We start from the raw sequence: 72,089 nt of genomic DNA, 5'->3' as shown, positions 1-72,089 counted from the left end.
ATATGTAGTATGTAGTACACTTAGTTACTAGTAGTAATATGTTATATATCGTCAATATGTAGTAATAACATATGTAGTATGTAGTATACTAGTAGTAACTAGTACTAGTACTAGTAGTAATATGTTATATATTGATACTACATATTAATATGTTGTATGTTATATATTAATACTACATATTAATATTGATACTGCATATTGATATGTAGTATGTTATATATTGATACTACATATTAATATGTAGTATCAATATGTTATGTTCAACTCTGTTATGTTATGTATTGATACTACATATTGATATGTAGTATGTTATATATTGGTATGTAGTATGTTTGATATGTAGTATGTTATATATTGATACTACATATTGATATGTAGTGTGTTATATATTGATATGTAGTATATTATGTATTGATACTACATATCAAAAATTGTTATGTATTGATACTACATATGTTACTACTAGTACTAGTTACTACTAGTACTAGTAGTAGTAACTAGTATGCTAGTTACTACTAGTACTAGTATAGTGTACTAGTAGTAGTAACTAGTATGCTAGTTACTACTAGTATAATAAAGTAGTTACCTAATTTACTAGTAACAAATTAGTAAGATATTTTTGTTACTGTTAGTATAGTACATATTAATATGTAGTATCACCGTATTGATATTACTAGTATGTAGGAACATACTCCTAGTAACATTCACATGTGTTGATACTAATTAGACCTGGAAGGGTATTTTAGGCATTTAGAAAATATACTTTATAATCTTCACGAAGTTTTTGGACTAGAGAGTAAATAATCTAGTCAAAAAACATGTTTTTCGATTAGGGAGTACATGTTTTTCACGAGTGTACTAGCCATTAACTGGGTCATGAAAAACTGGACTAAACAGTAATTCCTACAAATATAAGACACCATGGTTAAAAAACTATCTCAAATAGTGATAGTGAAGGGTTTAATCTTTAGAATATTTTATATGATCAAATCTTAATCATTTATCTTTACTTTAACTAATTTCTAAAGAAATAAAATAACTGAAAATATGACGTGGAGGTGCAAGTGAAGGTGTGAATAAGACTTTCTTTAACACCTTCATATTTATTTTCCCATCCTCCTAGTTTGTAGGATCCAATCATTGGAGATGGATTTATGGTAATTGCGGGTCTAAAATCCTATGTGTCATGAAAACAAAAAGCTTCACCCTCTGTTGGAGATGCTCTAAGCGTAGATTTTATGTCACGAGGGCCGAGGGGTGACAAAAACTTTTTCAGCTCTTATACGAAAGTCAAGAGAAAAGTCATGCGAAAGTCAACCATTTCAAATCTTTTAGTTTAGTTTAATCTTAATCCCTATTTTGTTTATCTTTCTTTAATTACTATTTTTCTCTTCAATTTTTCTCTTTTTTTTTAAAAAATTTTCTTCTACCCTATTTTTCATCCTTATCTTTTAGATCTGTTGTATTATACAAATTTGAGGACTTGTTGTCAACATCAGTCGTTGCAGCAATGTCCCCCATCTTCAGTTGGCTCATCTTCCATTAATAAAATCTATCTTGGCTTCCCTTGTACACAGTGGTTCATCACTATTACGATATTATCTGGGTATTTCTCTTAATTTATACAAGTAGTGAGCACGTGCAACACGTTGCATGTCAGCCATACTATTTTTTCTATTTTGCAAGTAATTTGGTGGTGCTTTGACAAAATATGTTATATTTTTTATCTGAAATTGATCGTTGTTTGTGTACTTCTGAATCAATTTTTCTTTACAGAGTTTTTCAATATTTTTTGAAGGTATACATTTTTTAAATTCTTTTTTAAGTCATGTCTATCTTCTAATGGAAAAAATACAAAATTTTGGAGAAGCATAGAAAAAATTGAAAAACAAAAAATTGGTATTGTTATTTATGCTCATTGCGTAGATAATTCAAAGGGATTTTGAAATACATAAAGTTCACAAAAATCCGACGTACGATTAGGAAGGTGTGGAGTTTTTAAATATTTATCTTTATTTTTATAAAAATGTCATTTTCGTAAATACGAAATTTTGTGACGGGAATCTTTTTTGGAATATTCTTAGATCTGATTGCTAAAAGTTAATCTAAGAGGAATCTAACGGTTATGAGGGCTAATGCTTTGCTATTATCTTATTGGTATTAAAAGGGGATATGGACTTCTCTGATTGGCTTCACGATCTTTAGCTTTCATCATCACACATTACCCCCTGTTACTTTCACAACTGGTGATAATCTATACATTTTAGTTCCCTGCAATTAATTCCACCTACTTATATTCTTCTTTAAATACCTGTATCTATTTACTATTTCTCTACATCTCAAAACATCATCTTCTTTGCATCACCTAGAATCATGATATGGCAGGAAGCTGAGAAATCTACAAAATTTATTTGGTCTCAAGCTCAACAACCAGTGGAAGCATATGGTATGATCTTTAAAACCAAATATTTCTGCTATTAGATTTACTACTACAGAGGATAAAGAAGCTATATTGTTTGGTGGGTCTTGGAAATTTGATGGTCATCTTATTGTCCTACGTGATTGACATCCGACTTTCTTATACCAAAAACTAAACTTGAATACCTTTCCTATTTGGCTTGAATATAATATCTACTTTCTGAATTTACTTACCCAGATATTGTTAGAGCACTGCTCGGTCGAACTCGCAAGCGTTGCTATCTCAAGCTTGTTTGTCAATGTTAGTGATCAAAACTATAAGTCTTGATTTCTAGTCTACTTATAGTGATGTCTCGGACTAGGATAGGTTGTGTAGTTGAGCATTAGACTTCACGGAGTTCATCAATTGAAGACGAAGAACTACTAAGGAGAGATTGTGGAACTTCATCAACAAAAGGTATGTGGATACTAAAACTCATCTATCACTTGGAAAGTCTATTTCTACTCTATCTCATATATTGAGACAAAAGTCGTATTACTATATAGTGTTCGATTATGCACATTTGAGATTTCGAGCTGAGTTTAACTCGCTTACATATTTCTAGAAATATGTGTTGGTAAGCTTTTGCTTCAACCAAGTTCATCTTACATTATTGACGGAAGTCAAAAGATGATCATGTGAAAATCGCCGAGTAACATCTTACATGGTTTGTGTGATACAATCATTTGGTGTAGACTTGGAATGTTTCGTTATGATTATTTCAATAACTTGAAAACTGCTTTGATGCTAATAGTGTGTGAAAATGGCTATTGTCATCCTCTAAGAAAGTTTCAATGATTGAAATAGAGTTTAGAACACTTAACCATCATTGGATTATGAAGATATTATGCATTCTTGCATGTATGTGATCCATGACCGGAACCATAGTATGCATACCCGTATGCGTACCTGTTAGTTGTAGAATTCCGAGTACCTAAGTACACATACTCATACGCGTACTGGCGACGGGTTTGGGTCCGGGTTTTTTTTGCTGTGCTTGGAAGTATGCGTACCCGTTTGCATACTGTCGAACCCAACTCAGACCGGCTACTTAAGTATGTGTACTCGTTTGCATACTTGAGTGGTTAAAGTTCTAAAATCAGTTTGTTCATGAACTAATACATTTTATATATTAAGGAATGCATTCTTTGCAAACCGTGGCTATAATGTTCATGAATTGATTCGAGTGAGTCAAACCGATTTTGCTTCAATTGTGTTCTTGTATACTTCTATGAGAATGTAGCAATTGAACAACTCTATAACTAGTTTCATCTGAGTCATTTGAACTAGTTGTGGTTAAGATGAATAAGGTTGATATGAGAGTATTCAAATAGCTAACTTCGGTTAACTACTGTTGAGCCAATCTAATGTACACGTTTAGGTACGGTTACTCAAGCCTAAATGAAGGTACATTTCATTTGTGTATAACAAGCTAAGTTCGATCTAACGGTTGAAAGATATTTGAAAAAGCGGGGGTCTAACAACACCACCCAATATTTCGCTTAGCAATCTGTATGGACTAACTCCGAAATACTTTGCTAGAGAATCAACTAGATAGTCAGACTCAATCTAGTTAAAAGTATCTCAAGGAGTTAATATCTCTCTCTTGATTTGATTTTTACTCAAGCTAAAATCAATAGCGAGTCTTTATCAAATACAAGGAATAACTTGGACGGTACCAAAGACCAATGTCCAAGGATCAATCAATATCAATCAACAACCAAAGGTTGGATTTCCAATTGATGATCACGAACGCACAACCTGTATTATTTCAATTATATAATAATAACACACTGTATTTCAATGCGAAAAAGAAATAACACATACACTAGAAGTTTTGTTAACGAGGAAACCGCAAATGCAGAAAAACCCCGGGCCTAGTCCAGATTGAATACACACTGTATTAAGCCACTACAGACACTAGCCTACTCTAAACTAACTTCGGACTGGATTATAGTTGATCCCCAATCAGTCTCCCACCGATCCAAGGTACAGTTGTACTCCTACGCCTATGATCCCAGCAGGATACTGCGCACTTGATTCCCTTAGCTGATCTCACCCACAACCAAGAGTTGCTGCAACCCAAAATCGCAGACTTGATAATAAAAAAATTTATCTCACACAGAAAAGTCTATCAAAGGATAAATCTGTCTCCCACAGATAAACCCTAGGTTTTGTTCCGTCTTAAGATATGAAATCAAGGTGAACAGGAACCAATTGACAATCCGGTCTTATATTCCCGAAGAACAACCTAGATTAATCAATCACCTCTCTACAATCCTTCCTGACTACACAAGCGGTTTGTTGAGGAATCACAAATAGTGAGACGAAGATGTTTGTGACTTTTTTTTTATCTTTCCTACCGGAGAACTCTCATGATATCAAGCCAATCAAATATTGTACTCGTACGTTAGAAAATGCAAGATCAGATCACACAACTACGATAAAAGTAGTATCGGTCTGACTTCACAATCCCAATGAAGTCTTTGAGTCGTTAACCTGGTTTTAGAGAAGAAAACCGAAGGTTAAAGGAGAATCGACTCTAGCGAGTGCACTAGTATAACAAGGACGTATGGGGATTAGTTTTGCACAATACTAGATGTCTCCTTTATATAGTCTTCAAATCAGGGTTTTTCCTTAGTTACAAAACAATCCATATTCACCGTTAGATGAAAACCTGATTTAGATTCAAGCTAATATTTCTCAACCGTTAGATCGAAAACTTAGCTTGTCACACACACTTGGATAGACGTTTACTGGGTTTGTGAAAGCCATGCCCAAACGTGTACGTGTATGTTGGTTCAACATAGTAACCCAAAAGGTTAACCATATGAGCATTTCATATTAACCTTGTTCTTCTTCACCATAAATAGTTCAATTGATTCAAATGAACTAGTTAAAGAGTTGTTCAATTGCTATGAGATCTTATGTGACTACACAAGACACAATTGAAACAAAGATGATTTGATTCGATTGAATCGGCTCATGAACTTTATAGCCACGGTTTGCATAAAGCATTCCTTAGTAATTTAAGTTTCATGTTCAGAGCACATCTTTAGATCATAACCTCTTAAGCTCACAAACAAGTTCGCGGACTTAAGACAACCGGTGGAGTTTTCCAAACTCAGCAGAAAATCTCGGCAAAGAGACTTTCGCCAGTTCGCGGACTAGGTTCGCGGACTTACACGCAAACGTGTTTTTTGGAAAATCCCAGCAGAAATTCTCGGTACAAGAACTTCCGTCAGTTCGCGGACTGGGTTCGTGGACTTGGCAAAGCTAATTCCTCCGGTTTCTCTCAATCAACAAAGTTCGAAAACTTCGGATTAAGGAATACATGGTTATGTATTATAAACTCTCATTCCAATCATTCAGACATTCTCAGAGGACGTTATATAGCCGTTATGCACATACACGTCAGAGCAATTCTCAAAGTAATTGAAACTTTTCATGACTTTCGTCACTAGGTGAAGATAAACTTGATCAAAGCGAAACGCTTTACCAACACATGATTTCGAAATATAGATAGGCGAGATATACTCGGCTCGAAATATCAAATGTGTATGATCCAGTCTATATAGCATACGACTTTTGTCTCATAAGAAGTAGGAGATAGAAGAGATAGACTTTTGAGTGATAGATAAGTTCAAGTCTCCACATACCTTTTTGTTGATGAAGTTCCACGGTTCCTTGAGTAGATCTTCCTCGTTGTATGATGAATCACCTTGAAGTCCTTGAGCTCAACTACACTTTTCTATCCTAGTCTGAGACTTAGCTATGTAGGCTAGAAATCAAGACTTATAGTTTTGATCACTAACATTGACAAACATGCTTGAGATAGCAACGCATGCGAGGTCGACCGAGCTATGCTCTAACAATCTCCCCCTTTGTCAATTTTAGTGACAAAACTATTAATACATATGGAATACAAAAAAGATAAACTTTAGTGGCTCCTATTCCATAGTCTAATCTTCAACGTTCCCTGAAATCTTCGTCCTTCCAAGTACTCCAATGATCCCAAAGTTTGTAAGTTTAGCATCACCGTTGTTGAAGATCCGTAGCTATAACAATGAGAGAAATCGAGATTCTCGATCATTATTATACAATGTCATAGTATTATTATGTAACATCAAAGTCCAATTGTATCACGACTTTGACAATAATACTATGGTGATATGTATCACTCCCCCTTAGTCAATACTCCATCTCGATCATGGAAACCACTCCCACTTACACAATGATCTAAAAACCATATGTATTTGTAGTGTGAACTACAATATTTCTCCCCTTTTTTCTCAATAAAATTGGCAAAGGTACAAGAACGGGATCATAATGAAATTTCCACAAGAGACATTTCATAGACTAAAAGAAAATACACACCAACTTAATTTAGATGCAATCATAAAACCGAAGCTAAATGCATTCATCAAGGAGTTTTAAGATACAAGATAACCCCTATAAAATTCCACAGCCGCACACCCTGCAAGATATTACCATTAAGCACAAGTTCAAAAGAACTCTCCCCCATTTGATGTCATTCCCGGAAGAACAACAAGATCGACCTTAATTTCGAAAGAAAAGAAGAATATTTAAATTGGACACCAAAAACCATAAAAATGATTTTCTATATCCAAAACTCAACCAAATTAATCACAAGAAAACCCATGATTAATTTAATTGGAATATGCAACTAAATCAAACCACAAAAGTGATCAATTTATTTGAAGGTTCTCAACATAAGAAACCTCATGGAGCTACGACTAAGATAATCATACGGAGACGACTAACTTAATCGTTCACATACTCAACATAGGGAAAAAAACCTTACCGAATGTACAACTACATCAACCAATAGAACATGATTAGTATAGCCGTTCATATAGTCAACACAAGAACTTGTGGAATATATGAGAAACTCAACTAGATTAATTACAAGAGAACCTATAATTAATCTAATTGGAATACAAACAACCAAACTAATCACAAAAGTAATCAATTTAACTGTCAAAGGATTTGCTCGACAAAAGAAGACTTTCGGAGCAAATAACTAAATAACCAACCAAGATGATTAATTGAGTTCATAATGCTCAACATATAGCATATTATGGAACAACCAACAAAGCCAATAAGAATAATCGACTTAGTTGTATCGTGCTCAACATAAGACACACAATGGAGCCTTCACGGTAAAATATAACAAAATGGATCAATGAAAGATCAATACAGTGGATAAAATACAAGGATCTATTCTTTTTTCCATCATAACGACATAAAAGACTTTATCCTTGTCAAACAAAAGATTTCATCCTATTTTCCATCAAATAAATGACTGCATAGGCATAACTTTTGTAATTTTCAAAAGTCCATTTGTCCTTTCATTAATACGAATACCAATTCATGAACGACTTTACTTTTGACATCATATGGGACCTTCAAGTTCACGGACACAAACAATACATATCCCATAATCAAATTGCAATATCACAAAATCATAACGATCAATACTGCAATAACATCATCCTCCAAATATTTTTAGAATTTAAAAACCAATAAACCTAAAAAAATAACATAAGAAGATGAAAACAAAAATAGCTATGTGTAGTCACAATCATCGCTATTCAAGGCACTAGTTATTCTTCCAACTAATCCAAAAAGAAGACATACTAGGCATAAAAAACTTAGTTTTCCTTGATGATTTCATACCTCTGAAATGGTCCATCAAAGTAGGAGTCACTGATATCCTTGACCTTGTTGGCCATAGAGACACCATGTTCAAAAGTTAGAACGTTGACTTTACGATCAATGGTGCGAGCTTAATGACGAGCCTTTGCACAATCAAGAATAACTTTCTTTTGATTTCTGATCAAGATATTCTGAGTACCAAGGATTTTCGCTTGTCCATCAATAAGATGGTTTATCTGCAATTGAAGGTTAGCCAGTTCGTTCTTAACTTCATTCTGGACACGAAACAGATACTTGACAGATTCTTCAATCCAAGAGTTATACTCTTTTCTTTCAAGCATCTTCTTCAGTATAAACTCTTGAACAGAATCACATCCTTTGAGATCATCCTCAACCATAGGGTTAACTTCTTCTTTGGGAACAGTTTCCATAGAGCTCTTTTCTGAAGAAAAATGAAACACGTATAAGAGTTATATATGTTTGTGAATGCCCTGGCTAGAAACCCTAGAGTTCCTCGAGGAGATGCGGACGTTCGTGGGCTGACCAAAAGACAAATGGCCATAAGAGGAAATATTGCACACTGTGCAGCTTTCAAAGATTCTCCATCCCAAAAGGTCATATTGACAAAAAAAAATGAAACTAGAGAAGAGCATTACATCAAAAGATATACAAGCTAGAGAAAAATATCACAATACTTGAGCATCTCTCATATCCTTATCCTTGTATCTCTCAAGTTAGACACAAGAATAGAACAATCTGCTGTTAGGTAGCAGAGGGAGACATAGTCTCACCATAGGTTCTGAGAGAGTAGCTGTAATTTCCTCCAGGATATCTTATCTCAGCATTTCTTGTCCTTCCACTGCAGCTTCCAGGAAAAAGGGTGCGTCTCGCAGTCCTTCTGGGAATCACTGGTGAGAAACCTTTCTGATAACAAAGTCTAGGACCTCTAGAAATAGGTTCTAGGGGATTTTCCAAAATTGGTCTCCACACACTAGACTTAGATTTACCAGATTTGTTCTTATAAGCACAACACATGCTTTCATTGGTAGCCTGAGAGTTTACAACTGTCCTGTAATGATTTCTAGGAGAGAGATCATATTTATAAGATGCCTGGTTTCTTGTCAAAGGAACCTTCACTGTAGCAGTCGTCCGACTATTTACTCCATTGATAGTAGAATGAAGCAATTTGTGAAGTTCAGAAACACGTTTCTTTCTGGTAAAACAATGGATATCATAATGATTTCCTTTTCCACAGAAGGTACAGATTCATGGAGGAGAAGCAACAACTGGTACTTGTTTACACTTCATAACCACCGGAGAACATTGTAAGTTATGAAAACTTTTCTTGACACAATCTTCATCTGGAGAAAATTTCATTCTGTACAGTAACTCATGAGAATTAGTTTGTGAAGAAGAATTTTTCTTTAAAACAGAGTTTTCCTTTTCCAAGAAATTGCACTGTCCATGGGCTATGACAAGTGATGCTTCAAGTTTCTTTTTCTCAACACGAAGTATGTCAAGATCAGATGAATGCGTCTTGATCAAACATTTTTCTCTAATTGAGCCTTCTTTAACCAGCTTTTCAAGATCACAAATCTTTTCATGTTGTATATTGTTTTCTTGAAGAAGTTTCTCAATTTCCTTAGAGAATGACCCTATAATGTTATTGAGTACCTGTTCACGATCAATAGACTTTTCAAATTCATCAATGAGCTGTACATGATCCTTGAGATCAACAAACTCTATGGAATTTTTTGAAATTCTGGTGAGCTCCTTTTCAGCCTTTTCCATTATGTCCAATGTCTCATTGGAGGAAGAATGACCAACACAGGATGGGACAATCTTCTTACCTCGGGTTTTAGAAGAATCATCTAAGGAGTGACCCTTTGAGGTATTTCCGAGACACTTGACTAAGTTGACATCTTTAGGAGGAATTTTTGGCATGCGTATGAGATTCTATCCACATACTCAGATTTCCACAAACACAGAGTTATAAGGTCGTTAACGTGTTTGCCTGCTCTGATACCAATTGAAAAAGCGGGGGTCTAACAACACCACCCAATATTTCGCTTAGCAATCTGTATGGACTAACTCCGAAATACTTTGCTAGAGAATCAACTAGACAGTCAGACTCAATCTAGATAAAAGTATCTCAAGGAGTTAATATTTCTCTCTTGATTTGATTTTTACTCAAGCTAAAATCAATAGCGAGTCTTTATAAAATACAAGGAATAACTTGGACGGTACCAAAGACCAATGTCCAAGGATCAATCAATCTCAATCAACAACCAAAGGTTGGATTTCCAATTGATGATCACGAACGCACAACCTGTATTATTTCAGTTATATAAAATATAATACGGAAAAGAAATAACACAGATACCAGAAGTTTTGTTAACGAGGAAACCGCAAATGCAGAAAAACCCCGGGACCTAGTCCAGATTGAATACACACTGTATTAAGCCGTTGATCGCTGTCGTATGCGTCAAAAATAAATTACTTTCTCACTACTCAAAATATAAAATATAGCAAGGGTAAGAAAGCATCATTCCCACAGAGAGGACTAGGTTGTCAATATGTTTTGGTAACTTAAGCAAATAATGGGGGGATGTTTTGTTTTTATGAAACTAAAAATAAATAAAAGCAAACAATAAAGGTAGACGAATCAAATCGAGGATGAGAAAATATTGGTTACGGATTTCATCTTCATTCACAAACATGTTTTATACATAATAACTAGAATTGATATTTTAATCTCAACTTTTATCAAAGGCCCTAGGATACCTTGATCGCAAGAATATCCCGCTAATTTCCTCTTATCATCAACAAACACATTAAAAGATGCGAATATGAATTCTACCTAAGAGAACAACCTAACGTGTAAAAGCACTAATCAAGTTTAATTCCCTAGATGCATTAAGTTTTATGAAATCAGGCCAATCAAAGCAATCGAACGTGTAAAAGCACTAATCTGATTTAACAAAGGTTATGACTTACATGTGACTACTAGGATGTATCACTACAAGCAATAATCACAATTATGCTACGTGTATTCAAGGTGTATCACGTATACGTATAATAAACCCTAAACTAGCAATAAATATGATTACGAGTTCTACCAATTTGCAACATGACAAAACTAACAATCAATCATACATGGCGATATCTCTAGCGAATCATAATCGACAAAACATGGAGACAAAACTAATTTATTGAATGAAAACCCATATTTGGAAATCACAATCACCTGCAACAGCCTCACTGCAGCATCACCTGCAGTTCCAGTTTATTTAACTTGGGTCTAATTCTTTGCCATGAGCTCATGTATTGTCACTGAAACACCTCAATAACCAACTCAATTTTACTATTCTAGCTTCCATGGAATTTCCATCCACTTCAGCTTGTACCCATTCCTAACATTCACCAACAAACCATTACCAGTTCCTGTAACATAACCACTGCCTGGTAATTGCATCTCAGACTCAAGCCATTTGCACAGCAACATCACTTCAACCTGTGTAACTGCAACCTTTTGATCCCACCAGTGCCTTCTGTCACCAGCACAACCATTGTGCATTATAGACCCAAGCCAACACCACCTGAACCAACATCATCTCAACTACTGTCTTGCAACTGCAATAACCTCCAGCTCTACACAGCCATTCATAATCCCTGCAACATTCTTCCAACCATCGCTTCAGTCAAAACCCGTGTTCCATATGCAGTTCAATACCAGCACCATCAAATCCACCATTGCGATTCACACCTTCAACTTATGTCTTAGTCCATTGCAGATCCAAGACTAAGCTCATAACCTCAAATCCAGCTTCTTTGCAGTAGCAACAACATCATCATCCTTTTCAGCTCACATTCTTTGCTTCACAACAGAACCGCACCTGCATCAACATATTCTCCATACTTTCATCACTCCAATTGCAGCATCGGCACCATCATTCCACAAGCACCAACTGCAACTCAGCCAACGACCCTGAATCACAAGCCTTTTCTCATGAAGACTCTCTAACAACCCCAACATCATTGCTTCATAATTCCAACTCCAGGTGCCACCTGCAATCGTCATAAACCCATTTTTTTGTCTTGTTTTCTCAATCAATGGACAAGAGCAATTTCAACTTGAGCATAAGCAACCATCTCCAATTCTTGTCTTCACTGAAAACTGAACCCAAAACTCCACATCATTACAACCCGTAACTGCATCTATCTTCCTCCCTGCAAATTCGAGATCATACTGCAAAACTCATCTTCTAATTTCCGACAAACCCATCTGCTCAAATGGATCTCAGATAGCTGAGAATATCACCACCAGACTCTATCAACCTGTACCCTTCATTAACTGAGAACATCAATAATCCCTTCTATGGATTCTTCTCATTTCAGTTCCATAACTGAATCTGTACCTTCATCTCCATCATCTTCTCAAAATTCCTTGAATCTACAACAAAACAGCATCTCGATCTCTCTCATCTGAATCGTGTAGCCATCAAACACCACAGACCCATCTACATCGATCCATAGCAGCAGCATCTTCTCAATCTTCTTTTCTCTGATCTCAAAATCTCTCTTCCCCCTCTGAATTTCCCTTGCCGCCATACCTTCTTAGTTTTTTCTCTATTTCAGGTGTAATGAAGAAGACTATTCCTTATTGTAGGGTTGTAATGATTGAAATTTATATTGCCACCCTGCTCTACTGGATAAGGGCCACCTCAAATAACTTGGCCTGTCTGTTCCAGATAACTGACACTCCATTCGCTTTCTTGCTCCACTGTCAGTTGCGGGGAACTGACAGTTCATTCTTCACTTCTTCCTTGCAACTTTAGCAGGCTCCATATATCAGTCCCCTGCGAGGTGACGACTTTGCTCCTTTCAGCTCCAATTGAATGATTTTTCCTTCTTTTGCTCATAATGACTCCAAGTACCTAAACACTCAAAAGTATAAATAAGATACATAATTCACACGAAAAGTAGCAAAGAAAGCATAAATAATATATAGTAAATGAAGGTGTTTTAGACACCTATCAAATTCCCCCACACTTATACTTTGCTAATCCTCGAGCAAATCAAACAAAACACTTTTAAAACATACATACAACTCTGTATCGTCGAGGCTACGATCACACTTAGCATGTATAACAAGCCTTTAAACCCCTAGGCGTCCCTAGTGTACGAGTTCTAGTCTCGTGAGGGTCTACTAGAGATATACCCACAAAACCTACTTTTCCAACTTACTAGTTCTCCGTAATGATAGCATCCAACGCGCTAAGAAGACATAGAGATTCTGCACACTAGTCATAAGAAGTTAGACACATATATGAACATAATCTCATCCTTAAAAGTTGAGAGAGAAATAACCATCCCTTATCGAAAGAAATTCGGGTTCGAAGTGATCAAAAGTCTCGACTCTGCCTCACAAGAAAGGGTTTTATGAAGTTGCTCTCAATAAAAAACAGCTTTTTATGGGTCACACATGTGTCCAGGTAGGAATGAAGAGAGAATCCTGCGACACGTTGAATGGTAGGAAGGCAAAACCCTCCGAATTGCTTTGAAAACCCACATCTTTTATTCATTTTGAAAACCCATTTTTCTGACGATCTCTACGAAAGGAAATCAACCACTTAACGAAGGTGGGAATATGCTTACTTACCTCGTTATCCGTTCGACGTGCAGCTAGCACCACTCTCACAGCATCCATAGAAACGTCTTCGGTCTTCAATCGGTGTCTTCATATTCGTCTTCGGTCTTCAACTCTTGATGATAACTCTTGAACTTCGTAAAATCTTGACAATGTGATTCTTTCCTCTAATTCCTTGTTGCTTGAAACTTCATTATGGATATTTCTTCTTCCATTGGCTTTATTGAAAGAACAAAACTAAAAACAAACCAAAATGATACATACCCAAAAAATAAAATACAAAAGATTTTTCTTGTTTTTTTTTTCTTTCTTTTTTTTTTTTAATTGAGACAAGAATAATAAAAATACAAAATAAAAACAAACAAAATAAAATAAAAACTAATAACCTAACAAAATTTCTCTTGTCTTTTTTTTTTTGTTCTTTTACTTTTTTTTTAATCTTTTTTTTTTGAATATATATATATTTTTTTTATTTGAGACAAGAGAAATAAACACAAACTGAAAATGAAAATAAGATAAGTACAAATGGCCATGGTGTAAGTATTTTACCGCATGATTCTTCACAATTTGTATGTCTCGATATCATAAACTCCTTGAACTCTCATCTTAATAATCTTCGCTCTTGTACAATAGTATTCAACTTGTAAAAATCTGCTCATTGTCTTGTTGCTTTACTTGAATCTGAAATCTGCTCATTTCTGTAATGTTGCTTGTAAACCTTGAACGTCTTCAACTTTCCTTCGAATTTGTGATGCTCCTCTTGTTGATGATGATGGTGTTTCTATGGACCTGTTGGTGTAGAGAGATAAAGTGGATGGTGCTAACTGCGAACAAGATTACAAGTGATATGTAAGTTAGCAATTTGATGTCACCATCATGATTGATAAAATAGCACTCAAGAGACCAATGTAGTGCTTCTATTGGTGGGAGGTTGGATAGCTCACCATTCTGCCCGGAGTTTACGTACGGTGACACACACTCTAAAAGCACAAATTTAGACAGGTACAAAGAATTGAAGGACGGTGCCTCACATGATGTAACATGGGTAGTCTCCACTAAAGGGGACCACTACTCTAATACCGAATTCAGTCTGCACCTCATTTGCCACTGACATGGTTAAATCCAACTTTAACTCTCATACAAGTAAGAAACCCGATCATGTTCTCTGTCATCTCTAAGTTCAGTCACTCTTATGATAATTTCGATGTAATCTTAGCGACATGTATACTATGTGACTCTAAACTAACTACAAGTTAGAGTTATTCATGCACTAATTTACAAAAAAGTTGAAAAATCATGAAAAATTTACAATGCAAGCTTAACCACTACCCCACACTTAAACTTTACATTGTCCTCAATGTAAATTGAATCGTCCAAAGAAAGTCACGGTGAGAAATATTATAATGATATGCGACAAGAAATCAGAAAAAGTAAATACGAGACAAGAAAAAGCTAAAAACAAGACAAGAAATACTCATCCTATGGGTTGCCTCCCATTTAGCGCTTGGTTTAAAGTCGTCAGTCCGACTTGCAAGACGAATTCCCCATACACTAATAATCTGAAAAGTTGGGGATCCTTCCATGTAACCTGTTTTGCAAATAGTAACTTCACACAAACATTAGTATAATAAAGCAAAAGTGAAGCTATAGCCCAATAGAAGTTTCCCCCACACTTATTCTTGTCCACACTTGGAAGTGTATAAAGAACATAAAATTCAGGAACTTCTATGGTTTCTTCTATGCAAACATTCATAATATGAGAATCAAATATTTCTAATAGCGGAAATCGAGAAACAAAGTCATTCAGCAATATTCTCGAAGAACATACATTCAAACCAACAAGAGGTAAAGGAGAAGAAACAATATGCAAAGGGTTAGAAAAACCTTGCACAATCTCTTGTATCACATAATCCTCTTCATCCTTGAAAAACTCAAGTGAATTATTCACCTATTTTATATCATGGTCCTCTATCAAACCTTGCAACCATTCTTCATCCGTTTCTACCTTAACTAAAGTCTCGGCATTAACATCATCATTATAATCCTTTGCAAGATCAATTGGGTCTTCCACAATATTGGTCATAACGGTCACATTCTCAACATACTAGTCATCATTAGGCTCAAAATCTTTTGCGGCTGCAAATTTCGCTATAAGGAACTTTTTTAGAAGACTCAAAAATGCATCATCCTCAAGCTCCACCCTTTGAATAGGCTCTTGATCATTATAAAGATCAATGCTTGAGTAATCTACACAAGTGTCAACATATTCCTCTTCGTCTTCATTTTGATCCCAAAAAGATTCCGATGTACACCTTTGGGTAATGTCACCATGAGTTGGTTCAAGCGATGTATCTTCATAATCATCGTCAATTTCATAGCTAACATAAGATTGTTTGTCGCTGAATTTAGTGTTGCTAATCTCAATCTCATCCTTTTGAATAGGTGAATGATCATTATTAAGATCAAGATTTGAGGTAGTTACACAATTATCAACGAAAGTCCCTAAAGGTTGGCCTTTTTCAACATTAACATCAATCAAATATTCATCACACACCACAGGCACATTAGAATAATTATTGCTTTGAAAACAAAATTCTTCTTCATACCTTTCTTCCTTGTATTCATCAATGCTTCTTCGTAAGATAGCCATACCTTCACGAAGATTTTGGAGTTGCTCGTTTGTAGCCACTTTATCTTTTTGAAACTCTTGTCGTAAAAAGTTGGAAAAGTTGTCTAACAAGTTAGAGACTTGTTGTTCACGAGCATAAAAATCCTCCAATCCTTGTGGTTGTTCACACACATACCCGCCATAAGGTTGTTGAGGAAAACCATAAGGATCCATGGAATATTGGTCATAGCCAATGAATTGGTTTTGATTATACCCCTGGAAATGTTGGAAGTTGTCATGTTGTTGAGATTGTTGGAAACCGTATCCATTGTTCCAATATGCTCCATCCATGAGAAATAAGTACCTGAAACACGATTCTCAAAACAAGGTTAAAAACCAGAAAATAAAACAAAACTAAAAAAACAAGAAAATAAGAAACCAAAAACAAGTGACAACCGCTGCCTCCCCGGCAACGGCACCAAAATTTGATCGCTGTCGTATGCGTCAAAAATAAATTACTTTCTCACTACTCAAAATATAAAATATAGCAAGGGTAAGAAAGGATCATTCCCACAGAGATGACTAGCTTTTCAATATGTTTTGGTAACTTAAGCAAATAATGGGGGGACGTTTTGTTTTTATGAAACTAAAAATAAATAAAAGCAAACAATAAAGGTAGACGAATCAAATTGAGGATGAGAAAATATTGGTTACGGATTTCATCTTCATTCACAAACATGTTTTCTACACAATAACTAGAATTGATATTTTAATCTCAACTTTTATCAAAGGCCCTAGGATACCTTGATCGCAAGAATATCCCACTAATTTCCTCTTATCATCAACAAACACATTAAAAGATGCGAATATGAATTCTACCTAAGAGAACAACCTAACGTGTAAAAACACTAATCAAGTTTAATTCCCTAGATGCATTAAGTTTTATGAAATCATGCCAATCAAAGCAATCGAACGTGTAAAAGCACTAATCCGATTTAACAAAGGTTGTGACTCACATGTGACTACTAGGATGTATCACTACAAGCAATAATCACAATTATGCTAAGTGTATTCAAGGTGTATCACGTTTACGTATAATAAACACTAAACTAGCAATATATATGATTACGAGTTCTACCAATTTGCAACATGACAAAACTAACAATCAATCATACATGGCGATATTTCTAGCGAATCATAATCGACAAAACATGGAGACAAAACTAATTTATTGAATGAGAACCCATATTTGGAAATCCAACTTATTCCTTAACTAATAATAAAATCTAGGTACTCATGACATAGGAGTTCATCACAAGAAGAAAAATAATAGTTTCCATCTTTCTAAACCCTAGGCTAAAGGTAGAAGAGAAGATAAAAGATATCCCCTCTTGTGTAGAGAAGGGTTTTCTTTTATACCCCCAGACTAAGTTTTCAGAATACCGACCATATGGCCCATATCACATCCCCATACGCACAACTACTACTCAGGCCTTACAAAGCCCATAAGCCCATTCAATTGTTAAGCTTGTCAGTCTTGTAGAACTGACAAGAAACTCCAGCCCATTCAATTCTCTCCATGATTTCTTGCAGCACCTGTAGAAACAACACCAGAACATTACCAGGAACTCCACAATCACCTGCAACAGCCTCATTGCAGCATCACCTGCAGTTCCAGTTTCTTTAACTTGGGTCTAATTCTTTGCCATGAGCTCTTGTATTGTCACAGAAACACCTCAATAACCAACTAAATTTTACTGTTCTAGCTTTCATGCAATGTCCATCCACTTCAGCTTGTACCCATTCCTAACATTCACCAACAAACCATTACCAGTTCCTGGTAATTGCATCTCAGACTCAAGCCATTTGCACAAAAACATCACTTCAACCTCTGTAACTGCAACCTTTTGATCCCACCAGTGCCTTCTGTCACCAGCACCACCATTGTGCATTACAGACCCAAACCAACACCACCTGAACCAACATCATCTCAACTTCTGCCTTGCAACTGCAATAACCTCCAGCTCTACACAGCCATTCATAATCCCTGCAACATTCTTCCAGCCATCACTTCAGTCAAAACCCGTGTTCCATATGCAGTTCAATACCAGCACCATCAAAGCCACCATTGCAATTGACACCTTCAACTTCTGTCTTAGTCCATTGCAGATCCAAGACTAAGCTCATAACCTCAAATCCAGCTTCTTTGCAGTAGCAACAACATCATCATCCTTTTCAACTCACATTCTTTTCTTCACAACAGAACTGCACCTGCATCAACATATTCTCCATACTTTCATTACTCCAATTGTAGCATCGGCACCATCATTCCACAAGCACCAACTGCAACTCAGCCAACGACCCTGAATCAAAATCCTTGTCTCGTGAAGACTCTCTAACAACCCCAGCATCCTTGCTTCACATTTCCAACTCCAGGTGCAACCTGCAATCGTCATAAACCCATTTTCTTGTCTTGTTTTCTCAATCAATAGACAGCAGCAATTTCGAATTGAGCATAAGCAATCATCTCCAATTCCTGTCTTCACTGCAAACTGAACCCAAAACTCCACATCATTACAACCCGTAACTGCATCTATCTTCCTCCCTGCAAATTCGAGCTCATACTGCAAAACTCATCTTCTAATTTCCGACAAACCCATCTGCTCAAATGGATCTCAGATAGCTAAGAATATCACCACCAGACTCTATCAACCTGTACCCTTCATTAACTGAGAACATCAGTAATCCCTTCTATGGGTTCTTCTCATTTCAGTTCCATAACTGAATCTGTACCTTCATCTCCATCATCTTCTGAAAAATTCCTTGAATCAACATCAAAACAGCATCTCGATCTCTCTCATCTGAATCGTATAGCCATCAAACACCACAGACCCATCTACATCGATCCATAGCAGCATCATCTTCTCAATCTTCTTTTCTCTAATCTCAAAATCTCTCTTCCCCCTCTGAATTTCCCTTGCCGCCATGCCTTCTTAGTTTCTTTCTCTATTTCAGGTGTAATGAAGAAGACTATTCCCGATTGTAGGGTTGTAATGATTGAAATTTATATGACCACCCTGCTCTACTGGATAAGGGCCACTTCAAATAACTTGTCTTGTCTGTTCCAGATAACTGACACTCCATTCGCTTTCTTGCTCCACTGTCAGTTGCGGGGAACTGACAGTTCATTCTTCACTTCCTCCTTGCAACTTTATCAGGCTCCATATATCAGTCGCCTGCAAAGTGACGACTTTGCTCCTTTCAGCTCCAATTGAATGATTTTTCCTTCTTTTGCTCATAATGACTCCAAGTACCTAAACACTCAAAAGTATACATAAGATACATAATTCACACGAAAAGTAGCAAAGAAAGCATAAACAATAGATAATAAATGAAGGTGTTTTAGACACCTATCATCCGCTACAGACACTAGCCTACTCCAAGCTAACTTCGGACTAGACTATAGTTGAACCCCAATCAGTCTCCCACCTATCCAAGGTACAATTGTACTCCTACGCCTCTGATCCCAGCAGGATACTGCGCACTTGATTCCCTTAGCTGATCTCACCCACAACCAAGAGTTGCTGCAACCCAAAATCGCAGACTTGATAATAAACAAATCTGTCTCACACGGAAAAGTCTATCAAAGGATAAATTTGTCTCCCACAGATAAACCCTAGGTTTTGTTCCGTCTTAAGATATGAAATCAAGGTGAACAAGAACCAATTGATAATTCGGTCTTATATTCTCTAAAAACAACCTAATTTAATCAATCACCTCTCTACAATCCTTCCTGACTACACGGGCGGTTTATCGGGGAATCACAAACAGTGAGACCAAGACGTTTGTGACTTCTTTATCTGGCCTATCAGAGAACTCTCACGATCTCAATCCAATCAAAGATTGTACTCGTACGATAGAAGATGCAAGATCAGATCACACAACTACGATAAAAGTAGTATCGGTCTAGCTTCACAATCCCAATGAAGTCTTTGAGTCGTTAACCTGGTTTTAGAGAAGAAAACCAAAGTTTAAAGGAGAATCGACTCTAGCAAGTGCACTAGTATAACACGGACGTGTGGGGATTAGTTTTGCACAATACTAGATGTCTCCTTTATATAGTCTTCAAATCAGGGTTTTGCCTTAGTTACAAAGCATTTCATATTCACTGTTAGATGAAAACCTGATTTAGATTCAAGCTAATATTTCCCAACAGTTAGATCGAAAACTTAGCTTGTCACACACACTTGGATAGACGTTTACTGGGTTTGTGAAAACCATGCCCAAACGTGTACGTATATGTTGGTTCAACATAGTAACCCAAAAGGTTAAGCATATGAGCATTTCATATTAACCTTGTTCTTCTTCACCATAACTAGTTCAATTGACTCAAATGAACTAGTTAAAGAGTTGTTCAATTGCTATGAGATCTTATGTGACTACACAAGACACAATTGAAACAAAGATGATTCGATTCGATTGAATCGGCTCATGAACTTTATAGCCACGGTTTGGATAAAGCATTCCTTAGTAATTTAAGTTTCATGTTCAGAGCACATCTTTAGATCATAACCTCTTAATCCCACAAACAAGTTCGCGTACTTAAGACAACCGGTGGAGTTTTCCAAACTCAGCAGAAAATCTCGGCAAAGAGACTTTCGCCAGTTCTCGGACTAGGTTCGCGGACTGCGTTCGCGGACTTACACGCAAACGAGTTTTTTGTAAAATCCCAGCAGAAATTATCGGTACAAGAACTTCCTTCAGTTCGCGGACTGGGTTCACGGACTTGGCAAAGCCAATTCCTCCGGTTTCTCTCAATCAACAAAGTTCGAAAACTTCAGATTAAGAGCAAGTATTATGGTGGAAGAATTTCATCTTCCATAGTCCATGACAGCTCAGCATTTGGAATTGATCATGGAAGGTCAAGTGTAGTGGTGGAAGATTTCCAAACGCCAAAAAGAATAGCGTTTTTTAGACTAGTATTTTGTTTTTTTAATATTACAAAATGAAAACCACCATATACCACTCAATCTTTTACTGTTTAAATGTAGACTATGCAAACTTTTTCTTTTTGTCAAAACCTTAGCAAATGAACATGTGACATGTATTCTCATTTTGTTGTTTCGTACAGATCCCAAATAATAATTACTGCCTATTTTGTGGGCTATCTTTCCTTGGCAGTTGACACACGAGATTTTCAATACCGATTTTAGGAATTTGAGTGCTATTATGAAGAGTAGTAGTAGCGCTTAACGCCAATTTCATTAGCGCTTTTTGTCTTGTAGTGCGCTATTATGAATAGCGTTTTTCTTGGATTCCACGAACCCTTCCCCCAAACCATGGAATGTTGCTTGGATTTTCTGTGGAAAACCCCAACTTGGAAGCCACTAGACTTGACATTCCATGAATTTTCCACACTTTTAATAGGTTGGATTCCACCATAAGACTTGCTCTAAGGAATACATGGTTATGTATTCTAAACTCTCATTCCAATCATTGATACATTCTTAGAGGACGTTATATAGCCGTTATTCACAGACCGTTTCACGTCAGAGCAATTCTCAAAGTAATTGAAACTTTTCATGACTTTCGTCACTAGGTGAAGATAAACTTGATCAAAGCGAAACGCTTTACCAACACATGATTTCGAGATGTAGATAGGCGAGATATACTCGGCTCGAAATATCAAATGTGTATGATCTAGTCTATATAGCGTACGACTTTTGTCTCATAAGAAGTAGGAGATAGAAGAGACATACTTTTGAGTGATAGATAAGTTCAAGTCTCCATATACCTTTTTGTTGATGAAGTTCCACGGTTCCTTGAGAGATCTTCGTCATTTTATGATGAATCGCCATGAAGTCCTTGAGCTCAACTACACTTTTCTATCCTAGTCCGATACTTATCTATATAGGCTAGAAATCAATACATATAGTTTTCATCACTAACATTGACAAACATGCTTGAGATAGCAACGCATGCGAGGTCGACCGAGCTATGCTCTAACAATATTAGCTTGAGTCTAGTCAGATTTTCATCTAACGGTGAATATTGAATGCTTTGTTACCAAAGTAACTTAGTTTGCAACTGATTTGAAAACTATATAATGGAGAACTCTAGAAACTGGGAAAACTAATCCCCACTTCTTCTGTGTGATACTAGTTGCGACTAGAGTCGATTCTCCTTTAACCTTAGGTTTTCACGAAAACTTGTAGGTTAACGACTTAAAGACTTCATTGGGATTGTGATGCCCGACCCAACTATTTTCTCTGTAGTTGCGTGTTCTGATCTTACTTCTACTGTCGTCATTGAGTATTATCTTTGCTAAGATTTGCTTGAGATTTATCTTCGATAAGTAAGATTAAAAGTAGTCACAAACATCTTCGTCTCATCGTTTGTGATTCCACAATATCTTATTTCGCTACCATACGATTAAGATTATTGTGAGGTGATTGATAATACTAGGATGTTCTTCGGGACTATAAGTCTGGTTTATCAATTGGTTCATGTGATCCTTGATTTATCAAAAGACGAAAAAAAACTCATAGGTATTTCTGTGGGAGACAGATTTATCTATTCCAATAGAATTTTCTGTGTGAGACAGATTTGTTTATCAAGTCTTCGACTTTGGACCATAGCAAATCTTGGTTGTGGGTGAGACCAGCTAAGGGAATCAAGTGCGCAGAATCCTGCTGGGGTTCAGAGACGTAAGGAGCGCAACTGTACCTTGATCAGCGTGAGATTGATTAAGGCTCAACTACATTTCAGTCTGAAGTTCATTTGTGGTAGGCTAGTGTCTTTAGCGGCTTAATACAGTGTGGTGTTCAAAGCTGGACTAGGTACCGGGGTTTTTCTGCATTTGCGGTTTTCCTCGTTAACAAAATTCTAGTGTCTGTGTTATTTCTTTTTCGCATTATATTCTGTTATACGATAGAAATATCACAGGTTTGTGCGTTAAGATCAATCAATTAGATAATCCAACCTTTGGTTGTTGATATATATTGATTGATACTTGAATATTGGTCTTTGGTACCGTTCAAGTTATTTCTCTTATTCAATCGGGCTCGCAAATTCGTATTTTCTGATTACAGATTGAATTGAGAAATCAAGATATAAAATCTTTGATACACTTTTCTCTAGATTGAGTCTGATTGTCTAGTTGATTCTCTTGAAAGTATATTGGAGTTTGTCTATTCAAATTGTCGAACGAAATATTGGGTGTGGTTGTTAGACCCTCGCTTTTTCAATTGGTATCAGAGCAGGCAAACACGTTTAAGACCTCATAAGTCTGTGTTTGTAGCAATCTTATTTATGTGGAATTAAGAAGTATCTCACAAACTACATACATAGAAACGTCTTCCAAAGTTTCTGATTATGCCAAAAATCTTGCGTTTCACTCAAAGGATAACTCCTTAGCAGATTCTTCCGAATCACGAGGGAAAAACGAAAAAATTGACATCGTATCAGAATCTGAAATGGAACTCATTAGACCGTTAAAAAAATCTGCTGATATCATTAATTTTTAAGGTTCTAAAATAAAGACTCTTGAAGAAAAGAATGATCAGCTCATTGATGAATTCGAGAAATCTCTTGAAAGAGAACGTGAACTCTATTGCTTTATTGAATCTCTCTATAACAATATCGCAAAATTGATTCAAGAAAGTACTCTACAGCGTGAAAAGATTAGTAGGCTTGAAGACACTGTTAAAGAAGACTCAATTAGAGAAGAACGTTTAATCAAGACTCATTCGTCAGAAATAAACCGTCATCGTGTTGAAAAAGAGAAACTTGTTGCATCTCTTCGATGTTCCCAAGAACAGTGTAACACCTTGAAAAAGGAAAACTCTGTTTTGATGAGTAAGTCATCCTCTATACCTTTTTCTGATACTTACAAGGCTTTACCCAGCTGAAGAAAATTCCCTCCAAGGAATTACCCAATGTGAATCACTTGCGAAATTCGCAGGTGCCGGAAAAGGTTATGAGTCAAGGCAATTATGTTTCTAATCCACGATGATGTTCCTTCTGTGGGAAAAAGAACCATTATGCTCTTCATTGTTTTGCTATAAAGAAACAAATCTCAGATCTTCATAATTTGCTTATTTCTACTGTCAATGGAGTAAATCGTCTGACGACATATACAATGAATTTCTTTCCTACAAAAAACCAGAATTCTTATAAGAATGACCTGTCTTTAAGAAATCATCACAGGTTGCAAGTTCCTCTTAACGGTATAAACTTTTGTACCACGAATGAACACATTCCCTGTGCTTATAATAACAATTCTGGCAAGTCTAAATCGAGAAGATGGAAGTCCTTCAACTCTTCTCCTATGGAACTGATCTCTAGAGGTCCTAGAATTAGTCCTCAGAAAAATCCTTCTGATGGACTTTTAAAAGGTGAAAAAGCGGGGGTCTAACAACCTCACCCAATATCTCGATTAACAATCTGTATAGACAAACTCCAATATACTTTCAAGAGAATCAACTAGAGTCAATCTTAATAAATCATATCAAAGAGTTATATCTCTCTTTCTTGATTCAATTCTTTCTCAAGCAAATAGAAATCTGCGAGTCTAGTTGAATACAACAGAAATCACTTGAACGGTACCAAAGACCAATGTTCAAGGATCAATCAATTTCAATGAACAACCAAAGGTCGTATTTCCAATTGATTACTCAAACGCACAACCTGTGATATTTCAATTACATAACAAAATATAATGCGGAATAGAAATAACACAGACACCAGAATTTTGTTAACGAGGAAACCGCAAATGCAGAAAAACCCCGGGACCTAATCCAGAGTGAACACCACACTGTATTAAGCCGCTAAAGACACTAGCCTACTACAAACTAACTTCGGTCTGGACTATAGTTGAACCCCAATCAATCTCACACTGATTCAAGGTACAGTTACGCTCCTTACGTCTCTGATCCCAGCAGGATACCACGCACTTGATTCCCTTAGCTGATCTCACCCACAACTAAGAGTTGCTACGACCCAAAGTCGATGACTTGAATAAATAAATATGTATCACACAAAAAAGTCGACAGAATAGATAAATCTGTCTCCCACAGATAAACCTACAAGTTTTGTTCCGTCTTTTGATAAATCAAGGTGAACATGAACCAATTGATAACCCGGACTTATATTCTCGAAGAACATCCTAGTATTATGAATCACCTCACAATTATCTTAATCGACGCGGCGAAAGAAGATATTGTGGAATCACAAACGATGAGACGAAGATGTTTGTGACTACTTTTGTATCGTGCCTATCAGAGATATAAATCTCAAGCCAATCGTTACGATTGAACTCAAAACGATAGAATCATCAAGATCAGATCACACAACTATGAGAAAGTAGTATCGGTCTGGCTTCACAATCCCAATGAAGTCTTTGAGTCGTTACCTGGTTTTTAAGAAGAAACCAAAGGTTAAAGGAGAATCGACTCTAGCTAATACAACTAGTATCACATGGTAGGTGTGTGGATTAGGTTTCCTAGTTGCTAGAGTTCTCCCTTATATAGTCTTTCAAATCAGGGTTTGCAATCAATGTTAGCTTAGTAACAAAGCATTCAATATTCATCGTTAGATGAAAACCTGATTAGATTCAAGCTAATATCTTTCAACCATTGGATCAAAAACTTAGCTTGTTACACACAAATGAAATGTACTATTTTGGGTTTATGTAACTGTACCCAAACATGAACATTTGTTGGTTCAACAATAGTTAACCAAATGGTTAGCCATATGAGCACTTTCATATCAACCATATTCTTCTTCACCATAACTAGTTCAAATGACTCAAATGAACTAGTTAGAGAGTTATTCAATTGCAAGGAAATCTTATGTAATTATACAAGACACAATCGAAGCAAAAACGATTTGATTCACTCGAATCGGTTCATGAACTATATAGCCACGGTTTGCAATTGCATTCATAAGTTAATATAAATAAGTTCACAAACAATAGTCTTTAGATATAACCAGCTTAAGTTCGCAGACTTAGTTCGCGGACTTAAGTTCCCGGAAGGAGTTCGCAAACTCCAGCAGATTTTCTTGGGTCGAGAACTTCCGCCAGTTCGCGGACTGAGTTCACGGCTCTTGTTCCGCTTCTCTTGAACAACTAAGTTCGCAAACTTCGGTTCAAGGAAAAAGGACTTATACATATATGTGTTTCCACACAATGCTTATATCCATCATTGGTTATATAATCTAAACTCTAATTTCAATCATTGAAACATTCTCAGAGGACGTTATATAGTTGTTATTCACAAACCATTTTTCGTCAGAGTAATTTTCAAAGTGATTGAAACATAACATCACTTTCGTCACTAGGTAATGATGAACTTGGCCAAAGCGAAAGCATACCAACACATATTTCGAGAAATAGATAGGCGAGATAAACTCGGCTCGAAATAGCAAATGTGTATAATCAAAGTCTATATAGCAAAACGACTTTTTTCTCAAGATAGGAGATAGAGTAGATAAACTTTTGAGTGATAGATAAGTTCAAGGCTCCACATACCTTTTTGTCGTTGAATATCCACCAGTTCCTTGAGTAGTCCTTCGTCTTCTATGATGATCGCCATGGAGTTCTTGAGCTCAACTACACTTTCTATCCTAGTCCGAGACTTAGCTATAGTAGACTAGAAATCAAGACTTATAGTTTTGATCACTAACATTGACAAACATGATTGAGATAGCAATGCATGCGAGTTCAACCGAGCAATGCTCTAACAATCTCCCCCTTTGTCAATTTTAATGACAAAACTATCAATACATATGGAATACAAAAAATAAATAAATTAACTTTTGTAGCTCCTATTCCACATGTCTAATCTTCAACATTACTCAAAATCTTCGTCACTTCCAAGTACTCCAATGATCCCAAAGGTTGTAAGTTCAGCATCATCGTTGTTGAAAATCTGTAGCTATGACAACGAGAAAACAAGAGTTCTCAATCATTGTTATACAGTGTCATAGTATCATTATACAGTATCAAAGTTCAATTGTATCACAACTTCGACAACAATACTATGGTGATATGTATCACTCCCCCTTAGTCAATACTCCATCTCACATGGAAACCACTCCCCCTTACATAATGATCCGAAAACCATATGTATTTGTAGTGTGAACTACATATTAATTCTCCCCCTTTTTATCAATAAAATTGGCAAAGGTACGAAAACGGGATCCTAATGAAATTTCCGAAAGAGACATTTCATGACCAAAAGAAAGCACATATCATCTTATTTAGATGAAATCATATATCCGAAGCTAAATGCATTCATCAAGGAGTTTATAAAGATACAAGATAACCCCTATAATATTCCACAGACGCACTCCTCACAAAGATTTGGCAATTAAGCACAAGTTCAATTAAGAACTCTCCCCCATTTTGTGTCATTCTCGAAAGAACAACAAGAGCGACCTTAATTTCAAAAGAAAAGAAGGATTTCTTTGGACATAACAAATCACATACAAGTATGAATTTGAATCCAAAATAATCAATTAAATTAACCACAAGAGAACCTATGATTAATTTAATCAGAAGTGCTCAACATAAGTGAACTTATGGCGACTCAAAAATACTCAATTAGATTAATCACAAGAGAACCCATAATTAATCTAATCGGAATACACAACCAAATTAACCACAAAAAGTAATCAATTTAATTGGTCATGCTCGACATAAGAGAACTTATGGAGCAACAACTAAGCTATAAATAACTCAGTCGATTGAGCTCAACATAAGACACCTTATGGAACAACACAGTATATACACAAAAATTGTGGATCGGAGGTCGACCAAATACTGTGGAATAAGTAAGGATTCATTCTATTTTCCGTCACCATTTGCACAATGACATACAATAGACATAATCCTTGTGAACAAAAGATTTTAACCCATCTTCCATCAATAATTGACATAATAGGCTTAACTTTTGTATTTACCAAAAGTTTATTCCTTCTTTTATCAACACATGCATATCGACATATAAAGGACTTAACTTTTGACAGGGTATGGCACATTCAAGTTCACGGACGCAAACACACTTATTCCATAAAAATTGCAATACATAAAACCATAAAGATTAATACTGCAAAGATCATCTTCCAAACAATTTTAGAATTTAAACCAATAAATCTAAAAACATGAAGATGAAAACGTTGGACATATCTATGTGTAATCACAATAATGGCTATTCCAAACTCTAGTTATTCTTCTTAAACAAAACAAGAAAATAGAAGATTTACTAGACAAATAAACTCCTATAGAGAACATGATCTGAAAAACACTAAACTCGATCAGCAACCAGAGATTGAACATGGACGATCTCATCAGTTTCTTTCTTCAATTCGTTTTTCAAAAACTCAATATTCCTTGTTTCAATTCCGAGTTGTTCACGAACGACCTCAAAATCTCGAAGAAGATTTCCTACCAGTTGTGATGACATCTGAACTGGTAGTTTGTTTTCATGATCAATGGCATGATAGCATGTTATGAAAACAGGATTCTTGTGAAACTCGATAGTCTTCCCTTTCTTGATTTCATCATCTTTGTTACCTCCATTCATTGTGCACACCAAAAATTGGTAAAACCTTTTGAACTTACGGAACTATGTATCAAGAGATGACACATAAGTGTATATAAATAAGTTCCATGGAAAACTCTAGGAAAGCTTGTATACGTCCGTGTAGGTCAGGTGTTCGTGCACTGGTGGTCACGGCCTTAAAGTGTGACCAAGAGGAAAGAGAATGAAATTCGTGTGTCAAGACTAATAGTTGAGAACCTGTAGGATCATAATCTCGCAACAATTATGTCTCAGCGAAATTATCAATGATACAACACAATAGCGTCGCAGAACAGTTTCAGAAATGATAGAATAAATGACGTCATTTAAAGTCACGAGAAAGATGTGACAGTCTTGCGAAAATTAGAGAGCTTGCGAAATTAACATTTGTAAGGTTGCGAGAATGTCGCAAACCATATCCAAAATAAAGGACATATTAGCTGTCATCCACTATGTATTTCCTTATAAATAGTCATTCGAGTTGTAAAGGAGAGAGAGATCTTTTTTGAGTAAGAAACAAGTAAATAGGAGAGAGAAAGTTCAGAGCAGAGATCATTCTTGACTTCTTTATCTTTCTTGTAAGAACATTCAAAAGTGAATCAATAAAATTAAGAAGATAAACCTAAAAAATGAGTTGATCAACAATGAAATCATATGAGGGGTGTAGTGTAGGATTTCCTGCAACTACATAATGGCGCTAGAAACAGGGAAGAGTTGAAGATTATTCTAGAAAAAGCTAAAGATTGATATTTAGATTTGTTAAAATTTAAAGTGATTGATTAAGAATTTTTCATAATACTGTTAGCATTGAAGAAATGGCTAGAAGAAGAAATACATCCGAACAACCGACTAGTATTAGAAGAAGCAAAAGAATTGCTGGAAGAGAAAGACGTGAAATGGGACAATCTACTAGAATGAGAAATAATAGAGAAAATATAATTCAATCGCCAATTCAACAAACAATAGCTCAAGAGAGGAATACAGATTATGACAGAGTGAGCGTACACACTTGACGATCAAATTCAGCAGAAGAAATAGAAGAAGAGCAACAAAACAGAAATTATAGACAGGAAGAGAGAAATCAAGAAGCAGATGAAGGAATAATTCATGGAGATGAGGAAATTGGAGCGTTAGAAACGTTGAGACGAAAAATACATGAAGAAAGAAGAGCTGAGGCAAAAGAACGTGCGAATTTAACAAGGAAAAATCACGAATTAAGGATGGAGAATATCAGATTGCAGAATAGAATATCGTGAAGTATTACAAAATCATATTCCAGATCGACTAGAAGAGAAATGAGGCAAAATTCACCCACAATCAATGCTGGAAACAATATTAAAGAATAAATATCAAATCTTAATGAAGAATATCGCGAAAATAGAGAAAGAACTGATGATCGTTACATTCCACAAAATGAAACTTTTGATGATGGGCAAATCGGAGGAAATCAAGAGAACGGGCAAAATCAGAGAAAAAATAACCAAGAAGGCGAAGGAAATCAAGAGGAAGGAAGAAGAATTTTACATGTGAGAGAAACTCAAATAAATCAACAGACAATTGAAGAAGAAATTGAAAGACATAATGCTAAACAAGCACGTTTAATCTGCGAACGTGAAAGATTGAGAGTGGAAATGGAAGAACAAGAGCTTCAGGAGACAATTCGCCAGAACAATCATGACAATCGAGAAAGAAGGCGTATACAAAATCGGAATAACGATAATCTCAATGAAGAGTATGATAGAGTAAAGAGAATGGCTGAAAGACAGCGAATTGAATTGATAAGAAATGAACAAAATTATGGAGGGGAAAATGAACGACATCATCATTTGCGAATTCAAGATATGGATGAGGAAGAGAATCACAGAAGAAGACGATATGAGGATAATGAAGAAGAGATACAAAATTTTGCAAGAGAAGATAGACGTGAACGCAGAAGAAGAGAAGCAAAATTAAAGAGACTAGTGGGTCAAGATTCAGGTGTAAATAAACAAATCTTTAAAGAATTAGAATAAATGAGAGGAATGCTAAATAACAGAGGAGAAGTAGGTAGAAGACAATTGGATGAAGCAATAGAAGAAGCTGCGAAAACTCCATTTACAAGGGAAGTACAATTAGGAGGAGTACCACCGAAATGCAATTTGCCTGCATTAACCAGCATTTTCGATGGAACAACTTGTGCAATTCAATACATTAAAGCTTATGTGAGGTGCATGTTACAATGGGAAAATAATGATGCAATATTGTGCAAATATTTCGCATCCAGCTTAACAGGAGAAGCGTTAAAATGGTTTGAAGGTTTACCAAAGAATACAATAACCTCCTTCAATCATTTGCAGACCACATTCTTGGGAGCATATATAAGTAATAATTCTTCACGACCTGGTATAGAAGATGTGTTTGGATTAAAACAAAGGATTGGCAAAAGTCTGAAACACTTGACTAAAATATAGAGAACTATGTGTAGCCAAATGGCTGGCCGTGTAGATGAGAGATATCTCATATTATAATGCTATGTTTGCAACAAACTTGTTGTATGTCCAAATTTTCAGAGTCAAGAATACGATTACAATGACTGAATTGCGAGAACTTCAAGAAGAATACATTGCTTTAGAGGAAAGACGAAATGAAATGGAATCATATCCAGTTGCAAACACCAGCTCATAAACAACGAATTCAAGCTTATTACCCAAGCTAATAAACACAGTGGAGAATACTTCGCAAGTACCACAAGAAAAGGTGACAGGTAACAATCAACAGAAGTTGGTAGCTATGGGAAGTCGAGATCAAGAAGAGTATGAAAGAGAAAAAAATTTCTATAATCGTGGAGGAAATAACAAGATTCAAAGACTCGATCAACCACAAGAAACTTATGGAGGTCAAAGACCAAACTTTAATAGAGGACAAGGAGGTCACAAGGTAATATGGGAGGAAATCAAGATGACACCTCTAAATGCAAGTGTGGAGAAGATATGGGAAGCTATAATTTTGATGGAGAATATACCAACACCATGGAACATGGGAACGGAACCACCCCCAAACCACAGAAGTCATGAATTTTTTTCTTATCATCATTTTCATGGACATACCACAAAAGATTGCAGAAATGTAAAGTGAATTATTTTGAGAATGATGGATCAAGGAAAACTAAACGACTTTCTGATAGGGCATCCGCAATCTCAACCATTACCACCACAGCTAGAACATCACAAAGTGAATACGATGAAAAAGAAAGAAACATTCTTCATAGAAGTTGGTGCAAAAGCAAAAAATCTATTCTGTCACTCTACCGTACATTCATATAAGACAATTGAAGATTTTCATGATAATGTTTTGAGTAGAGTGTTCGCAAGAGATAATAATGGAAGAGAAATTATGAATATTGCGAAAATCTCGCGACTAGAGGAATGGAAGAAATATATCATTTCTTTTACCGCAGAAGAAATTCCCAAAGGAGAAGAGGTGCATGACAATCCATTGGTAATAAAATTAGAAATTAACCCAGAACCGAAAGAAGATGAGGATGATGAAGCTGAAGATTCATGGGCAATCAATAGAATTCTAGTCAATACTGGAATCTCTGTGAACATCTTATTTCATCATACTTATAAAACCATGGGTTGAAGAGATGATGATCTTATACCATCAACATATAAGATTTATGCTTTTAATGGTACTGCTAACAAGCCTAAAGGCGAGGTTACTATGCAAATTCCATTGAAGGGAATATCTTCTGAAATCTCATTCTGTGTCGTTGATGTAGAATCACCCTACAATGCATTAATTGGTCGACCTTGGCTACATGGGATTCTAGGTGTAGCTTCAACTTTCCCAATGCATCAAATTCCCTCACCCCAATGGTGTAGGAATCATAAAGGGAGATTGGGTTGAAGGAAAGAGATGTTACGAAACTGAGATAGAATCTTGCGAAGGAAGAGCAAACAAGAAGGAAAACTGGCGACACAAAATCAAAGATGTACAAAGAAGTGAGAGGTTGATGGTGGATACAATCGAAAAGAAAGGAGAAGAGATGTTGCGAAATTAATGCTAGCTCAGAATAAAAAGGATGAACATACCACTACCAAGGAAGCAGTAGCAGAAAATAATAAAGAAGCAGAGGATGGCAAAGGTAATAAAAACAAGAAATGTATGAATGATTAAGTTGTTGCGATAATCTCGCAATAAGTAAAATTCTCAAAAATACATTTGATTGAACAACAAAATTGAGATTGCGAAATTCAGATACAATATATGATTTGCGAGACTCTCGCAGAGATAATGAATTTTACAGAAAATAATCAGAGAAGAATGACAAAAGAGAAAGAGGCGAACCTTTATGGCGTACACCCTAGTTCGCGAATACAATTTCGCAAGAGGCAAATGTAAGACCTAAAGTACGTCATATAAGGGGGTACCTATTGCATGACTCAGGGAAAGGCTACACCGCCACCGGAACCTGAGTCATGGAGATTTGGGGTCAATGAAGCCCATCCGGGAGAGGCACCTTGGATTCTCAACTTAAGCATATGACTTAGGTTGGGCGACTAAGGTAATAAGGACTCTCCCAAGGAGTGCAGAATCTGATCAAGGCGCCGAGGTACACGGTTGAGTCAAGAGTGCCGGGCGTTTGAAGCGTCCTTGCCATTCTTGACAAGTCTTGGCTTATACTGCACTCGGCCTGAAGAAAACCCCACTTAGGGTGCAGTCTCGTAACCATAAACCCTATAGGTAAAAGGGATAAGAGGCTGCGAAAACAACTGGTTGTTGTTAAGACTGGATGGGAGGAGCTAACCTTGTATGGTAGAAGTACGCCTCCTTGAAGGGGCAACCAGGGGGAGATAAGGGCGGCACCCTCCATTAGGGAGCTGATAAGTGTCTTAAGACGCAAATGTCATGAGGCTTTTTATTCGCAAGGATATTAAGGCTTGTCATATTTGTGCAACAATCCTGAAGAGGCAATAATACAAAAGAAAAGATAAGACGAGATCAATGGGTTTTCGCATGAAAGTGCGAAGACGTCCTGCGATTTCGTCGCAAGACGGCAATGTCATGGGGCTTTATTTTCGCAAGAATATTTAGGCCTGTCATATTGTCGCAACATTCCTGAAGAGGCCATAATACAAAAGAAAAAGTTAAGGCAAGATCAATGGGTTTTTGCATGAAATGCAAGGACGTCCTGCGATTTTGTCGCAATGACAAGAGGTGGCATAATAAGACCTTTAATTAGGAAGGCAAAATAAGACCACACAGGAATGAGATTTTGAAAAGAAACAAAATTCACTTCGCAAAAGTTGCGAAATTATACAATAAATTTTTATGAAATCTCTCATTTGGATTCAAATAACAGAGGCAAGTATGGGAATGTATGAAATTAGAAAATGTTATTTTCTCCATATGAGAGATTTACTCAAAAATTCAAGAATTAATGATTATATTGATTAACTGTATTGCAAAGAAGAATTGTTTTAATTTACGCAGGTCAAAATGAAAGAAACACAAATATACAGAAAGAAGAATAAATGTACAAGTATTACAAAGAATCAAAGAAAGAAGTAAAGACTATTTCTTGGTTAATCCTTCATTATCTTCATCAGACTTGTTTCCTTCTTCATCTGCGTCAGAATCTTCCATCACTATCAGATTCTTCATCGTCAGCTTCGCTATCAGAGATAATCAAACTGGGAGTATTCTGTGGGATTTCTTCTAAAAGACAAGGATAATCAGAATGATGATCATCACAAACCATTGGATGGTTTGATTGCGAAAATGCATAGCGTCATTCTTAAAATTCAAGTGATTTGATTTGATTCTTCAATCTAGAATACTTGTCGTTGCGAGAAGAAAGATTCTTTGCGAGTTCCTCCTTTTCAGCTTCAAGTTCTTCAATCTTTTCACGATATTATTTTCAGAATCTGCGAACAAAAGACAACCAATTATTAACTTGATGAAAATTCATAAGAAGCAAAAGATTAGTAAAGAAGAGCAATTAGCAACCTTCTCTGTCAGAAATCATGTCTCTAATCAAGGCTGTATGTTCAACTTGGAGACTAACATTTACGCCTAAATCTTTTCTAGCATCATCTAAAATTTTCGCAGCCCAGACAAATTCATCCTCACTACTTATGAGAAGACGAGAACGAATTTGATTTTCCCTTTCGCAGAGTTCAATATTCTTGCGGTTAGCTTCATCTCGCTCAAGTTGAACTTCAAGGAGAGCCTCTTGGAATTTCGCCAAAGCCTTGGCACCTTGATCAGAGATACGATCCTTATCATCTATGAGACCGCTAATTTGGTTCTTAACTCATTGGTTTTCTCTTTGGAATCAATAAGGAGACGCTTAAATCTGTTGGCTAAGCCTAAACTGGATCTATGATCAATTTCTAAGAGGCGAAATTTCGATCTAAGTTCATTTAGAGAAAGAGATGAAATTCTATCATTTGAGAAGCTATTTAAGGAATTGTTAAGACGTTCAAGAAGGGTATCATTATCCAAGGCATTAGGAAATGACGAAGAAGGGTAGCTTCATCAGAAAGACCATAAATGTCTGCAAAAAGGATCATTTAAATAAGATAAAACAACAGATGAATGAATAAAGAGAAAAGAGAAAAGTAACATACCGTAAAGCTGATTATTAGCTTGTTGAAGACTAGAAATTTTGTTCTTATACGAGGAAGAATCAATTTCTAATTGTCTATTTTCTCGCGAAGACCTTTAACTTCAGCTTCCAATTCTTCATTCTTTTTGCGAAATTGAAGATTCTTTTTTCAAGATTTTCGCGTCTTCTCTCTAGATCTGAGGCAACAGCAAAAGAAGCTTTTCCAGCCTGCGAAAAGAAATAAAAAATATTAATATAGAAAGAGATTTTGAGTTATAACAATGAAGAAGTAAAAGAAAAAGTATACCAGACTATTGAGAGAATGCAAGAAGTCGGGAGTCACTGATCTAGAAACTCCACGAAGAGAGCTATCACCATCTAGTAAAGGGACATCACAAAGGGTAGCGAGAGCTTTGCAGGTATTTGCGAATTGGCTATCTCCCATTCCTTGTAGAGAATCAGAAAAGAGGCCAGAAAGCTTAGCCATAGAAGATTCAGGTGGAGAATCTTCAGTTGCAGCAAGATCATCGTTATCCTCATCATCCTTGTCACTTTCAGAATTTTCGTTAGGAAGAACATTTGAAGGAGAAGAAGAACGAACTTTTCTTTTCTTTGGAGGAGGACCAGTTGATTTTTCCCTGCGAAGAGCACCTTTACCTTTATCACCAATCTTCGCAGCATCAACAGATTCTTCTACTTCAACAATAATCTTCACACACAGATAGAAATAAGAAATGGAAGCATGGAAGTAACAGTACTATTTAAAGTCATAAGAGAAAATTTCTTACCTCATCTGTGTATGAGAGAAGAGCTAACAGAGTACTAGATTTCCAGTCCTGTTATAACTATCCTTTAGTTTTTGGATCTGCGGAATGTCGCAAGAGTTAGCGAACAGAATAGTAAAAATCAATAAAGAAGTATAAAATGAGTTAAAGGGGAAAAACATACCTCTTTCTCCCTCTCGGGCTAAGAGAAAACCCAAGGTTGATATGCAGCGAGATTCGCAGGAGATAAGTTCCTTCTTAATCAAATACCCCAGCGAGTATTCTTTTTCTTCATAGAGATAATTTCGTAGTTTTCAAAGAAATTCGCCGTTGTATACTTCTCAGCAACTATTTCTAGTTTTGCGAATTTTGGATCCTTAAGTTCTTCGGAGCAAAGATATCCTCTACCAGCACCACGATTAGCGAACTCTAGCATCAGACGGATGCAGTCCCCACTTAGTTGGAAGATGGCTCGCGAAAATCCCAGATGAGCGAGAATTTCATAAAATAAAGGAAGATCTGGGTTATAAAGAGGAATAGGGAGACCTGCGAGAATCTGACCTAGAGAAATTATGATTGATTGATCATCACAATTTTGATTAGAGAAAAGCTTGACAGAAAGAATTGATTTGGCATTCTCACCAGGAATGGTGGAGAGTGTAAAACCTTTATCAGCAAGATCTTTTTGGACATCTTGTAAATTCTTCTCATATCTATGACCACTTGGAGCCATGTTTGAATATAGAGTATGGGAATGTATGGAAAGTAAAAGGGTTGAAGGAAGAAAAAATTACAGCAACAGAATTTGCAGAAGAATAATAGAGTTGCAGAGATGAGAGAATAAAAATAGAAGAGAAAGTAAAAAGAAAAGTGGAAAAAGGGGGGCAGAAGATTATATAAAGAAAATTTTTTACTCGAAGAAATAAACACCATTAATATGAAGAGACGTGAGAAGTTGAAAAGTAGCGGTTACAAAAGACGTGTTAAGAAATAAATGGAAGAGAGAGTACGTGTGATAAATGTGGAATATGAAAAGATAAGCAGTTGCGACATTTCTCACATCATTATCTACTTTGCAGAGAAGATATGATAAGAGGCAAGATGTAGGATCAGAATCTCGCAACAATTATGTCTCAGCGAAATTATCAATGGTACAACACAATAGCGTCGCAGAACAGTTTCAGAAATGATAGAATAAATGACGTCATTTAAAGTCACGAGAAAGATGTGACAGTCTTGCGAAAATTAGAGAGCTTGCGAAATTAACATTTGTAAGGTTGAGAGAATGTCGCAAACCATATACGAAAATAAAGGACAGATTAGCTGTCATCCACTATGTATTTCCTTATAAATAGTCATTCGAGTTGTAAAGGAGAGAGAGATCTTTTTTGAGTAAGAAACAAGTAAATAGGAGAGAGAAAGTTCAGAGCAGAGATCATTCTTGACTTCTTTATCTTTCTTGTAAGAATATTCAAAAGTGAATCAGTAAAATTAAGAAGATAAACCTAAAAAATGAGTTGATCAACAATGAAATCATATGAGGGGTGTAGTGTAGGATTTCTTGCAACTACAAAACCAACTATTTGGAGGAAGCACACACAAACAGGAAATTTTTCTCAAAGAAGAATGATCATGATTATCTACAAGAGAAAAACTGGAGCGAAGCTCAACATATTTAAGGATCAAAATAACAGAGAAGGAAATGAAAACATACAACCTTGACAGTACTTCTTAAGACACACTTCTTGAGACTATGAGCATCCTTCTTAAACTACAAGAAGAATGATGCATTGTGTAGCTATCATGTTGTGTTTAGATGAGCATTTTGCTCACCAATACTGACTGCTTATTTTTCTCCTTCAAGAGGATTTTCAGAAGGAAAACTTGACTACTTGAGGAAGTTTTATCAAGAGAGGAACAAGAAGTACCTGAATCAGCCACTTTCCTTGTCTTTTTGATGCTACGTTTGAGTCTGTTTATGCTGATCTTAAGCTCTGAGACTCTATTATTGATATGAATGAAATCAGGAGCAGGAGACTTGGATCCACAGTCTTCTTTAGAGAGAGAACAGATACTCAACTTTTCTTTCTTTCTCCTATGCATTTTTCTCTTTTCGGAGTTAGTTTCCATTCTACCACTGTCGATATTTTTTGTTTCACAAACACAATTAAGAAGAGTCTTATCACAGAATTTTTCTTGATTGTCGATAATGCCTTTTACTCCAACAATGTGAGAGACAGGTTTAATAACTTCTTTTGACATCCATGCAAGAATGTGGTGAAGTTTTTCATTCCTTAAATGAAAATGACATCTTCGCTCAGAATGTCCTTTATTCCGCAATAATAGCAGTTAAAGGAATTGTTCTTAACCGTTCTCGTGTGAGTATATTTAGAAGGGGCAAAATCCTTGTTTCCAGAAACATTACATGATGCAAAAGGTTTCTCACATGAAGAGTTATAATTAGCTTTAACAAAATTGATCTCACTCATTTTTGGAGAGTCTATCCCTTTATAGCCCAGACCACGTGTATCACGATGTTCTTTACATGCTCCAATCATAGAGGATAATTTTGTAGAGCTAGAATTGAATCTTCTCAGATTCTCTTCCAGTTATTTCACCTTATCAAGTGCAGCGGCAAGGTCAGTCTCCAAGGATTTTTCTTTGGCGAGAAGACTGAGTTCTTTGTCATTAAAACATTTTTGTTGAGAGTCATATCTTGCTTCAAATTCCGCAAGTTTTTCTTTCAACAAAAAGAGATTTCGCAGAAGATTGTCACATTCGGAACTTTTCGAGCGTATATCTTCATCACGATCTTTAACAATAAATTGTAAGATTTTATATCCACAATCATATCCCTTAAAGAGTTTTCTCAATTTTCTGTTTTCTTGACAAAGAGGAGCCATGTATTTCCTCAAGAAAGTTGTAGACCTTTTTTTCTTTCAAGTCGCAATCAAAAAACTTGATATACTAAGAGACTTCCTCATCAAGGCTTTGTCCTTCTTCTGAATCACTGTCAGCTGAAAGATCATCCAACTGATCATCAAGAGATTTCTCCCAGTTGAATGCAGATTCAGACAATGGACCGGAGACAACGTCCTTTTTAACAGCTTTAGGACTTTGAAGCTCACAAGGGTGACTCTGAACTGATGTTGTGTTATCAGAGATATTCTGATTATCCATAGAGTCAGATTGCTACAAACAGAGACTTGTGAGGTCTTGAACGTGTTTGCCTGCTCTGATACCAATTGAAAAAGAGGGGTTCTAACAACCTCACCCAATATTTCGATTATCAATATGTATGGACAAACTCCAATATACTTTCAAGAGAATCAACTAGACTCAATCTTAACAAAGCATATCAAAGAGTTATATCTCTCTTTCTTGATTCAATTTTTTCTCAAGCAAATAGAAATATGCGAGTCTAATTGAATACAAAAGAAATCACTTGAACGGTACCAAAGACCAATGTTCAAGGATCAATCATTTTCAATCAACAACCAAACGTCGGATTTTCAATTGATTGATTCAAACGCACAACCTGTGATATTTCAATTATATAACAAAATATAATGCGGAATAGAAATAACACAGACACCAGAATTAGCGAGGAAAACGCAAATGCAGAAAAACCCCGGGACCTAGTCCAGATTGAACACCACATTGTATTAAGCCGCTACAGACACTAGCCTACTACAAACTAACTTCGGTCTGGACTGTAGTTGAACCCCAATCAATCTCACACTGATTCAAGGTACAGTTGCGCTCCGTACGTCTCTGATCCCAGCAGGATACTACACACTTGATTCCCTTATCTAATCTCTCCCACAACTAAGAGTTGCTACGACCCAAAATCGAAGACTTTAATATACAAATATGTATCACACATAAAAGTCTACAAAATAGATAAATCTGTCTCCCACAGAAAAACCTACAAGTTTTTTTCCGTCTTTTGATAAATCAAGGTGAAAAGGAACCAATTGATAACCCGGACTAATATCCCGAAGAACAACCTAGTATTATCAATTACCTCACAATAATCTTAATCGACGTGGTGAAATAAGATATTGTGGAATCACAAACGATGAGACGAAGATGTTTGTGACTACTTTTCTATCTTGCCTATCAGAGATATAAATCTCAAGCCAATCATTACGATTGTACTCAAAACGATAGAATCAAAAAGATCAGATCACACAACTACGAGAAAGTAGTATCGGTCTAGCTTCACAATCCCAATGAAGTCTTTAAGTCGTTAACCAGGTTTTAAGAAGAAACTAAAGGTTAAAGGAGAATCGAATCTAGCTAATACAACTAGCATCACACAGGAGGTGTGGGGATTAGGTTTCCCAGTTGCTAGAGTTCTCCCTTATATAGTCTTTCAAATCAGGGTTTGCAATCAATGTTAGCTTAGTAACAAAGCATTCAATATTCACCGTTAGATGAAAACCTGATTAGATTCAAGCTAATATCTTTCAACCGTTGGATAGAAAACTTAGCTTCTTACACATAAATGAAATGTACTATTTTGGGTTTATGTAACCGTACCCAAACATGAACATTTTTTGGTTCAACAATAGTTAACCAAATAGTTAGCCATATGAGCACTTTCATATCAACCATATTCTTCTTCACCATAACTAGTTCAAATGACTCAAATGAACTAGTTAGAGAGTTGTTCAATTGCAAGGAAATCTTATGTAACTACACAAGACACAGTCGAAGCAAAAACGATTTGATTCACTCGAATCGGTTCATGAACTATATAGCTACGGTTTGCAATTGCATTCCTTAGTAGTATAAATAAGTTCACAAACGATCGTCTTTAGATATAACCATCTTAAGTTCACAGACTTAGTTCGCAGACTTAAGTTCCCGGAAGGAGTTCTCAAACTCCAGCAGATTTTCTCGGGTCTAGAATTTCCGCCAGTTCGCGGACTGGGTTCGTAGACTGGGTTCACGGATCTTGTTCCCATTCTCTTGATCAACAAAGTTCGCAAACTTTGGTTCAAGGAAAAATGACTTATACATATATGTGTTCTCACACAATGCTTATATCCATCATTGGTTATATAATCTAAACTCTCATTTTAATCATTGAAACATTCTCAGAGGACGTTATATAGTTTTTATTCATAAACCATTTTTCGTCAGAGAAATTTTCAAAGTGATTGAAACATAACATGACTTTCGTCACTAGGTAAAGATGAACTTGGCCAAAGCGAAAGCTTACCAACACATATTTCGAGAAATAGATAGGCGAGATAAACTCGGCTCGAAATAGAAAATGTGTATAATCAAAGTCTATATAGCAAAACGAGTTTTGTCTCAAGATATGAGATAAAGTAGATATACTTTTGAGTTATAGATAAGTTCAAGTATCCACATACCTTTTAGTCGATGAAGATCCACCAGTTCCTTGAGTAGTCCTTCGTCTTGTATGATGATCACCATGGAGTTCTTGAGCTCAACTACACTTTATATCCTAGTCCGAGACTTAGCTATAGTAGACTAGAAATCAAGAATTATAGTTTTGATCACTAACATTGACAAACATGCTTGAGATAGCAACGCATGCGAGTTCGACCGAGCAATGCTCTAACAAAAGGGTTTATGACAAATTCTTCTGGAATAAGTTATAATCAATGGAAAGAAGGGAATACACGTCACAAACGCACAAAAGATTTGTACAAATCTTCTCCCATAATTCATAGTGAGATTACTTCTCACTCCTTTACCTAATCTCAGGTAATCTCATCCTTGTATCTATCTTGAGAGTTGCAAGGATGATGATTGTGGGAGTCTCAAGATTAGTTGTATGTTTCAATGCGTTTTTATGTTATCTATCTGAGTTCTTGATCTTTCCGATCATGTGTCATGATCTAACTATTTGAACATTGTTAACAAATAGTGTGTTTCCTCTTGTTGGATCTTTTCCAAATCCATTATTCATTTGTGACCGGTCCACGAACGTCCGTGTCCCCTTCATATGAGTTCATAGGGTTTCCATAATAAGAGATTCCTTCTCCTTTTTAGAAACATATATATATTCTATATTGTGTTATTCCATCCCTAACAAAAACTATATGAAGAACTCTTCAAGATCTCAAGAGATTGTGAGTATTAACATGGAGGAGGATACTCAAGGACTTGGTTCAGTTAAAGAACTTATTCTGAAGAAGATGCTTGCAAGGAAAGAGCACAACTCATGGATTGATGAATCTATCAAGGATTTAACTCGTTTTCAGGATGATTCAAAGGTCGAGTTTGAAAATATTTCAATTGCAAATAAATCATCTTTTATATGGTCAGGCAAGAATCCTTGCTAATCAACAGATCTTGATACGAAATCATAAGAAACTCATCGTGGATTGCGTTAAGGCTAGACAACTTGCTCGTGTTGTTGATCATAAAGTTAGTGTGCTAACTCATGAATATGGAGTTGTAGATGGTGGATTTTCAACAAAAGGTAGAATTGTAAAACCATACTCCAAATTCGGCAACCGGATGAGTATTGAGACTCATGTCTCTCATTAAAGCATGAAATCTCATATCATAAATCTATGACTGAGAAGGCTGTCTCTCAGAGTACATGTAGATGTGTAGTCTCTCAGCTGAAGCCACGACACATCTCATGAATACTGAGCAATTTCAGTAATTACTCCGGATCCGACAATCGGATGAGTATTGAGACTCATGTCTCTGTGCATGAAAGCTCGTTCCACCTCTGATGGAGAAAGTCTCTCAGAGAAGATGAAGATGTGCAGTCTCTCAGATGAGGCCACGACACATCTCATACTGTGTAGAATCGAAAGATTGGGCGGCTCCTAGACAGCATGTCTGCTAGTATAGAGCGACAACGTCTTCGGGATGTAACCAGATTTTTCCCGACTATAAAAGAGGAATATGACGCTCCAGCAAGTTCATATTTCTCAACCCTCAGATAATTAATGCTCCTAGACAGGAAGCCCTTCTAGTATAAAGCCATCAATTAATTATCTAAAATCATCTGAATATCCAGCAATATTCTACGAGCCATCGTCTGAATATCCAGCAATATTCTACGAGTCGTCAATTAATCTCCTGAATATTCGGCAATATTCTACGATTCCTCGTTATATTTCGTTACTTCAATCTGTGGTTCTTCCCAGCAGAATTCCACAGGTTAGTAATAAATATTCAACGAAACATGCATCTTGGCATCGAATAAGCCTTGAAAAAATGGTGCAAGTGTAATTAGCAGATAAAAAACAGACCAGAATTCTGAATGCACGAAGGAGCATTTTAAAAATACGAACGAACGAGGAACCTATGCAAAATAGGAAGGGAAAATAATAATAATAAAATATTAAACAAAAACGCCAGGGGACTAGGCTCACCAGCCGGCCAGTCATACCGCAACTAGTCACGCGCCCAATTTTATATTTTACCATATTTTTACTATTTTAACAATCTCATGAAAATCCTCTCGTTCGAGCAAATTTCCATTATTTCAAAGAAATTATCTAAATCACATGATTTTATCAAAAAATAATAAAATTAGGGAAAGGTGTCGCGGGACCGAGCACCAGCCAACCATGTCTTGGCCGTGGCCGGTCCCACATCTCAGTCTCCATTATTTTATTATTTCTCTCAAATTATGAAAATTCCTTGATTTTATGAATTTTCCCTTAAATCATGAAAATTACCTAATTTCATGTATTTTATCTAAATCACATGATTTTATCAAAAAATAATAAAATTAGGGAAAGGTGTCGCGGGACCACCGACCGGCCGGTCATGCCTTGGCCGTGGACGGTCCCACACCTCACATCCCATTATTTTATCATTCCTTCTCAAATTATGAAAATTCCTTGATTTTATGAATTTTCCCTAAAATTACCTAATTCCATGTATTTTCTCTAAAATCATGGAAAATATTAAAAAAAATTAGGAAAACTTGTGGGACCGGGATCTAGCCGACCGGCCATGCTCTAGCCGGTCCCACACGCCCATTATTTTATTATTATTTGGGGTTTGGTTTCCTGATTTCATGAAAACTCCCTGATTTCAACAAAATATCTTGGTTTTCAACAAATCCCTTTGATTTTATGAAAAATTATCTAAAATCATCAAAATTACATAAAATTGGGAAGAGTGCCTTGGGGCCCGCGCCCATTGGCCGCCCGGCCATGCCATTGCCGGTCCCAAATTCCCATTCCCTATTTTATATTTTAATTTATGTCTCTCATCTCATGGAAGTTCCCTAATTTCGCCAAACTCTCCAGTTTCCTGGAATTTCCCTTAACTCAAAGAAAAATACATAAAATCACATAAAACTGGGAAAAGCATGTGGGACCGCGTGTCAGCCGGCCGGCCATGCCCTAGCCATGGCCGGTCCAACACCTTGTGATTCCTTGTTTATTTATTATTTTCATCATCTCATGTATTTTTGCCGGTTTCAGCAAAACCATGGATTTTGCATATTTTCTCCAAATGTTGCTCAAACGTGCATCAGAAAATATCAAAATTCTCAGGACTGAAGCACGGACACTATGGTGACACGAGCACATCCCCTTGACCGACCAAGGGTGACCCTGAGGCTTGCAAACTGCTGGTCCCGCATGTTTTAATGATTTTAACCTAATTTGCTCAGTTGCTCATATTAGGTTCGAACTCTTTCCAAACAATTGGAAGTTCGCTCAAACGACCATCTACTGGTCCCACGACCATCAAGAGCCGGTCTCATGACCACTTGGTCCGACCTTCATATTTTCTACATCAGGTTTTATGATTTGTTGCTCACAAGAGCATTATTTCAATAAATGATTAAACCATCATTTAATCATTCTTTCACCAACTGGTCCTCAAGAGACTTTGGTATTTTTGGCTCATTCCGGCATCTGGGCGTTATATGGTGAACTCTTCATCCCATGTAGCCGGTCCCGTGTTGATTTGCAATAAATCATCATTTCGGTAAAATTAGGGTTTTGAATCCAGAGCTCTGCAGAAACGTGATTATGTGCAGATTCGAACACTCTGATAATTTTATGTTGATTCCATGATTGATATTCATATTTATTTTGCTCGACCCAGCAGTCAGTAACTTAAATTACTATTTTATTTGGTCCAGCTACTAACAATTCATCAAAAGAACAATATTTGCTCGAACCGGCAATATTTATTGAATTAGCAATATTCGCTCAGACTAGCAATATTTACTCAAATCAAAGAATATTGGTTCCACTACCAATATTCAACAATTTAGCAACACAGTTTTGCTCGTCTTAGGTTATAATGATACCTCGTCTCAGCAGACACATTAAATTCATGAGTTTTGAAACATTTGCTAATCATGTTCCACTCAGCGCTAGATGGACTCATCGTCCCATAAAGTCAGCAACTGACTCCACAATCACGAGATTTCAATCGTGTCACATGGGGATATTAACTAGGGTTTTGGTCTGGCAGTCTACGTCACGTGTGTTCACCGACGACGAGAATGTGAGCAAGTCGTGCAATCAGTTGGAAGAGTCAGCAAAGTAGTGGGTGGAAGGTTAACCAAGTCTCCGCACGATGAGTAACTGGTTTTAACACGATTTCCCCATTTCCCACTCTCTGATTCCAGCAACTGTCACACTTCATGGGATCATGGTGTTTTCAACTCCGGCATTATAAAATGTCTTTGAATCCTGATTGAAGAAGAGAGGTTTTTTCGAACAATCGAACAACATTCGCCAAAACGAGCAATTTCTATCAAAGTTCATACAAAAAATCTTTCGTCTACACGAACTCACAAAAATTACTCTCAATTGAGCAAAATTCAATCATTCAGAGCATTCTCACGCTGAATTCACAACACACCTACAATCTCAGATCACCATTGATCTCACGCATTTCTCAGCTTCCCTCCTACAGATCAACCCATCCTCTCTTTTGACCAAATTGACTCTGGAACGACCATTGTTCTTGGTTTAGGTCGGGGTCTTACATATTGATCTCTCGAACTTAAAGCACTCCCTTCTTGCAGTGCATCTGTGTGAGGTTCAACATTTTGCTCGGTTCAAGGAGTCTCCACACGGTCGACTCTTCAATTCCGTAAAACCAGCAAATCGTTTTTCCTCACTCACAGATTGGCGACCACAGTGGGAGGTTAATCTCTCGGTTGCAATCTCACGATTTCACAAGATGGCTAATCTTAGGTCTGGGTTAGTTACAGGTTCCAACACAAACGACGCTAGTACTAGCAACAACAACAATGACAATCAGAATATCCCGGAAACGATTCCGGCCTCCAACACTGATGGTGGTGACATTAATCCTCCTCACGATGAAGGTCATCCCCTGTTCGGTCGACACCCTGAAGAAGTCAGAGGAAATCCACCGCCTACCATTGCTGATCTTATCAAAGTGCAGGAGACTCTCGCAAAGAATCAGACTGACATGGCTGCTACACAGAAGGAGATGTGTAATTATCTCAAAACTCTTTCTGATAAGATGACAGAGAAGACTCAAGAAAAGGGAAAAGAGAAGGAGAAATCCTCAGATGTTGTTGATCCTGAAGTAATCCCAATCCATACAGTGGATGATGATGAAAGTGGCAAAGTTGCAGATTCGTCAGCAAAGGAACCATCAAATTTCATTAATCGGGAAGACGTGGAGCGCCTTCTGGAGAACCGTGGAAAAGACAAGACATCACATGTCCATCGTCACCAACCTCCTTATCCTGCCGCTACGCAGAGGATTCCCCTTCCAAAAGGTTACATTTCTCCAACTTTTACTCTGTATGACGGAACTAGCAATGCTCGAGAACATGTCTCTCGTTTCCTCGAAGCCTTGGGAGAGCATGAACATAACCATGTTGTTCGCCTCAAGGAGTTTTCAAAATCCTTGAAAGGCAGAGCATACACCTGGTACAACAACATCGCACCGGGGACTATCAACAATTGGGGAGAAATGATCAACGCTTTCTACATGAAGTACTTTTTCGTGTCAGAGCAAGTCACTCTCTCTGATCTTGGAAGAATGTTCCAGAGGGTCAGTGAAAATCCCAATGATTACGTGAAAATATTCAGAGTCCAGGCCCTGGACTGTCATGACCCAAATGTCACAGAGCAGCAGCTGGTAGATTTGTGTATCAACGGCATGCTCCCGGTTTGCAGAGCTTTATTGTAGAATCTTCGATTCCATACTTTCTCAGAGCTTCACGAAGCCGCAAAGAGATCAGCAACCACTCCACCTGCCCTGTTAGAAAGAGAAAAGTCCACAAAGACTGAGGAATCACGTGACACTCGAGGAAGCAGACGCCTGATCAACAAGCAGTACAACCTACAGCCCTCTGCAAACGCTGCTGAAGGGAGCAAGCGCAAGGAAGAATCCCCGAACAAACATACTGCAGCTCCTCCAAAGACGCAAAAGAAGGAAAATCCAGAGACACAGGCTCCTGGCCACCGCAAAGAAGCTCCTGATGATGCACCTGATTTTCCTCTCCCCATTGGAGAAGTGCTCGAACTATTAGACGCCTGGATCCAAGATGGTGCAATCAAATTTCCATATGTCAGGAGAGACCCAACTGAGGAAGACATGGAAAATCCTCGTTACTGCCGATTCCACAGGTTCGTCAATCACCCCACAAGTAGCTGTAAAGTTTTGAAACGCATATTCAGAGAAAAAGTTGAGTCAGGAGAACTTAACCTTGGAGCCGAAGGAGTACACAAAGATCCTCTTCCTGTCAGGACTTTCTCCATTTCTGAAGCACCAGTCAAGGAAGCGGTTCAATCATTGATATAGCATGTATGTAAATTGCTCTATCTGTCAAAAGCACAAAGGGGAGACATGTTCACAGCTTTGAACCACATAGTGACGACATGCTCTATCTGTCAAAAGCACAAAGAGGAGACATGTTCACAGCTTTGAACCACATAGTGACTGGGAAACGCCTATTGACGGGGGACTGCTCACCACCGTGCATATTAAAGGAAATGAGTTTAAAAGAGTATTCGTTGATGTCAGCACCGCCGTCAACATCATCCCTTTGAAAACTCTCAGAGCTGCTGGCATTACTCGACAAGAGGCTACTCATGCTCCCATATCAATCAGGGACTACGAAGGAATCTCCAGAGATTCATACGGCTTCATCATTCTCAAAGTCACAGAGAATTTGGTATGCACTGAGACCAAGTTTTACATAATTCGAGAAGATCCTGGATATGATATGATCCTTGGAAGAACTTGGATTCATGCTGGAAGGGTAATTTCAAAGCTTTCAACATGCTCTGTCGTCGATAAAGACTCCAAGTTGGAAGAGGAAACAAAGGACACCCCACCGTTCGAGCATCTGGAGGAAGTAAAAACCTTGATGGGACTTACGAAAGAACCTGGGGAAAATCCATATACATTTGTCAAAAGGTTTCGAGCTCAGGAAAGTCTTATTCCTTTTCGTTCTCCAATATTACCAATGTTCAAATATGATGCTTTGATTCAAGGACTTCTCCCTACAAACGATTTAGCAATTACCAAAAGTTATGAATAGAAAACTTCACCCCGTCAATATTATACCCAATGGTTGGGTTCAGAGCTTCTCCAAGTCGGTCATTCTATCAAGAGGTTTATTGCTGAAGACCTGGCTAAGCACGACAGACAGTATGCTGGGTACTCTCATCTACATGAGTTCCCATACGTGCCACAACCATGGAATCAACAAAAGATATTCAAGGCGCGAACTACTAAGCCGAACAAAGTCGAGGAAGGGAATTTGGTTCTCAAGGCGGCTAAACGAGATCTCCACTCCGCAAGGAGCTCCAATTGGGAAGGACCATTTATGGTTGCTAAGTCCATAACTGGGGGATACTACAAATTGGTCAACACGGATGGCAGAACCCTGCCAGTAATTCACGAGAATTGGCTTAAGGCGTTTGTTTGAAATTATTGGGTATTTGAGGTACTGAGCGTTTGAGCACTCATGATGTTTGGATTTGGCATTTAGGATTTTCTTTCATTGTATTTCAATTCCTCCAAAATGTTTGCGATACTTGCAATCAGTATTTGAATTCAGTAATTTATCAAAAATTCAGTTTACTTTACTTAAAGGAAAATCTCAATCAAATCCAAAAGAAAATCCTTAACCATCTAGCAAACCAAAACCAGCTAATATCAAAACCCAAATGAAAACCTCACATCTCTCAGAAGTTCAGAAATTCATGGGATTATGGAAAAGAAACTAAAGAAAACCATCGAAGAAAGATTTCTACTCCTCTGCCTCCTCCAAGACTTTCAGAGCCTCCTTTTCCACCTCCAGCTTCTTGGTTAGATCAGCAACTTCATTCATCTTCTTCAACACGGCATCACTGGTAGGGAAGGGAACATCCCCCTTTACTGCTTTCCTGATAACTTCAAGTATTTGACGGAGCCACTTCAGATTGAAGCCAAGATCTTCAGCATTATTCAAGTTGTATTCCCAATCAAAGAGTACATCTTGAGTAACAACATTTCTGGCAGTAATTCGGATATCATCTATGACACGCAATATAGCCTCCACTTGCTTCGTCAGAAAATAACTGCGTTCTGGATCCCGAATGACAAAAATGTGTCCATACATTTCCCACAGTTCCTTGTACATAGCAGCATATCCGATAGGAACGCTAAATCCTCCAACAAGCTGGTGATACGGGAGTAACTCACCAAATTCAGGATCAAAGGAAATCCCTGCAGTAGGATACTCATGCACTATCATCTGGTTCTCAACTACTGGAGCAGCATCGGTGAGACAATTTCAGAAGAAGTAGCTTCCGCTATTTCGGGTTCGGGTTCCACCGTCTGAGGCACAATTATAGTTTCTTCTACCTCCACGACATCAACGACCAGCGCTTCATCATTTTGAGGCACAAATATGGAAGTCTTGTCACCGACAACTCCTGGATTGCCCAAACCATCATTACTGGATTCATAATTCCCAACTTCGTTATTCGGCACCTAATGCGAAGATTACATGGGATTAGAATGATTCAAAGATGAAAATCCAATACGATTATAAAATTAAGAAAGTAAGTGAACTAACATCATCTAAGTTCCTTATCATGCATCTAATACGTGTACAAGTAGCATCAAAGTCATGAAACACGTTTTCAAATAAACTCAGCTGAAGAAATTTTACACTGCCCTGTGTTCAATGACGAACTGGAATCAATTGGTATGGAGTCTATAGTTTGGTCATATACCATTCCCTTCGTATGGAAATCCTCTACAACATGTCAAAATTTCATGGCAATTGGGAGAACGAGCTAGGAGTTGTGGTCAAAACATCGGGCAACATGCAATCTGAAAAAGTTCTGAAAGTCTCCTGGAAGTTTACTATTTCATCTTTTTCAGGCCCTAAACGTGCTCAAAACTTAAAAATCTTCTTCGTGAAAGCTTAGAAATTTCCTGGTCTTGAGGATACATATGCAGATATTGAAACCGACTCCAGATGAAGATTTTACGGCGTTTTTGGTAAAAAACTGAGTTCTGAATTTTCTGACGACGAAGTTCGACCAAGTTTTTCATATATACACATAGATTCTCATTCATTCAGTCACAAATCAGAAATTTCATACCTCTATGAATAGGGTACATGGTATATACTTACTTTGGAGGTCTCCGAAGTACTCAAGGAATTATGATCGTCCGTATTAACGACAAGGGGTTCATTACTTCTATTTGGCTCTGAATCTTTGGAAGCGCCTTCATCTATATTCTCAGAGGAAGGTCGAACATCAGCACTTTACGCCTCCATGATGACATCCTCCTGAATATATTATCAAGTAATTAGCATCTTCACATGAAACTTTTATGTCCGATGGTAAAGGAAATTACTCACAGCGACTTCTTCTTCAACGCTCAAATCAGAAGTCATCTGCCCAGCAGCAGAGAATCGAAGAACGTCAATACTAGACGGAGCAAAGTCTTGTAACCAAATAACAAATATTGGTTTTGATATCCTGATAATGCAAAATGGAAGAAGTCGCAGCGAAAAAATATCAACAACTCACCAAAAAGGCGACTGGGGACTTTATGGTGTTGGGCAACAACTTGCAATTCTTGCTTCTGCCTTCTCCATCATGGGAAATTGCCTCCGCCTCTGAGAAATTCACTTCAATTCGAGGTCTCACAGCACTTCCCTCCTGCAAAATAAATTGATGTAGTAATTAAAGACGATTATACGAGTTGTATGAGGAATATGCAAAAGAATACATATCGGTGAACCTCCTGGAGATGTATTTCGCTTGTCACCACCAGAAATATTCCTTAGTCTGGGACGAGAGGCGCTCATCTCAGAAGAAGGGGGATCCTTAACTAAAGGTTGGGAGGCCATCACATAATCATTAAGACGCTCAAGTTACTGATCCCAGAATTCCATGTAACCTGGAGTCACGTACGTGGTTCGATCAATACAAGGGAACCAATAGGAGCTCCCTTCATCATGTGTGTGATCTAAACAAGTCTTAAGGTGTTCCACTGATGGTCTTCTCCTTATGAAGGTTGGAACACATTGTTCCATACCCATCTGCCGGGCGGTTCTTTCAATATTATACTCCTCCACCGAAAAATCTCCATACGCTGATGATATTATGTGACCGGGAGTACAACTCAGCATGAACGATCTTTCACCATCACTCAAATCAGCACCGGACTTCAAATACTTACTTTCTCCAGCATTGAAAGTCTTCAATTGAGAAATGTGAGGAGGAACCACCACCTAAGGACGGAAGTTGAACTCAGACTCGTCATCTAATACGTCGATGAAGCGTGTCTTGGACTGAATTTTCTTCGTAGACCAGCGCATAATCCTAGCGTTGTCTTTCTCATGGAAGATACGTCGAGCATCAGCAGAGTTCAGACTTTGTAATACACTACGAGTAATGGGTGCATAGTTTCTGAAACGCTCCCATATCAGAGCTTGGAGGAACATCGTATTTGGCGTAGCATTCAATCTTCATGAAACCGTTCGAAACACAGGAGTCTACGACTAAAGAGTCCAGGTTAGAATATAAAGAACCCAAGAATAAGATACCGAGCGGAAGTTGTTCAACTTGAGCAAGTTTAATAACGAAAGGAATTATAAACGGCTTCAACAAGGTACCAGCATCTTCAAACACATCTCTGGACAGCCATAAGCACAAGAAAGCAGCAATAGACAACATACCGTCGGGTTCATCAAGAGGGGCGTCTCGTGGCCACCAATGTGTCAACCAATGAGCGTAACAACCTTTACCAAAAACCTTGTTGATTCTCTCCATTTTAGATGTTAAAGTTTTGGAAACTGTTTTCTCTTCCGCCGTCCAAAGTTCTTCAGGAAAGTTACCTGTAATTGGAAGATGCAACAAAGCAACTACATCTTCCAAGGTAATAGTGAACTCTCCCCAGTTGCATATAAACGTATGAGTTGGGATGCACCAGCGAGCAAGAATATCTACAATACCTCGTGTGTCATGAAAGATATACAAATCTCCAGATGTTTGAACGGCCCTGGTAATTTGTGCTCTATCCAGCATAGCTCTAACACGAGGAAATCCCAGCATGTGTCTAGACCATCCCGATAACTTCTCTAAAGGGCGTCGAGAAAGATTGAATTCAATCATTGAAGCCTGGAATAATCCTCGTTCAAGACAGAACCGAATAGCAGTACGAGGAGTCACCAATTTCTTTTGAGTGACCGTCCTGGGATTGATCAGAAGGCGATATACCGGGGACTTGAGACGATTTTCGGGCTCCTGAACCTTAAAGAAAGCGTCATCTATGTTTGAGACATTCTTGACTCCAGGTGTTTCGTCTTCCTCACCAACGGAAGTCTCATCCATGCATGTTTCCTCTATGGATCTGCACACCTTTCATCTCTGGAAGCGTCATTGGCTGGAGAATCAGACATCCTCGCAAAGCTGCTGTGAAATCCACACAATGTTTCAGTCACCCACGAATTCAGTAAGATGATGGAATCATGCAAATTAAAACGCCGGTGTCTACAAACGGTAAATCTTGAACTCTTACCTATTTCAATTTCACTAACAATAGTGGTTGCAATACAAGAGTTAACACACGAAATCAATTCGTTCCTTGAAACCTACAATAACGAACAACACTTCATTAGTTGATGGAAAATGATTTTCTCATAAAATCATGTACATAATTTTCAAAATGTGAACATTCACACAACTGAACTATGATATTTACAATAAGACATGACTTCATCACAAATAAGTTGTATAGTTTGAAGGTTACTCAAAACCCATGTCTTGATTTTACAAAACGATAATTAATGCAATTTGTTCATATAAATTTTCAGAATTTATCTAATAAGAAAAAATCCATGTGAATAAAATACGTCATCATGTTTCACATAAAATATGTCACGGCTACATGTAAAAAAAAAATATTTTCCTTCGTATTAGTGTTTTATTAAAAACGAAGGTTTATGCTAGTTTTGTGAAAGCTCACACCTATTGTGATAAAATACTAACTCTCATGAAAGCTCATAAATAAAGTATTATCACTGGACATAAGTTTACATACATAAAAGTATATATGTATATTTTCCTCGAATAAACATTATCCTTTAAAACAGAGTTTATTTCGGTTTTATGAAAGCTCACATCTATTAAGGTAAAATCTTGGTTCACATGAAAGCTCATACACTAAGTTTTATCACTGGAACTTAGTCCACATATATAAAAAAAAATCTCTCATAAATCAGGGATTTTTATTAGTTTTCAAAACTAACTATCGAACGAACATACGTTTGATAAAACAAGGGTTTTCTATAAAACCCACATAAACATATACACATGTATAGGATTTTGATATGGTGAAAGCATGAAACACTCATGGAATCATCAAACATCTAAAAAAAATAATAAATTGGACGCACCTGGTCAGCGCCGGTCGGAAGTTGGCCGGACGGTGCTAGCTCCGGTCGGACGGACGGTGACGCTCCGGCGAAAACCCTTCCTGCTCCTGTCAAGCTCGGACGTGCAGGTGATGAAGAGGATGGTGGTCGTGGGAAGAAGAATAAAAAAAAAAGAGAATTAATCCCTTTTATACCTAATTTTATTTCCAAAACCTAATTCCATAAGGATTTCCCTTTTGGGCCCGACCCGTGAATCCTAAACCAACCAAGGTTCCACCATCGAACCAGCGGTTCTACACGGTTTTATGTTCACTGGATGACGCTCTATTATGCCACAGAGGTTTCCGCTCAAACCATGGTTTGCTCATTCAGTCGAAATCTGGTAATATCTTATCTTATGACTAAGTTCAATTACTTATTTTTATACCTAGAAAATCACCATTAAATGCTGACTGAGGAACATGACTGTTCCTCACTAAGCAGGGGACTTAATAAAGATGGTGGATTTTCGACAAAGGGTAGAATTGTAAAGCTATATTCCAAATTCGGCAACCGGATGAGTATTGAGACTCATGTCTCTCATTAAAGCATGAAAGCTCATATCATAAATCTCTGACTGAGAAGGCTGACTCTCAGAGTACGTGTAGATGTGTAGTCTCTCAGCTGAGGCCACGACACATCTCATGAATACTGAGCAATTTCAGTAATTACTCTGGATCCGGCAATCGGATGAGTATCGAGACTCATGTCTCTGTGCATGAAAGCTCATGCCACCTCTAATGGAGAAAGTCTCTCAGAGAAGATGAAGATGTGCAGTCTCTCAGCTGAGGCCACGACACATCTCATACTGTGTAGAATCGAAAGATTGGGCGGCTCCTAGACAGCATGTCTGCTAGTATAGAGCGACAACGTCTTCGGTATGTAACCAGATTTTCCCCGACTATACAAGAGGAATATGACGCTCCAGCAAGTTCATATTGCTCAACCCTCAGATAATTAATGCTCCTAGACAGGAAGCCCTTCTAGTATAAAGCCATCAATTAATTATCTTAAATCATCTGAATATCCAGCAATATTCTATGAGCCATCGTCTGAATATCCAGCAATATTCTACGAGTCGTCAATTAATCGCCTGAATATTCAGCAATTATATTTCGTTACTTCAATCTGTGGTTCTTCCCAGCAGAATTCCACAGGTTAGTAATAAATATTCAACGAAACAGGCATCTGGGAATCGAATAAGCCCTGACAAAATGGTGCAAGTGTAATTAGAAGATAATACACAGACCAGCATTCTGAATGCACGAAGGAGCATTTTAAAAATACGAACGAACGAGGAACCTATGCAAAATAGGCATGTGGGACCGCATGTCAGCCGGCCGGCCATGCCCTAGCCGTGGCCGGTCCCACACCTTGTGATTCCTCGTTTATTTATTATTTTCATCATCTCATGTATTTTTGCAGGTTTCAGCAAAACCATGGATTTTGCATATTTTCTCCAAATGTTGCTCAAACGTGCATCAGAAAATATCAAAATTCTCAGGACTGAAGCACGGACACTATGGTGACACGGGCACATCCCCTTGACCGACCAAGGGTGACCCTGAGGCTTGCAAACAACTGGTCCCGCATGTTTTAATGATTTTAACCTAATTTGCTCAGTTGCTCATATTAGGTTCGAACTCTTTCCAAACAATTGGAAGTTCGCTCAAACGACCATCTACTGGTCCCACGACCATCAAGATCTGGTCTCATGACCTCTTGGTCGACCCTTCATATTTTCTACATCAGGTTTTATGATTTGTTGCTCACACGAGCATTATTTCAGTAAATGATTAAACCAGCATTTAATCATTCTTTCACCAACTGGTCCTCAAGAGACTTTGGTATTTTTTGCTCATTATGGCATCTGGGCGTTATATGGTGAACCCATCATCCCATGTAGCCGGTCCCGTGTTGATTTGAAATAAATCATCATTTCGGTAAAATTAGGGTTTTGAATCCAGAGCTCTGCAGAAACGTGATTCTGTGCAGATTCGAACACTCTGATAATTTTATGTTGATTCCATGATTGATATTCATATTTATTTTACTCGACCCAGCAGTCAGTAACTTAAATTACTATTTTATTTGGTCCAGCTACTAACAATTCATCAAAAGAACAATATTTGCTCGAACCGACAATATTTATTGAATTAGCAATATTCGCTCAGACTAGCAATATTTACTCAAATCAAATTGGTTCCACTACCAATATTCAACAATTTCGCAACACAGTTTTGCTCGTCTTAGGTTATAATAATACCTCGTCTCAGCAGACACATTAAATTCATGAGTTTCGAAACATTTGCTGATCATGTTCAACTCAGCGCTACATGGACTCATCGTCCCATAAAGTCAGCAACTGACTCCACAATCACGAGATTTCAATCGTGTCACATGGGGGATATTAACTAGGGTTTTGGTCTGGAGGTCTACGTCACGTGTGTTCACTGACGACGAGAATGTGAGCAAGTCGTGCAATCAGTTGGAAGAGTCGGCAAAGTAGTGGGTGGAAGGTTAACCAAGTCTCCACATGATGAGTAATTGGTTTTAACACGATTTCCCCATTTCACACTCTCTGATTCCAGCAACTGTCACACTTCATGGGATCATGGTGTTTTCAACTCCGGAATTATAAAATGTCTCTGAATCCTGATTGAAGAAGAGAGGTTTTTCCGAACAATCGAATAACATTCGCCAAAACGAGCAATTTCTCATCAAAGTTCATACAAACAATCTTTCGTCTACACGAACTCACAAAAATTACTCTCAATTGAGCAAAATTCAATCATTCAGAGCATTCTCACGCTGAATTCACAACAAACCTACAATCTCAGATCACCATTGATCTCACACATTTCTCAGCTTCCCTCCTACAGATCAACCCATCCTCTCTTGTGACCGAATTGACTCTGGAACAACCATTGTTTTTGGTTTAGGCCGGGGTCTTACAGATTGATCTCTCGAACATAAAGCACTCCCTTCTTACAGTGCATCTGTGTGAGGTTCAACATTTCGCTCGGTTCAAGGAGTCTCCACACGGTCGACTCTTCAATTCCGTAAAAACCAGCAAATCGTTTTTCCCCACTCACAGGAGTTTCCACGGTCAAGAGAGTCAGGGAAATCAGCGACACCTTCTATGATGGATTCATCGAAAGGTATGAAGTTATCAAAAAACAATAATCTTTGTTTAGGAAACTTCTAATGAGAATTTATTCTTGTGTTTTTAAGAAGGATAACTAGGGTTTGGAATAGCCATTATTGTGAGTACACATAGCTATTGCCAACGGTTTCATCTTGCAATGTTTTTATATTTATTTATTTAAACTCTAAGTTATTTGGAAGATGACTTTTGCAGTATTAATCTTTATGGTTTTATATATTGCAAATTGTTATGGGATATGTTGTTTACGTACGTGAACCTTGACTGTCCCATATTTGCTCAAAAGTTAACTCTATTATATGTCAATATTAAAGTATTGATAAAAGATAGAATGAACTTTTGACTACAAAAGTTAAGCCTATTATGTCATTATGCAAATATTGATGGAAGATAGGATGAACTTTTGTTTACAAAGATTAAGTCTATTATATGTCATTGTGCAAATAGTGATGAAAAATAGAATGAATCTTTGATTATTCCGCAGTATTGGTCTTTCCCTGATCCACATCTTTGTGTATGTACCGTGCGGCTCCGTAAGTTCTCTTATGTTGAGCATGGCCAATTGAATTGATTATTTTCCTTTTGGTTAATTCAATTGATATTTTTGGATACAAATTCATGTTTCATGTGATTTTTAAATGTCCAAAGAAATCCTTCCTTTATTGTGAAAGTAAGGTCTCTCTTGTTGTTCTTCGGGAATGACATTTTATGGGGGAGAGTTCTTAATTGAACTTGTGCTTAATTGCCAAATCTTTGTGGGGAGTGCCACTGCGGAATATTGTAGGAGTTATCTTGTATCTTTATAAACTCCTTGAGGAATACACTAAGTTTCGACTAAGTGAAATCATCGAAACAAGTTGGTATGTTGTTATCTTTTGGTCATGAAGTATCTCTATGAAAATTTCATGAGGATCCTACTAGTTTTCATACCTTTGCCAATTTATATTGACAAAAAAGGGGAGAATTAATGTGTAGTTCACACTACAAAAACATATGGTTTACGGATCATTATGTAAGGGGGAATGGTTTTCATTGTGAGATGAAGTATTGACTAAAGGGAAGTGATATATATCACCATAGTATTGTTATCAAAGTTGTGATACAATTGAACCTTGATGATGTGTAATAATACTATGACACTGTATAACAATGATTGAGAGCAACTATTTTCTCATTGTTATAGCTACGGATCTTCAACAACTATGATGCTGAGTTGAACACATTTAGAATCATTGGAGTACTTGGAAGTGAACATTTAGAATCATTGGAGTTCTTGGAAGTGACGAAGATTTCGAGTAATGTTGAAGAACCAAGGAGATCAAGCATTTGGATGAGAATCTACAAAGTTTATTTATTTTGTAATCCATATGTATTAATAGTTTTGTCATTAAAATTAACAAAGGGAGAGATTGTTAGAGCACTGCTCGGTCGAACTCGCAAGCGTTGCTATCTTAAGATTGTTTGTCAATGTTAGTGATCAAAACTATAAGTCTTGATTTCTAGTCTACTTATAGTGATGTCTCGGACTAGGATAGATTGTGTAGTTGAGCATTAGACTTCACGGTGTTCATCAATTGAAGACGAATAACTACTAAGGAGAGCTTGTGGAACTTCATCAACAAAAGGAATGTGGAGACTAAAACTCATCTATCACTTGAAAAGTCTATTTCTACTCTATCTCCTATATTGATACAAAAGTCGTATTACTATATACTCTTCGATTATGCACATTTGAGATTTAGAGATGAGTTTAACTCGCTTACATATTTCTCGAAATATGTGTTGGTAAGCTTTCGCTTCAACCAAGTTCATCTTATATTCTTGACGAAAGTCAAAAGATGATCATGTGAAAATCGCCGAGTAACATCTTACATGGTTTGTGTGATACAAACATTTGGTGTAGACTTGGAATGTTTCGTTATGATTATTTCAATAACTTGAAAATTGATTTGATGCTAATAATGTGTGAAAATAGTTATTGTCATCCTCTAAGAAAGTTTCAATGATTGAAATAGAGTTTAGAAAACTTAACCATCATTGGATTATGAACATAGTTTGTATTCTTGCATGTATGTGATCCATGACTGGAACTGTAGTATGCATACCCGTATGCATACCTGTTAGTTGTGGAATTCCGAGTACCTAAGTACACACACCCGTACGCGTACTGGCGAAGGGTTTAAGTCCGGAAATTTATGCTGTGTTTGAAAGTATGCGTACCCGTTTGTGTACTGGCGAATCTAAACTCAAACCGGCTACTTAAGTATGCGTACCCGTTTTCATACTTGAGTTGTTAAACTTCTAAAATCGGTTTGTTCATGAACTAATACATTTTTTATATTAAGGAATACATTATTTGCAAACCCTGTCTATAATGTTCATGAATTGATTCGAGTGAATCAAACCGATTTTGCTTAAATTATGTTCGTGTATACTTCTATGAGAATATAACAATTGAACAACTCTATAACTAGTTTCATTTGAGTCATTTGAACTAGTTGTGGTTAAGATAAACAAGGTTGATATAAGAGTGTTCATATATCTAACTTCGGTTAACTACTGTTGAGCCAACCTAGTTACACGTTTAGGTAGGGTTACTCAAACCTAAATGAAGGTACATTTCATTTGTGTATAACAAGCTAAGTTCGATATAACGGTTGAAAGATATTAGCTTGATTCTAATCAGGTTTTCATCTAACGGTGAATATTGAATGCTTTGTTACCAAGGTAACTTAGGATGCAAACCCTGATTTGAAAACTATATAAGGGAAAACTCTAGCAACTGGAAAACCTAATCCCCACACCTTCTGTGTGATACTAGTTGCGACTAGATTCGATTCTCCTTTAACCTTAGGTTTTTGAAGAAAACTTGTAGGTTAACGACTTAAAGACTTCATTGGGATTGTGAAGCCAGACCCAACTATTTTCTCTATAGTTGCATGTTCTGATCTTACTTCTACTATCGTGATTGAGTATTATCTTTGCTAAGATTTGCGTGAGATTTATCTCCAATAGGTAAGATTAAAAGTAGTCACAAACATCTTCGTCTCATCGTTTGTGATTCCACAATATCTTATTTCGCTACCATACGATTAAGATAATACTAGGATGTTCTTCGGGAATATAAGTCTGGTTTATCAATTGGTTCATGTGCACCTAGATTTATCAAAAGACGGATCAAAACTCGTAGGTATTTCTGTGGGAGACAGATTTATCTATTTCAATAGACTTTTCTGTGTGAGACAGATTTGTTTATCAAGTCTTCGACTTTGGGTCGTAGTAAATCTTGGTTGTGGGTGAGATCAACTAAGGGAATTAAGTGCGTAGAATCCTTCTGTGATTCAGAGACATAAGGAGCGTAACTGTACCTTGATCAGTGTGAGATTGATTAGGGATCAACTACATTCCAGTCCGAAGTTCATTGGTAGTAGGCTAGTGTCTATAGCAGCTTAATACACTGTGGTGTTCAAAGCTGGACTAGGTCCCGGGGTTTTTCTGCATTTGCGGTTTTCCTCGTTAACAAAATTCTGGTGTCTGTGTTATTTCTTTTCCGCATTATATTTTGTTATATAATAGAAGTATCACAGGTTGTGCTTTAAGATCAATCAATTAGATAATCCAACCTTTGGTTGTTGATATAAATTGATTGAAACTTGAACATTTGTCTTTGGTACCGTTCAAGTTATTTCTCTTATTTAATCGGGCTCGCAAATTCGTATTTGCTGATTGCAGATTGAATTAAGAAATTGAGATATAAACTCTTTGATATACTTTTATCTAGATTGAGTATGACTGTCTAGTTGATTCTCTTGAAAGTATATTGGAGTTTGTCTATTCAGATTGCCGAACGAAATATTGGGTGTGGTTGTTAGACCCCCGCTTTTTCAGATATACTCAAATTTTTTGGTAATATAGTTGGAGAAATTAGTAGTTAAAACTGATGGAATCCATGTTTCTACTTTTACTAAATTTAGAGCCTTGATCATGATGAATGTAACGACTCCTATGATGTATGGTATTTATGTTGCTAATATTGTTGGAGTTTCAAGATATGTTGGTTACTTCTTTGAAAATTAGCCATATAAGCTCTGTCTTGAGTATAAAGTTCCAGATCATGACACAGACTTGTGTAATGACTGAAAAACTATAAGACTGAAAATAGAAAACACTTTGCGACATTTTTTTCCAGATGAAATTGAACAAGTTGTTCCACCTGAAAAAGATCCAGAAGAATTGTCTAATTTGTTCTTGCAACATGGTTACTAAAGAAGGTCTAATTTGAGATAACCATATGCTTTGTCTTGTGTTTTTTGTTTCTTTTATTTCTAATATGAAACTTTTATCTTGGAATTGCTAAGGTTTTGGTGATCCTTTTACTCGGGATTATCTTCATTTTTGCATAAGAAGATATGATCCATATATCTTATTTTCGTCTGAAACCAAAACATAAATTTCTAAAATGCATTTATATCTTCAAAAATATAATTACCCTAGCTCCATCAGTTGGTTTATCTGGGGGTATTTCTGTTTCATGGAAAAAGGTCATAGATTTAGAAACAATGCATACTACTAGACATGATGTGCATGTCATTATTCATACTCATATCCATCAACTATATTTTCTTTTAACATGTATGTATAGATCTAACAACTTACAAGAAAAAAAATATCAACAACAATATCTTTTGGACGTGCTTCCATATGTAGATCTTCATTGGTTTTATTTGGATATTTAAATTTCACCGTGTCAGACTATGAGTATCACAACTCTAAGAATCATTCTCATTAGCATTTTATATGGATTAAGCCAATTATTCAACAATTAAGTCTCACTGATTTGGGGTATTCAGGATCTTCTGCAGCCTGGTTTAATCATATGCTAATGAGTATACAATAGTCAGACTAGACAAAGCACTTGTGAATGCTTATTGTTTAAACTCTTATTCGTCAGATCATCTTCAACATTTGTCGCCAGTAGCATCAGATCATTCTCCAATACTTTTCTATACCACTTTTACAATGGAAACTAAACAAACCCTTTTTAGACTTCAAAGATGTTTGTTCTCTACAACCTCGTGTTCTGAAGTTATTAACAATTGTCGGTCTCAAAAAATCTTAGGTTCTCCTTCATATCAGTTTTTATCTAAGCTCAAATATACAAAGCATGAACTTTAACTTTGTAAGAAAAATTCTGTGGGAAATATAGAATCTGGGATATATTTTATTCAACAAGAGCTTCAACATTGTCATAACACAAATATACCAACTATAGACCCAACATTTTGCAGTTTAACCAAATCCATCCAACATTTATTAACTTTGCAGAAAGATAAAGATATTGGTGCTCATTCACTTGAAATCGTCAGAAATAATTCTTACTTTTACAATAAGGCAAATTTCAACAAAAGAAGGAATCACATTTCTGCAATTCAATATTCACTTGGTACCTGGCATGATTCAAGGGATGAAATTGAAGAAAATTTCTTAATCATTTTTCTGCAATCTCGACGAATAAAAAATTTGTCACTGATACTTCTATTTATCAGAATTTTAGAGTTGTATTCAGAAACAGAGAATTATATGCTTCTTCGGCTTCTGCCTAAACAAGAAATTAAAGATGTTGTATTTTAAATAAAATGGTTTTCAAGCATCCTTCTATCAACATTGTTGGTCAACTGTATGCAACGAGGTAATTTCTATGGCTCAAAATTTCTTCACTCATACATATATGCTTAAATCAACCAATCATACCTATCAAGTGTTGATACCTAAAACTCTTCATCCTCAAACACTTAGTAATTATTTTCCTATAAGATTATGCAATGTTAGTTACAAAATTACCTCAAAGATTATTGCCAACAGATTGAAAATTTATTATATAAACTTATAGACCCAACTCAATGTACTTATGTTCTTGGAAGACAAATTCAGAACAATGTTATAATTACCAATGAGATGATTCATTTTATGAAAAAAATAAAAAGAAAAGGTAAAATCTCTTACATTGCCTTGAAATTGGACATGTCGAAGGCTTTCGACAGATTAGAGTGGAACTTTTTGTTTGATATTATTCTTAAACGTGGTTTTCATCATGAGTGGGTACACTTGGTTCATCAGTGTATAACTATAACTAATGTTTCACTTATGATTAATAGTAGTCCATCTGCTTCTCTCACTCTATCTAAAGGAATTTGACAAGGTGATCCATTATCACCTTATCTTTTCCTCATTGTTATAGAAGCATTTTCTAGAATACTTCAAACTCAAATTATACAAGGTCATTTAAAAGGAATCAAATTTACAAAACCAAGCTCAAAAATAAGTCGCTTGTTCTTCGCCAACGATTATTTACTTTTCTTAAAGGCTTCTCCAGAACAATTGAGACATTTATAACATACCATTCAACAATTCAGTTCTTCTTTTGATCAAGTTATCAATCTTCAAAAGTCAACAATGTCCTTCAGCAGCAATGTCACTCATTCTCTAAGAAACAAAATATCGAATATTCTTCATATACAGATTATGGATTTAGGAGTGAAGTATTTGGGCATTCCTTTATTGATGAAGAGATCTATAGTTCAAAATTATCAACCCATTCTGGAAAATATGAACTTTAGGTTACAAGGTGGAAGAACAAACTAATTCATCAAGATGATAAGACTGCTCAACTCAACTCAGTTCTAAGTACTATGAGTACGTATATATGTAACTTCTCAGATTGCCAGACTCCATTATTCAACAAATGTATCAACTTCAAACTACTGGTGGAATAATTCATCTGATCATAACAATAAGCATTTCATTTCTTGTAATAAGTTCAAAATGCCTAAAAGACAGGGAGGTTTGGGTTTGAAACAATTAAATCACTACAACATTGCAATGCTAGCTAAACTGGCATGTAATATGATTCACAAATCAACAGAACTTAGGATTCAGGTACTTAAGAGTATTCATTTTCCTCATCATGATTTGAAATATGAACCACCTCCTAAGCCTCATAATACCAACTGGATATGGCAGAGTATAACACATGGATTAGAAACTGTTCATAAATTCGGTAAATTGCAAGTTGGTTCGGGCTACAACATTAATATTTGGATTCATAACTAGATACCAAGTTAATCGGTAGCTTTATATCATTGGGTTGATTTAAATACAAATGAATATCAATGGGTTTCAAAACTAATAGTTACTGAAAATGCTCAATAGAATATCCCTCTTCTGCGATATCTTTTTGCGCCTCTGCAGGTGGATTCAATTTTAACCATTCATCTTCCTGCAGAATCAAGATAATAAGTTAATCTGGCCTCTTACTATAACAAGTATTTCTACAACATCAACTTATCATCACCTTTGTAGTATTAATGCCCAAACCACTCAACTGCAGTTATACTCCAATAATTTCTGGTTAAAATTTTGGAAGCTCAACATTCCTTATAAGACGCAGATCTTTATGTGGAAACTGATGCACAATGCACTTCTAGTTAAGGTAAATTTGAAACATGTTGCATCAATCACTGATATTACATTTATTCTCTGCACCACCAATCAGATAGAAGATATAAATCCTCTTCTATTTACATGTCCTTTTGCAACAACCATATGGAAAGCATGTCTTCTCAGCATTTTCCTCTTTAACAACAATATCAACAAATTCAGAATTAATTGGATTAATTATTGGTCTTCTACAAATTTTATTATCAACTCTGACACGAGTTCTCCTTATATTCAACAAATTATCGCAACAATGTGGCACCTCTGGAAGTATAAATATCAAGTGCATGTTCAACATAGTCATATTAATCCAAATTTTTCCCTGAATGATTTATTTAATATTACCAATGCATCAGTTCATCACCAACATGCATTACACAATAGACAGATGCATACACATTATTCATCATCCACCACGTGTTAAAAGGAGTACACGTGGAAGACACACAACAGTGAGACATCAAAATATGATGCCACGTCCCAACACCCTGGGGACCCCTATCATCTATATCTGTTCGTCACCACGATGATCCAATGGTTCAGGATCAGGGAGCCTGAAGGAACGAGCCACTGCGAAGTACTGAAGAGCAACCAAAGATCTCCTTTATCCCATCTCAAGGAAGATTCAAGATCAACAACGAAGATTAGCTCCACTGACGAGGATGTGACAGGGGCATCAGATGTCTGTCTGACGCGTGCGGACCACACCAACCACCCGAATTATATACCATAGACATATGGTACGTGTCAGCAAATCTGTGGAAGAGAAGAAGGTAACCCTTCGTAACCATACAGAACCGACGGAGCCTTCGGTCGAGAACGAAGATACCAGCGGGATCAGCACAAAGATCAAGAAGATAAGATTGCAACTGCCTATAATAGTGGACCCCATGTATCCTCTCTATAAACACCCCTCTCCACTGAGAGAGAAGGGGTCGGCCTCCTGAGAGTAAGAGAATAGGAGAGAGAAATAAGAAGAGTAAGTATGAGATCTATTTCCCCTCTATCTTCGTGATTCACACAAAGTCATTTTGACTACCCTTGTAATTCCAAACACATAGTGAAACCCCAACCCCGTGGGCGTAGGCCTTAGTGCTGAACCAAATCACTGTCTCATTTATATTTCAGCACTTTACTTTCTATTTTTTATCATTATGCTTTGTGATATCATGCAGCGTACTCATAAGGACAGCTAAATCTTTCTCATGACTAGACAAGGACGAGCCCGAAGGCTCCGAGTCGATGAGTCATTGTATATATGCCACTTTACATCCGTATTATTACCCATAATGATTTTATATACACTGCGATTATTTTTTGTGAACACGTGGATGCCATCGATATTTATGTGTTCACAATCTGGCGCTAAAAACAGGGACTCTGTCTCGGTAAAAGATTTATCTTATCCTGTGATTTTACTTGTTTTTTTGTGGCTCCCCATGCTATCCTATGGATGATAATGTTCGGATTTAAGTTAATCTTCAAAACCAATCTTCCAAAACTAATTTTCTACGTATGGTTCACAGCTTATCATCCATTTATAACTTAAAACCAATTTTCATGTAGAGTTTATACTTCTCTTAAAAGTTATCTATGCTTTCAAGACATAAAACCCACAGATCTCCACACTTTCTAGAGTTTTCTATGTTTCCCTAAGACGAATCTTATGGATCTGTGTTTTCTTTAGAATGTTTCATATCTACCATGTCTAAAACTTAAAGACCTTAGTTCATGTTTAAAGTCGATCACTCTGCACTTCCCTTCAAAGAATTTCTCGGATCCATGAGTCGATCTATGTTTTCAAGTATTGGATCTCTCCAAATCTTCATCTTAGTCCTCGATCTCTTGGAAACTTTCGATCGAGCCATGCTTTTGGCCTACACGCTTGTTTAACTTTACTAACAGGATCCCCATGGATATTGGATTTTCGATGATGTTTTATTTATGCAGGCAAAGAAAGCGAAGATGGAAAAAACGAAGGATGCAGGAAAGGCTAAAGCATCATCCAAAGAAACACCCAGGACAACGCCAGTCATGACACGCAGCAAGAAAAAGGGTGAAAAAGTGAAAACGACAAAACAAAATCCAGACACTGCGGAAATCACCTCACCGTCAAATACCAATGATGTAGCAGCGGCGGCTCTCAGAGCAGTGGCAGCAAAAGCCGAGGCAGCAAGAGCAGATGTAGCTAAAGCCGATGCAGTGAAAGCCGCAGCAGCTGTCCGCGCCCTTGAGCAACGGGAAGGATTTGCGGAGTCATCAATGCCACAGCCAGCCTTCGGGATGCCGCCAACGAACGAGCAGAACCAAACTCTACCAACAACTCAGCCGTTGCTGACAAGAAACCGACCCTTACCCCCACACGTGGAATTACAGTTAGTGAGCATCGAACCTCCCATCCCTTTAATCTAAACGGTTAATGAAGATCATACCATGGCCCCTGGGGGGCAGGTACGCCTCATTACCCCAAACCAAGGATCAAATCATCCCCCCCTGCTGATGGCAGAGCTTGTGGAGTTGAAGAAGAATCAAAAGGTGTACGCGGAGGCAGTGGCACTGCTAGCTCGAGAAAACCAAGAACTCGTAGATAAGATCGCCCAAAGCTTGGGAGCAATTCACCAGCACAACGAAGCTTTGCACGAAGCCAACTCTAAAGCACCTGAGCCGAATCATGACCGAAGAATGGTCGTGACGAATGCAGCAAATCTCGAGCCATTGAACCGAAGAATAACCAGAGGAAACAGGTCCAGCGATCCAGATTACGTCCCAGAAGACTCAGACTATTATGACAGCAAAGATCAAAGACCAAAGAGAAACTCAACCAACAATGATCACCATCGTGCAATGGAGGACCTTCGTGCTGAAATGATGGCGGAGATCAAGCAACTAAAAGCCAGGCAAGTAGGGGGAAGACTAGAAGAGGTAATGAGAGAAGCAAACACCACACCACTGACCCCGCGCTTGGCCAAAGCACTTATCCATCAGAATTTCCCTATTCCAGCATTCGAATGTTACAATGGGTCCAGCGATCCCGCAGCACACCTTCGTTATTACAATCGTATCTTAGCCTGATGGGAACAAGACGATGCAGTCCTCTGCAGGTATTTTTTTTCAAGTCTAAAGGGATCAGTACTATCTTGGTTCGACAACCTACCTCCCAATTTCATCAACTCCTATGGCCAGCTCGCTGAGAAGTTCATAGAAACTTACATGTACAACAAGGCTATCAACGCAGGAATGGATAAGTTATTCGCATTAGCAACCGCTTACAAAGAGACGATCAGGGAGTATACCGACAGATGGCATATGATTTGTCAAGCCATAGGAAATGTAGATCCAGTGGTCAGCATCAACTGTTACAAATTGGGACTGGATAGAATGAGCCCATTATTTGTGGAGATTCATGGGAGTGTTCCTCAGACAGAAGGAGACCTTTGAGTAATCATTGAAAAGCACGCCAGGCTAGAAGAGATCCAGCAGGAGAACCCTAGGGCCCAAGTTCAAAGATCTCATCGGACTAATTCCGTAGAACAAGCCAGCGGATCAAAGAGGGGCGGTTCAGTTGAACGTCCTAATGATGATAAAAAAGGACGAAGGGACGACAACCAACGTGACGATCGTAAATTCGAAGATCAAGTCTCCACGAAGCTGAACACAAACTACACCCGCATCCTGAGGGAGATCAAAGGAAGGGAAAACATTGAGTGGCCATGGTTCAAAGGGAAGCAGCCCCTAGGTCCTAGAAATAAAGAGATTACTGCGAATATCACTGCTTCAATGGCCACCAGACTGAGAAATGCAAGAATCTCAAGATAATGATCCAAAAGCTGATTGACGTAGGTGACCTAGAGCAGTACATACAGAAGGTAGATAACGAAGATAGGACCAAGCGAAGCAAGCAAGTTCAACTGTCAGAGGGAAAGCGAACACTCAACACCATCTCATGTTCCGAAGCTACAAGACCCTCGCTAACAACACAAATAGGGAAAAGGTTAATAAAATAATTCAAAGACTATTGTGAATTATACAAGATCGATGGGGAGGAAGTGGAAGAACACGAGCGATGGATGAACGCGCCTATGACCTTCGATGCAGAAGACATCGAGGAAGATATGGAAGATCACAACGACCCCTTCTTCCTTACTTTACCAGTGGAAGGGTGCAATATCAAAAAGATCCTCATTGATGGAGGAAGTTCAGTTAACGTTTTATTCTACGACACATTCAAGTGAATGGAGCCTAACGATGAACAACTGATGTCTTCGTATTATACCATCTACGGATTCAATGGGGAACCTACAAAGCCATCAGGAGACATTGTTTTGCAAGTGGACGCAAGACCAATGAAAGTTGATACTCGATTCAGTGTAGTGGACGCTCCTTCCCCCTATAACACCATCATTGGTTGAAGATGGGTGCACAAGCTCAAGGGAGTGGCCGCGACCTATCATCAGTACCTTGGATTTCCAACACCCGAAGGGGTAATGGAAATAAAGGGAAATCAGGTCACCGCTCGGGAATGCCAGGCTCTACAAAATCAGCTCAATAACGAACAAGATGAGCAACGGAAATCCCGAAGAGCCCGAAACAAAGAGGCTGCGAAAGAGAAGGAAATTGATCTTTATCTCGAAGAAATTTCTGGAAGTAGTCTGACGAAGGAGAGCATCGTTCTAAACGCTGAGGCAAGTACTTCGATGGCTAAGGAAGCTGAAGAGCCTACCAAATAGTAATTAAAGAATGTCCCTCTCCTAGGGGAACCAAAGCCTACGTTCTCACCTGTAGAACCCGTGAACGAGATCAATATAGGGACCGAAGAAAATCCGAAGATGATCAAGATAGGGACGTTAATGAATGAAGAAAGAGAGATTTCTCTAATCAAACTACTCAGGGAATACGCGGATGTCTTCGCGTGGAAGTTAGAGGACATGCCAGTGATTGATCCGAAGATAATCCAGCACGAACTTCGCATAAATCCAGGCACGCCTACCTTCAGGAAAAAAGTACGAAAGGTAGCACCAGAGTACCACCAAGCAATTGAGAAGGAGCTCCGCAAATTGTTAGAAGCAGGATTCATCAAGGTGTTCAAATACCCAACATGGATATCGAAAATGGTCATAGTGACAAAGAAGAATGAAGGAGTAAGAATATGTATCGACTTCACTAACCTCAATAAGGCGTGTCCGAAGGATAGTTACCCGCTCCCAAGCATCGATCAACTAGTGGAAGCCGTCGAAGGATACGAAGAACTGTCATTCATGGATGGATATTATGGCTACAACCAAGTATCCCTTGCAAAAGAAGATCAACCAAGATGCCCTTCGGACTTAGAAATGCAGGGGAAACATACCAGAGGATGGTTGATGCTATCTTCAAGCCTTGGATCGGGAACACCCTAGAAGTCTATGTTGATGATATGCTTGTGAAAAGTAAGCTGCGCAAGGACCACCATCAGGACCTGAGGGATATCTTTGAAGCAATGAGGAAGCACAGCATGAAATTCAACCCAGAAAAATGCACATTCGGCGTTACCTCAAGAAAGTTCCTCGGATACTTAGTAACGAAGAGGGGCATCGAAGTAGATCCAGCCAAGATCCATGCCATCGTGGAGATGCCATCCCCGAAGGACCTGAAAGAAGTACAAAAGCTCAACGGATCCCTAGCGGCTTTGGGCAGGTTCATCGCAAGGTCATCGGACAAATGCAAATATTTCTTCAACATCCTCAAAAAGGGAAGAAAGTTTGAATGAACCACATAATGCGAAGAAGCTTTCCAGAAGGTCAAAGAATATCTTGCGACGATCCCGATCCTGCAAAAACCCGATCCCGATGAGGTTTTGGCCCTTTACATAGCAGCGACAGAGGATGCAGTCAGCGTAGTATTGGTCAAGACGAACACGAAGATAGAGCATCCAATTTATTACGTCAGCAAGACACTCAAAACAGCAGAAAGAAATTATACGAAGATCGAGAAACTCATCTTGGCGCTAGTGTGGGCCACCCAAAAGCTAAAGACTTATTTTTTGACCCACTATATTCGTGTTCCATGCAAAGCACCGTTGGAGGCTGTTCTCAAGAGCGCTACGAAAGTAGGAAGGATAGCAAAGTGGAACACTCACCTAGATCAGTTCAACATTATCCACAAAATCCAACACTCCCAAAAATCACAAGTCTTGGCGGACTTCCTTGCATATCTACCCCTGGACAACGTCGACGAAGTAAGAGGCATACCAGAAGCAGACAAAGGCAAAGACCTAGTTGATATCCTCGGGCCCTCAAACCAAATACGATGGGAGGTCTTCGTGGACGGATCAATAAATAGAGAAGGTGCGGTCATAGGCATCCTAATCACCACCCCTACAGGAGAAAGGATCGTGCACGCATTAAGGTTGGAATTCAAGGGGCATACGAACAACATCGTAGAATACGAAGCAGTAGTACATGTTTTGCGTTTAATAATAGAAATGGAAATAACCGATGTACGCCTGACAAGTGATTCACAACTAGTCATATGACAGATAGGGATAGAATACAATGTCTACGATGACACCCTCTCCGCATACATGGATTTGGTCCAAACCTTAGCCTCACAGATACCAAGCATCAAATTCCGACACCTATGCAAAAAAGATCTCAGGTATGCCGACGCCTTCGCATACATATCATCCATGCTGAAAGATGAGAATGTTAAAGCCATAAAAATAACAAGAGTGTATGAACCTTCGATCACCCCACATCAGTTCTTCGTTACAAATCGTGAATACGATATAGGGGAGGACATTGGTGACGACGATGTGGGGAAGGACATTGTTGAGGACTTCATCGAAGACGACATCATGACGAGTGCAAACTAAGACGATGACTTCAACAAGGAAGAAGACTGGAGAACCGAGATTCACCTTTATCTGGAAGGAGGTACGCTACCAACGGAATTGAAGCAAGAAAGAAAGATACAATCAAGGGCAGGGAGATACGATCTTCGTGATGGAGTATTGTACAATAAATCCTTTCTTGGACCACTTCTACGATGTCTATCCAGAGAGGAGGGGCATCGTATTTTGAAGGATATCCATTATGGGGACGCAGGTAACCACAGCGGAAAGAGATCACTAGCGGATAAAGCGAAAATGCAGGGATACTATTGGCCACAAATGATCCGAGATGATGCTAGGATGTCCAGGAGATGCGAAGAATGTCAGCGGTTT

This window comes from Papaver somniferum, chromosome 7 (genome assembly GCF_003573695.1).
Source record: "Papaver somniferum cultivar HN1 chromosome 7, ASM357369v1, whole genome shotgun sequence".
Lineage (NCBI taxonomy): Eukaryota > Viridiplantae > Streptophyta > Magnoliopsida > Ranunculales > Papaveraceae > Papaver > Papaver somniferum.
This window is presented reverse-complemented; position numbering follows the sequence as displayed.